Source organism: Pinus tabuliformis, chromosome 2_1 (genome assembly GCF_031772625.1).
Source record: "Pinus tabuliformis cultivar Carrire ecotype Pingquan chromosome 2_1, CPIR1, whole genome shotgun sequence".
Lineage (NCBI taxonomy): Eukaryota > Viridiplantae > Streptophyta > Pinopsida > Pinales > Pinaceae > Pinus > Pinus tabuliformis.
Window position 1 is genome coordinate 782,134,497 of NC_142299.1, and position 72,089 is coordinate 782,206,585.

Genomic DNA, 72,089 nt, shown 5'->3' on the forward strand with positions numbered 1-72,089 from the left:
TTTGGAAACCAACGAAGACCAAGTCTTTTTCACTCTTCATCATTTTATATTCATCTTCTTGAGGCCACACGTCTGAGAAGGAGATTTTGGACGACAAGTTTGATCTCTATTTGACCAAACTTTGACCTCAAAGTGTGAAGCATTTATTATATTCATTCATTTGTATTTCGCAAGTCTATCATTCTGGACAGACTAGCTCCACTAGATTTAGAAACCCCAAGGACCGATCTTGGCACCTCCTATTGTTTTAGAGTAAAATTACTTCTCGAATTCTTTTTCCCACAATCAATTTCACTACAACATAATCAACAAGTAGTGGCGCAATTGTCGAGCAAGTGGCGGGTTCTTAGAGGGCATGGACAAACACTGAAATATTTCTTGAGGAACTCCCACCTTAAAAAGTGTGATCCTCCTCACATATATTCCACAGACTGGTTCAACGAAAATATAAATGATGCAACAATCCAAGGTTTCCAATCTTGCTCCATGCATTTCACTATTTTGGCTCTTTACACATGATTGTCAATCTTGCAATCAAAATTTGCAACTAGTATGTGTGGATCAATGTAGTCATCAAGGCAACCATTATTACAATTATGCATGTTATGGAACTCAACTACGGGAATCTGCACAATGACCATTCCCAAAAAATGGCGTGTGTTATGGAATTTGAGAATTGAATATCAAAAACTTTTTAACAATATCAATTCATGGTGTAAATAAAATTCAAGGCAACCAACCTGTTATAGACAATTTCCACTATTTTCCTGTCATTTAATGTTATCCATTGTCCATGTCTCAAACATTTTCTTCATGATTATTTTCTAAAAGATTCAAGTAAACGACACCAATTATTAACAAAAGATTCAAAGAGAAGCCTTTGGCTTGAACAAATAATTTTAGTTGAAATATAAATTAGACAATTAGAATTTAGGCTAAAATCAATGGAAAATCAATGGAAGGTCTCCTACCAATTATTTTGTGTGCAAATGTCACATCACAAAAATTTATTCTCCATGCAATTATCACATGAAAATGAAAATCATTTTGATACACAAAATTAAAAACATCAGACTCTCGATGGGGGTGACGAACATCGAGACATGCTAGACGCATGTACAATGAATGTATACATTCGACGGATGGGAAAGACAGATAGTATATCCTCCCATTACATAAGGTGTAAGGTGAGTTTAATAGTGTTGTGTGAGAAATCTTATTCACTCTCTACGGGAATGTGTTGGTAGAGTAAGTTGGTTTATGGCGACCGTCAGGGTTCTAAAATGTTATATTGCTTTAGTGGTATGGTGTCTGGCAGCTTGTAGTCTGAGCAATGGTACTCTGTCTGGTGTCTTCAGCCCTCATGTGGTCTGGGAGTCGTGGAGAAAACTTCGTTGTCGCCTCCACCACCGTGCACGATTAGCAAAGGCGTGAAGTCTTTCTCCCATTGCCTAGTTCCTCGCTTTTGTCAGTGGATTGAGAGAATTCTGCATGGTAATTTGGTCAGCCTTAGTTTCTATACTTCTCCTGCTTGCTAGCTTTCTCCCTGTGTGTTATCAGTGTTTAGGGTGGTGTCTATGTCTTTTGTTCGTCGACTATTGTTTGGGTCTCCCTCTCGCGGTGTTTACCCTGGAATCCTAAGACGCTCCATTAGGTGAGGAGCAATCAGGCTCGACGGTGGAAGGCAGTCTAGAGGTGACTGTCGTGACTGGCAATTGGCTTCGGTTCATTTCTCGTGTCTTTGTGCTCTCGTGTCAAGTCCCTCTATCGGTGTCTTTACACCCAGGTGCTTCCCCTGTCAAAGGAGAAGAGGCTTCAGTCTAGCTGGCGTGTTTATTATCTGTGGGATTGCTTGCAACCCTCCTGGCTAGTGTGTGGTGGTTGTTAACTCTAAGGAGTAGGATTTTGCTGGATAATTTGGGGCTAGCTCTCGGCCCGCTTTGGCTCAAGGTTTGTCGAGGTGATGCAGATTGTTGTTGTTCCTGTCTTGGGGGTGTCTCCCTGGGCACTCACCATGCGTCTTGTGTCATGTAATTATCGCTCCTAGCCCCAACGGGAGGGAGCTTCAACCAGTTAGTGTGGTCCCAGCATCGAGATGAAGGTGGCGCTGGAGGGTCGAGCTACTAAGCGTCCAAAGCAGGGTGGACAAGCTACTGGAGGTGCGATCTGAACAGCGTAGGGAGCCCGTGGCGGCAGAGGTGGTGTGAGCGTAGTGCGGGGTGGTCGTGTAGCTGGTGGTGGTAAGTAAGGTAATGTGGCGAGTGGGGGTAGAGCAAGTGCGCGGGGTCAGAATCGTTGGCAAGGGCACGCAAGAAGTGCAAGGCGACAACTTCGCTCTGATGCCTATCATGACTTGTTCTAGATTGTTCTGGATCGCCTGGAAGTTTGCGATAAGACCAAAAAGGAAGAACACGAGGTTGTCATCGCCACGCTAAATCAATTGCATTACCTTCAATGCCATGTTAGAGAAATGATTGTGGTAGTTTGGCGTTGGCGTGGACAAAATCTGCTAGCTGAAAAGGTTGAGAAGCTAGAAATGTGGATGGCTCACTTCGAGCGACATGTTTTGTGTTCATATCGCCCCCCTTCCCCTCCAAGGACTGGGCTAGACAATCCAACGTCCATTACTTCTAATGATTAAGCATGGTCTCAAGCTAAGTTGCAGGAAACGTGTCCCTAGGGGTCGTTTCCTCCCGGGAAACGAAACGAAACCCGGAAACGCGTACCGTACGGCCTAGAAACGCGTTTTCGGCCGTACTGCCACGTTTCCCGAAACGGAAACGTGGCAGTACGGCCAGAAACGCGTTTCCAGGCCGTACGAGCCACGTTTCCCCAAATTTATGTGTTGTTTTTTAAATTTTTTTTTTTAATTTGTTTTTAAAAATTTTTTAGGTTACTGGGATGTTCTAGAAACCTATTCTAAAGTTATAAAAGAGCAGTTTGTCTCATTCTCTCATCACACTATTCAGCAAGTCGTTTCTCTTGGAGACTGGCAGTTGTTTTAGCTAGGGTGTTTTGAGCAGTGAGCAAAGTAGATTTCAACAGCAGGAGAAAGAGCTTTCTGTAGCAAGAGAGAGATTTCAGCAAGAGATTTCAGTAGCAGCAGATTTGGCTCAGCTACAACCATATTTCTCTTCTCTTTCTGGCATTTCGGGGTAGTCTCAGCCACAGATAATTAATTTGGGTAAGCCACATTCATTTTTTTAGTTTTTTCTTACTATTTCTTCAATTTTTCTAGGGTTTAGGCATTGTGCTGCTTCTATTTTTGATGAGGATTGTTATGATGAGGATTAGTCTTTTGTGACTTGTCTCTATAGTTCTTGCAGCCTTATAGTCTTTATTGTACTTGCAGCCTCATATACTAATATAAATAAAGGTTGATTTTGGATTTTCCTATATTTTTATTTTCATTATGTGATCATTCATGACTCATGAGTAAATGTGATGTAAATTTAATCTTAATGTTTAAATGTAATAAATTATAATCATATAATGTAAATGTATCATTCATGCTTTATGATTGCACATATATATAATAATAATTTTTAAATATTTTTAATATATATATATATATATATATATATATATATATTCGCGTTTCCCCGTTTCCAAAATTTGGGGAGGTCGCGTTTCATTTCGCTTCCCGTTTCAGAAACTCGTTTCCGTTTCCCCGTTTCGTGCAACTTAGGTCTCAAGTGTTCCTCTGGTTCTATTTGTCTTTTGGAACTTTTGGCATGTTAAGCTTTGGACTTCTCCCTTAGTTTTGTTATTGTTTCTTTGTCATACAGTGATAGCGTTAGTCAACAACCCAATCGAGGTGAGACTACTTGTATTTTGAGAGCTATGTACTTTCCTTTTCATGAATGAATAGAACCTCAATTTACAAATAAAAAAAAAAAACTACATCATAGACAAAATTAAAATCATTGTTATACATACAATTAAAAAATAAAAATAAAAATAGATCACACTACAACAAAGCATTTCTTTCCAGGGATACCTCGTAATACAGTAACTTGTTGCACAAAGCATTATCTTCGTCGTCTACTTCTCACACCCAAATCTAAAGAGATATGATACAACATTGAACAAAGTATTTTCTTAGGTGTGGTACATATGGAACTGGAACATGCATTAACCTTTTGACAGTACCCTCTGAGCAACTGCGAATTTATACACTATGAAGCACATTCTCACAAAACAAATAGTGGGTTATGATAGAGTCAAACTTAATGATCTCCTTGCTCAAGCTCTCCTCTCAAAACAAGGTCATGTGTATGAACTTTTTCATCTCATACTTGATCTTGATGAGATCATTTTTTTGGTATACTTGGAATACACTGAAAACATAGTCATAAAAAGTGTTAGTTGTTACAGGTGTTGTGGACTTCCATGCGTATACGGATCTTCAATACAACATAGAACCTCTCAAGGCCTTACAGAGCTCAAGAGGCCAATACCTTTAAAACCATTAAATACATCGAGGTTCCCAAGGCCTTGCAAAGCTTGAGGCCAATACCTTGAAAGCCATTAAATACTATAGCATATAATTATCTAATAATTTGTTCTTTGAGCGAGATGGAAAGAAAAGAAGAGGTGGTTTTTAATTTAATAAATCAAGTTAGGTTGACTTCAATCGATCTAGTCAAGTGACTTTTGGTAAGTGCCTTCATTGTGGAGGCCCAACTTCGAACCCATCAAAGACACAAAAGGTCGTAATAATGTGACAATGTTGTGATTATATAATAGGAGATAAGGTGCCCTCTTAGTCAATAAAGGGGGTTTATCTATCAGATAAATTCAACTCTAGCAACTCTCATGAACAAGGTTCGCTACTTGTGGTTTAGGAATAAAATGCATAAAAAGCTCCCTCTGACAACATTGACTAGATAACTGCATCCTTGTCATACCCGGTTACAAGGCATTAATTACTACTTGTAGGACAAAAATCCAGCAACGTCAAATTTTTTATTGCCGTAGGGTGTTCAGGAGTTTCCAATCGATATACGCGGTCAGAAAAATTGGAAACATTGTCGATCATGGCAACCACTACGAAATGTGATATCAAAGTCCAATAAATGTTGAAAAGCAACCATTTGGTTGCACGTTTAATTTTCTTCATTAATACTACACAACTGAAGAAAAATTTCATTTTAACTCGTTGAAAAGGAATGTTTCATGTGTGCTCATCCACAATTACCACAATAATCGTAATCATACACACCGCTTCTTGTGATAAATTGTTCAATTAGTAAAGCGATATTCCTTTAAGCACAATGCAATATTCCTTTAAGCACAATTACCACAATGATCATAAACATACACAACATTTTTTATCGTAAAGCACTTCCATCCAACATATACTATCTACGCCTAAAGTGGACAAGATATAATATTAGGTTTATAATTAGATAGATTATTTACCAATCATTGATGTTCTAGCAAAATGATTGACCAACATACATTGCCTCTGAAAGTTTACTTTCATACGTTGAATGTATTCTCATTAGTGCAACTTTTCCCCTTTATTTTACTCATCAAGTGTACTCTCATTAGTACAACTTCTCACCTTAACAAAGCCTTGGTAACTGGGTGAGTCTGCCTGTCGAGTCTCTTTAATTAGTATGTATAACAGAGCAAAGAAAATAAAAGTAACTGCACCTCTCTATGCGGTGAAAAATATGAAAAGCACAATGATCAGAAATAAACGGAATGTCAGTGCTCTTTCAAGAGGGCCTCAACCCAGTATACTTGGGAACAAAATATGAACATCAAAACATAATAATCGGAAAATTAGTTAGGAAAAATAACTCTTGTACCACATAATAATACACACCGTGATTTGATAATAAGAACAGCAATTACATTGCTTCTGGGCATTTCGATAGCCAGAATAAAATAGCTTTTCTACATGCCAATTGTTTTAGCTTTGCTCTGAACCATGAGATGTGCAGTATACACAGCACATGGCATTAAATGGTCTGCAAACATCAGTACGGGCGAAACTTTCTTGCGGCCCTCATCTGTGCTATCCGCTTTTTATCCTCCTCAAATTTATTTTGTAGCTCCATAATCTCTGCAAAAAAACAACATTTTAAAATTTTTCAATTGGCTGATGCACACATCTAGCAGGTTTACTGGCAAACAGGGGTTTGGTATAGCTATGAAATTCAACAGATGAAGCATTTTGTTGGGCACATGTTTAGCTTAAAAGTATCAATGTGTTTTCCAAAAAATATTGGACTGGGATGGTTGAATTATAATCAAATGAATAGGAAAAAGAAGTGCCTGTGTTCTTTTATTTTGTTCAATGTCTTTCTATCATATCCACTCAAACTAAAATACAGAATAGTGAACATACCATCAGAAAACTGGAAACTGCAGCAAGAAATGTGTCCTTTTATTTTGTTCAATGTCTTTCTATCATATCCACTCAAACTAAAATACAGAATAGTGAACATACCATTTCTGCGAGCCTCTCGCCTTTGGAATCTATAAAATGTCACAGCAGATTCCTTGGCCTTCTTTTTTGCATTTTTTGCCTGAGCAGCAGCTAGCCCAACAGAACCCATAGCAATTCCACTTTCAGAATCTACGGTTTTCTTCCTTCCCTTATGATGAACAACAACTGTCCATCCTTCGGCTGCAGAAGCGGCTTCTCTCTCCTTTCTTTCCTGCAAGATTTAGGTAATAGAATAACCTACTTATTCACAGACCTATAGTTATAATATAAATGTACATACAAGTCAACTTGTATGCAACTTGAGAACAACGAAAAGACTAAGATATATGAGATGATTAACTCGAATTAATGCCACAAGATGAAAATACATATAAATGCATACAACAGCAGACAAATGCTTGTGTACCTTCTCTGCCTGAGCTTCATGATTCTCAATAAAATCATCAATTTCTTGTTGCAGAACCTTCAATCCAGGTCTCTTATTGTGGTAATCAAGAAGCCATTCTGTCTCAAGGAAATGAAACGTTATTCCTCGAAAATAGTACAAAAGTCTCCTCATATATCAGAACCTTATCATGCCTGACAACAAGAGGCATGAAACCTCGAAATGTGTGGCTAAATGAACACGATTAGGACACAGAAATTCTAATTACAAAATTATAAACTGCTAATTGAAACAATTGCACCTAAGAAATAGAACACAATTAAAGAAAACTTGTTTTCCTATGATGTGAGTTACTTGAACAATGTAAAGTATCCGTAACAAGAGGCATGAAACCTCGAAATGTGTGGCTAAATGAACACGATTAGGACACACAAATTCTAATTACAAAATTATAAACTGCTAATTGAAACAATTGCACCTAAGAAATATAACACAATTAAAGAAAACTTGTTTTCCTATGAAGTGAGTTACTTGAACAATGTAAAGTATCCGTACTACATCATTAGCGAGACAAGACAAGAAGAGCATTAGATCAAATAATTAACCCTTCTGCATTATTAAGTGCCCTGTATTTACTTGAAAGGTTGCAGGCTAATAATATATTACTGTATATTTATGTTTCTCCCTTTCACTATTAAACCCATGCCTTAGTCTTAATTGGGAGGGAGACAGAGTAAGTTGAATCAAGCTCGAGGTCAAGGGTTGTTCATGCCTTAGCTTAGACAACAATGAATGATTTGGCAATGGTAAAAGTTGACACCGAACCAGGCGGATGGAAAATGGTATAGAAAAGAAAGGGAAGAAAGAGAAGTTAAACAACTACTATAGTACTTAACTTCACTTGGTCTCATGTATTTATTATTTTTCAGCGTTTTATATGAACAGAAGCCAAAAGGCTGCTCATACTAAATGTGGATCACATCTACAAAATGTAATTTTGTTCCTTATTCAAAACTTGAATAAAGTTGCAAGTTATTTTTCCATTGGAAAAACAAAAAAAAAAAAACATCAAATGCCTATTGTTATAAATTAGGGTTTATAAAGATAATTTATAGTATGCAAAATTTATGACAGCAATAATAAAAATAGTCCACAATTAATGATAATCAATAAATAATCAAAGCCTATTTAACAAGGAAACAAGGGAAAAGATTACAGCAATTTTCGATGGCTGAAAATGCACAAAACAGTGACTTAAACCTCGATGTCAGACTTAAAATAATGGTTGAAAATGCATTAAAATTACAATTTTTCTTTTTTCAATTTAAGAGATACTTAGTCTAACCCTAGGACTATGATGTTTAAGATATTGTATGCTATTAAATGCAGATTTTGTTGTGTCCTAACCCTAATTTGCCATGAAAAGAAGAAAAAGATGAAAAATTTTAAAAGATTAGCACCCAAAGACTAGTGCCTTATCAATCTTAGATATATGGAGCCATAAAAAGGCAAGGTAAAAGGTGGAAGACCTTGGTAGGAGTGAGTAGCAGAGAGAAATCCTCTCAATGAAACCTTGGTGATTTTCAATCAATGGAAGATTTAAGGTCAAGGAATGTTATTCTAAGTTTTCTTGAAGGATACTAGATGACAAATCTTGCAAAGGAAATTTTTTAACCATAAAATATTCAACATACCATGAAAACTTCATAGAAACCCTAATTCTAAAAAAATGTAAAATGAAAGGCAATATTCACAATAAAATAACACAATTCACTATAGCATCAGTTCATCAATCTGAGCCCTATGATTTAGCTCAATTGGTTGAGTTCCCGTCGCTAAAGCACCTCGCTAATGGGAGGTTATGAGGTCAATTCTCCTGGAAAAAAATCACTTCATCAATCCAGAAATAAAATCCCTCCAAGCAATTTTATCCTCCCGCAGACAATTTTCTATCCTTTAGTGATCCATTGCATCCTGGAGACAAGAGACACTAGTGCGCCTTTTTCTCTAATGGTTTTTATTTTTCTTGCATAACTTGGCTCACAAGTCTTTGTTTATGCATCAATAGCCCCTTAAAGATGAAGCGATTTATTGCTCATCGGGATTGGGATGTCAAAGTTCATTTCATTTTGATTTGCTCATGCATTAGCCAAGAGCTCGATGAGGGCTAATGTGGTGGGTAGAGCTCAAGCTAGGATTTTGGCCACGTAATTTATTAAACCCCGATCATTCTTTTGCATTTTATCATAATGGCTCATGCTCTTTATTTTCTTTCAACTGCACCAACCTCTCAGGGAAAAGTTTCCAAGCCCCTACTCAAGAATAAGAAAATGGGAAGCCAATATTGGTGACAAATAGCAATCAAACCCAAGATTGGGATGTGGATATAGAGGATAGATGAAAAGTGTTAAGTATGGACTACCATGGACACGCAACATCAATCAATGCCTCCTATTTATGCCCCTCATGTATGGCAGTAAGAACGGCCTCAAAGAAGGTCATACTAGACTAGGGGTTGAGGATAACCATTGATGAAGCACATAAACAACAACACAATCAAATGTTGTCAATCATCCAACTCAACTTGTGTTCTATACCAATATGCTCTTAAACATTAAATGAAAGCACTTGATTATGAAAATGGTTAATGTACCTTATAATATATGGCCCACCTTCATCTTATCAATAAGTTAGATGTCACAAAGCACTGACCGAAGCATAAATGAAGGGCCTTTGAGGCTAGTTATCTGTAGATCACATAGGATTGTTGGTTGGCAAGCTAAACAAAATGGGAGAAAAAGTTCTCCTAGTGGTCACCCACGTGGGTGGATAGCAGTCCCCCCCCTTCCCAACCACCATTAGGGAGTTTGTCGAATCATGTTTGATTTAACATCATGACCATTACATTATTGAATTGGTGGAATGCCTTGTCATCACATTGGCAATCCCACGTATCATTACGGAGGAACTTAGATGCACTCGATGGCGAGAGTGCTCACTTCGACCACTTGATTGTTGTCACATGTGTGCTCATGGTCTAGGAGTGTGCAGTCCTTTTAAAGGTTAGTTTATTCATTTTTGGAGGATTCTAGAAAGGAACTATTGAGAAGGATTATTATATTGCTAGTTTGACTTGTTGACATATTCCATTTGCTTGAGTTAAGGAGGGCAATGGAGCTTTTCACCCACTTTCTTGTCATGCTAGACAAGGTGCACCACTTGTGTAGGCTCATAACATGACACATTCCATTGTTATTTTATACATTATGGACCATGTGTACTCAAATTGGCTTAGCAATATTATTTGTTTATGTTAAACTCACAAAAAATGATAAGCAAGATATAGATAATCGTGAGATACATATTATTCACAAAGATATGCATTTTATACAATGTCCAATGACCCTTGATTTTCATATTCCAAGTGGTCTCTTGAACTCCAATGACTCTTCATATCCCACACCAAAACCCTTAGCGGATTAGGTGTCCAGCATTCTCCCCCTTAATTTGAAGGGGTATATATGAGTCCAAGAACATAATTGAAATACACAAAATGCATGGCAGCAATTGGTTGAATGTGCTCTCTAGAGTCTAAAATGATGCTATAAGGTGGGAGAACTCGAGGTCTCAACCGATAGTGGTTTAAGGATGACCACAAACACTGGTACACTTAATACAGTTCCTGGAACAGTTCTGAATCTAGATAGAAGTTGAAGGCTTCTTTTTTTTAAGGGATACCATTGAGGTCTCAACCTAGAACGCTTGATGCAGTTCCTGGAACAATTTCAAATCTGGCTAGAAGCTCATGCAAGAGGAAGTGCTCCCTATTTCTTGAAAAAGGGAGACCATTGAGGTCTTAACCAACAGTGGTTTAAGGTTGACCACCAACCATGAATCTGGGTATGGCTGACTGTGGCTCTAGGCTCAAGCAACAGGCTCAGGCTCGCTTGAGCCTTGATGTAGCTTTGAAGCTTGTAGATGACCATCAATTCCCCTTCTGTCAGATATAAAGTGAGAAGATGAAGAAATCTCAACTGCAAGATGTGCCAATACTTGAGAACAGATTATGTGGTATGACCGAAATATCTTCTTGGTTGTTGAAGCCCCAATGTCAAGAAGTGATCCATCCAACGTGAATCTTCGTTCTTGCAAAAGGTGAATTTGTTTGAATGATGAGTGTTTTTATGACAATGCTCACACGGGTGAAGATCAAAACAATGATCTTTCACATGGCCAACTCTATTACAGTGTTGGCATCTGAAAATATGTAGTTGTTGTGGAAGAGGAGCAGAATCTGGAACAAGTGAATATGAATCACCATGAAGAAACCTGGCACTTTGAAACTAAATGGGTTTAGAGTAGTTTGGAGTATGAAAGGACAACCCCTTCTCATATCCAAGACCAATTTTGTTCTTATTGTCGATAAGCTCTTCCCAAGCCCTGATGATGGGCTTGGAAAGTGCATACTGAATTTTTGCATCTACATACAAATTTGTTCCTGAGATGGACTTAGTGATCTGATCAATTTCTAGTTGTTGATGGGAGTCAACTTCAAATTCAAAAAGGGGATTGTTCTGAACAAAAACCAATTCAAAATGATGTCTTTTTTGTTGTAACTCATTTCGATGTAGTTGCGATTCGAGTTGCAGAAACTTGATCTTTTTGTGTGCATCTTGTAGACAGATTCTTACATTAGTAAAAGAGGCTTTGTTGATTTTCAATGTGTCTTCAACAGTAGACAACATTAGTGTGCTTAACTCTAACAAATCATTGAGTCTGGCCATTGTCTCAACAAAAAATAAAGGCCTCAAAGGGTTTCAACTAGAAATGCACCACTATCAATTCCAGAAGCTTCTTTTACTACGGCTTCAATTGATGAAAGAAATACCATGCTACACCAAAATATTCAATAAACACCTTCCAGCCTTCAAAAACACTATACAACAACCCTAAAACTCTACAAATTTGGTCTTCTTTCGTATGTCACAAGTGCTTGTTGTAAAATTACCAATGACAAACAGTCAAAAACAAACCCCTAATAGTGGCTGCAAATTAGGTAGGGAAAGGTTCAAACCATTGTTTAAAAATTGGTTGAACTGGAATCAAAAGTGGTTGGTTTAACTAGTTCACCCCTGACATGTTGCAAGAGGCCATTGAAGAACAAACAGTAACACGATAGCTACAATTCTTGGATTTAGCATTGAGAGCATTCGCCCTTTTGTGCCTTCATTTAATTCTATACATTTGCATGCCACACGAAGTGCCTAATGAAGGCTCTATCCACGCTTTCTCTTTGTCTCAAGGCTACTTGAGACTTTTCAAAAGTTGGGTTGCTATAGATGTTTTTGACAATGTTTACATTGCTACCACACATCAAAGACTCTACAAGCAGTGAGGGCTCGTTCTGCAAATTCCCATGGTTTTTGGCAACCCATGACCTCCATAATGGCAACGACAACCAATTTAGGCCTTTGATCTTCGCCCACAAGACTCCACCAATGGTTCAAGCAATTACCCTTGAGGGATGTTATATGACCCTAACCTATTTAGAACCTGGTCTCCAAAATACTTACGACCAAAGCATGTATGTATGATGAGGAGATTGGCTAGCAGGCTAGAAAGTGGCTTGTTCGACGGGTAGGCAAAAGCGAAAAGCTTTGCACATTGTGCTTACACTTTGGAGAATCTGTTGTGGCCATAGCCCAGTGGTTGTAGAGCTTTGCATTGCCGCTAAGAACAGTGCACTGAAATCATGTGAAATCTAGTCTTTACATCCTTCGAAACCATGTGAAATCTAGTATTTATGTCTTGTAGCATAAACTATGAACACTGGAATTACGAAGCGCTACGTCGAAGTGAAGCGTGGCGTTGCTATCCATATCAAATTCTATCCCCACAATGAATGGTTAGAAAGCAAAGACAAGGGACTACTGATGGTGCATCTCATAGATGCAGATAGACAATTAGGCCCCCGCTTAGACCACTTAACAGGGCTTCACATTACCAAAATATGATCCTCCTAAAAGACCATGTCCAAGGTGTGTTTCTAAATGTGCAAGGAACGTTTCTCAGAGATGCTACAGAATTGGGCAGAGGTAGCAGCTAGAATTTAGCTGATGCAACATTCATGAAATGCAGAATTGATGACAAAACTAACATGCACAGAGAGGCCACAAAACCAATGGCTCAAACTTGAGCAAGTCAGGAATTCGCCAGCTCTGATGCCATGTTAAACTTACACAAAATGATCGGTATTTAGATAATCGTGAGATACATATTATTCACAAAGATATACATTTTATACAATGTCTAATGACCCTTGGTTTTCATATTCCAAGTGGTCTCTTGGACTCCAATGACTCTTCATATTCCACACCATAACCCTTAGTAGATTAGGTGTCCAACAGTTTATGCATTTCAAAATTAGCTCTAGGGATTTTCATTAGATATTATTATTTTATTATTGGAGGTTTGAACCAAGAAGATTATAAAAGCAACGCTTCCCCACTTATAATGGTTGTTGAATGAGTAGTGAACTCTTGGTATAGTTCTTGATGGTTTCTATGGGATGCTAATTCAGGTAATGCAACTCCTTTTAATATGTGCTTGCCATTGCATCTTTTATAGTAATGCCTATCTCTCTACATTTGTTGCATGCATAAGTTGCTATTGAAAAATACAAACCCATAGTCTTGGAGGCCATATTTACTAGTGATCGCACTTGCTAAATTTTTTAAGCATACGACAGCAAGGAAAAGATTGGATTCAAACTTTTGCAATATTATCACCATTATTTCCTTACTGAGATGTCCTTCCAATAGTCCTTATTCGATCCCATATGCACTATGTTTTGTTGGGCATTGGCACAACCTTGTAACCAATATAAAATCCATGTTAAAACTTATTTTATTTCTGCTCTACAGATCTGGAAATTACAGCACTTCATTATACTCCAGCCGAGTCCCAAGAAGGTCTAGATATAAATTCATATCCTACTTTGCATACCCAATGCTAGATTTGAACTTGATGGCATAAATCTGCAAGTTGAACCTCGTAATAGCATATGTCTAGAACAGATTTATACATTTTCTAATCTACCCTTTGTGCTGGAAATCATTTCTGAAGATAGCTGTCTTTTATCCACTTGTGAATCACTTTCTAATTCTGGATATTGATGGTTTAATACAGCTGTCAATACACTGTTTGTCAAGGCTAAAATCAGATCTGAAAAGAGATATAGAAGTCTGTCTTTGTTCACCCTAGAAATAATTTCTAAGAGGAGATTTCTATATGTGTACTAATCTGCTACAAACAGTCAATCAAACCTAGAACTCAGACCTCTTGTCCTTAGTAATTTACAACCCATAGAGACTATAGATTATACATTTCACCCCATCTGAAATTGGACTAAATAGGCTGATATACACAAAGAGAGAGCGAGAGACCAGATTGTTGATTATTCCATAATCCAGCCTCTATTTGTCATACACTTGTGGATTGAGTAGATATAGGGAAGCCCCCTTGCAGTAATCGTAAATCATCCTAAAGTGAGGGAAGAGGGTGTCAAGTTGACAGTGCTAAATCTTCCAAGTTTCATTTGTCCTTTCAGCTCGTGAAGGCTTTGCACACAATGTGAGAGATCAAGTGGTGACAAGCCACATGTAGACCCCAGAGGCAGTTGAATTTGATTATAATTTATAATAATTAATCAGGGACATGGTAAAAAGAAGACAAAAGTGCAAGGGTAGCTGGCTCAAGGCGGGCATATGATGAATATATTACAGTTCTTAATGAACACATTTTAGCATATGTCAGTCTGCCCCATAAGATCAACCCTAGGGATTTGGACAGATGTAATGTACGTATGTAGCAGCTAGCAAAGAACATACTGCTTCCAAGCCAACTTTCAAGATGATGATAAATAATCAGGCACATGGTAAAAACAAGAAAGAAGGGCAAGGATATGAATGCATTACATTTCTTTAATGGACAAATTTTAGCATGTCAGTCTGACCCATAAGATTGGGCAGGCAGAATGTGTATATAGTGGATAGCAAAGAAAATGCTGCTTCAAAGGCAAGTTTCGAGACAATAATAACATATCATACACATGGTAAAAGCAAGAGAAAAAGGTAAGGACAGTTGACTGAAAACAAAATATAATGAATACATTACAGTTCCATGATGAGCATATTGTAACATATGTCAGTCTGCCCTATAAGATCGATCCTAGGGATTGGACAGACATCACGTGTGTATGTAGCAGCTAGCAAAGAACATGCTGCTTCCAAGGCAAATTTCAAGATGAAAAGTATTTTTATGTCAAATTCCTGGAGCTAGACTTGGCTTGTGACATGGAAATTATGTTATCTTCATACTTTCTTTAAAACTTTGACCGACTAAGATTCTGTACAAGGCAGCTCTCATGCAAGACTGATGAACAATTTAGACAATCAATCGAATATCAAAATCAAAAACATTCTACAGGTTTGCAACCAACCCTTACGTACTTTTCATCCCTCTTAAAGGCACATCCTCCTTATTCTCCTCTTCCACATTATCATCCTCTGCTGCAGGTCTCCTCTTCTTTATTTTCTTCTTTTTCCTTGATTCCAAAGCCACATGCCCTTCACGCAATTTTTCTTGCTTGTGTTTGCTCAGTTCTGAAAAAGAAACAATATATAAATACAGCTAAAGACCATGTCAATACAGTAGAGGTCTTTCCATAAATTGCCTTTGTACTACCTGTTGCTACAAAATCCGCAATCATAATATAAAATACACTTTATGCTTTGTGCTCCCAAGCTTATTGCCATTTACCAAAGTCGTATAAATAACAAATACAATAGGTTAACAATAACAAACTAATGCAACTTTCCACAGACAATCCTTATTTTATGAGGGACTTTAGCTACAGAGGGCAGATTCCTGACCTAAAAATGACATTACTGAACTTCAATTTCAAAGTGCTCTACATTAAAAATGTCAACAGTCCAGAAATCAGGGCACTCAGTCCCTCCCTCTTAATAATAAAAGCATTTACAATAGAAATCAAAGCTGTTAAAGGCAAAATTTATTCCAGGCCCTCATGAGATTATAATTTATCTTAATATAACTGTCAATAGGAACAGATGGAGAAGTGGAGCTGTGCTAGGGTTTCACTGTTTGCAGGTTTTCTCATGGATGTCGCCATCAATCATGAACCATGGAGCGAAGACGTTATGGCGAGTGGCGGGAGTCCACGAAATATCTTTGTTGTCGTATGCAATTGTTCTCCAGTCGCTTGCGGCTGGGTCTTTCTACAGACCACACAAACAAATGGATCGCCCACATCCAAGCAACAAGGATCTTGTTTTAAAAAAGGAACCCATAACTGATCAGTGAGATCCTAATCGCAGGCAGTTTGGGGTTTCTTGGCCGAAACTAGAGTGGATGGCGACGGAATTATTCGAAGTCTGGTGCAGATTGTGCACAGATCACACCATTTGGGGTATTGTTAGCACAGAAGGTCTCCAAAGTGAAAACACTGATGGGCCAGACTTCTTTGGCAGCAGCCAGAATCACAGGGTGGTATGACACCTCATGAGGAAGCAGACTTCTGCATGCATGAGCATTCTGCTAACACCAGTTTATCAAGATCGTTTTCGAACCAATGATATTTGTGCAGATGGATCGTATTTGATTCTTCTAGATCCCTATCTCCTCTTATGTCTGGTAGCCAATGGAATGAGGGGGGATCAAGATTTTTTGTGGAGTTTTACATCGTCGGATCCGTTGGTTTCACAAGCCTTGTCGCTTTGTGATTCTCAAATTGGGGCCAATCTGATAGAACAATATCTTCCACATCCCGTTGTCCATGAGTCTCCTCTCAGCCTTTCATCTCCAGATCTAGACAAAAGACAGATAGAAGAAGGAAAATACCAGATTTTCATCAAAAATATTAACGGAAACACATCTCTCTTATGGATCTGGGGCTCAGATCTAGTGAAACACCTGAAGCAAAGCATTCAAAGTGACATGGGAATTCCGGCAACGCTCCAAGTTTTGTTATATGAAGGTAAAGTGCTCCAGGATTCCCTCCAGCTGATAGGTTATGGTGTGGCAAAGGATTCTACAATAATATTAAATTTGTGGCTGCAGAGTGGAGCTACAGGCTTCAAAAACCCGAATACAAGTGGAGCTCGGAGTTCCAGAAACTCCAGTTGGATCAACATCACATAAGGAAGTCATTTGATCCAAAAACCCCAGTGAATCAAGCTCATTCAAGGATGCAGTGAAAGGGAAGACATGCAACCCATCTGATCCAATCCAAAATATCCCAGGACCTTACATCGTTGAATAGAAAGAACATGCACCAACAATGGCAATTAATCTACCAGAGGTAAATGGTCTTTTCAACATTCTCCAATCTAGAGTTGTTATCTACAGATTCAATGGCTTATGGCCCAAATCGGAGGACCTTCATCAGTGGATATTCACCACCTGGACCCCCAACTATGTTATTTAATTATGCTCTAGGGGATTCTTTATTGTACAATTTGACACACAAAAAGATCTAGAATTCACTCTAAATGAGGGGGCATGGTTTTGGGGCAAAGCAAGTCTCTTAATAACTCCATGTTTTTCAGAGTTCAATGATACCACAATGGTAGTCTCAAAAATGTCGTAATGGTTGAGACTACACAACCTCCCCCTCCCTCTCTGGCATCACCAAGTATTAGAGGGCATTGGAAAATTGAAATACACTGGGAAAATTTATAAAGATGGATCTGGAAAGAACTGGAAAAAGGAATTTTCACTTTTTCCAAAATCTGTGTAGAGGTAGACCTCAGTAAATGTCTACCTGATCGCATTCACATGACTCATAATAGTTTTTAGCAGTGTTGATAATATGGAAATATCGCAATATTTTCAGCAAGCCGAAATATGCCGAGAAAATATCACGATATTTTCTTGCCTGAAAATATCGCCGATATTTCGGCAAAATATCGCGCTACGACATTAAATATGCCAGGCAGGCTGGGCCATGGCTAGAAAAGCGATTTTGGTAGTTTTATTTGCTCATTTTGGTTTCTTAGTCTTGGAGAAGGAAAGGGAAGAGCTTTGTGGTGGTTTTCAAGGAGGGATTGAAGATCAAATAGTGATTATCACCACAAACTAAAAAAAATTGTGGATCAAATATTGAAGATCAGTGAGACAAACTTCACTTCTTCCATTAACAAGTATGTTCTTAAAAAACCCTATGTTAATGATTTTTTTCATAGATTTAAAGTTATGCTTGCTTACCTCTTTGCCTACCAACATTTTGCTTCTTTGTTTTTTCCATTTGCTATGATTTTCATACCCATGAGCCAATGCAAGGGTTTTCTCTATATTTGGACAGCAAGCTTCATTATCTTTTTTAACTTTCTTATGCACCCTCTTATTGCCATTTTTCATTCACATTTCAAATAATTTAGTAAGAAAAAATATTTTTTTAAATGAAGCGGTTATTACTTATTATTTTTTGTGTATGGGTGTTTGATGCCAATTTTTTGTTTTTTTGGTGACCTAGGTTTGAATTAGTTCACTATAAATATGACAAAAGCCTTGGACCCATTTTGGGAGTATGGGGAGCCTGATGGTGGGACAAATCGAGCATTTCTGTCATGCAAATTATGTGGGACCAAGATGACAGGAGGGGTTACGTGATTGAAATACCATCTAGCTAGACTCCCTGGACATGATGTTGGGCTTTGTACGGTTTCTAGTGCGGAGCTTATACAAAAAGCTCTTGAAGCAATTGATGAAAAAGACAGAAAGAAGGAAGAGGCAAAAAGAAACAAGGTTGAACGTGCAAGTAGATCTTTCGGGACATCTTCTTCTGATTTTGAGGCTAAGGGTAGTGGGAGGGGCTCCACAGGGTCACCTGCTAATGCTAATGTTCCTGGAGTGGGAAGTCATTATTTTTTGTTTCACGAACAGGACATGGAGCACAACCTTCCATAAAATCAATTGTTAAGAAAAAGGAGAAGCAAGAAGCAGATAGAGTTATGGGGAGGTGTCTTTTCTGGAGAAACTTAACTCTCAACATCACCAAAACCAATCCATTTTGGCAACCAATGTGTGATGCTATTGTTGTTGTGGACCCAGGGTACAAAGTTATACATATGAGGAGTTGCGTGGGCCAATCCTCCAAGTAGAAAAGCAGGGCATCAACTCTAGTTTGGCGGAGTTGAAACAAACATGGGAAGTGTCTAGATCCAGAGTGATGTCTGATGGTTGGACAGATAGGAAGAGTAGGACCCTTCTAAATTTCTTGGTACATTGTCCTAAAGGTACCATGTTTATTAAATCATTGGATGCATGAGCACATATAAAATATGTAGCAATGACATGTGAGTTGTTAGATGCGTTCATCCGGGAGATTGATGTGCAGAATGTGGTGCAAGTCATAATAATGTAGCTAATTATGTGTTTGTCAACGGGATGCTTATGGAGAGGCACCGCACATTGTTCTGGACTCCATGTGCAACACATTGTATCAATTTGTTGCTTGAGGATATGGGGAAACTTTCCTTCATCAAGGAGGTGATTGTTATGACTAGGAGGGTCCCCAAGTTTATATGTAACCATGCTTTTGTTCTTAGCCTCATAAGGAGATACACTAGAAACAAGGAGTTGCAGCGTCCTGCAATCACACGTTTTTCCACCAACTTTTTTACTCTTCAATCTTTGCTTCGATAACAGTTTGAGTTGAAGCAAATGTTTGTTCTGATGAGTGGCGTGATTGTAGATACAGCAATAGACAGGACGGGAGAGCCATTGCAAAAATGGTGTACACTGACACATTTTGGCAAGGAGTAGAAGAAGTGTGCTCAGTTAATGAACCTATAGTAAAGGTTTTGCGATTGGTAGATAGGGACAAGCCTGCAATGGCTTGTTTGTATAGGCCATGGATAGGGCCAAGCAGGCCATTTGTTCTTATTATCCAAACAAGGGTTATACTGGGCTTGATAGACATATGACGTTATGGGATGTGATTGATAGTCAGTGGACAGGGATGCTTCATCGACCCATTCATGCAATAGCACTCTTCCTCAACCCCGCATTTTCATACAAATGCACCTTTGATTTTGATGGCATGGTGATGGAAGGGCTCCATTCTTGTATTCAGAGGATGGTCCCTGATCTTGAGCTGCGTAGCAAAATCAATTGTGAGATATCATTTTATGGGGATTGTGTTGGCCTATTTGGCTTTGATGATGTTATTAGGGAAAGGACCCTCTTCATGCCACATAAGTGACAAGTTATCACTCATTAGAATTTTCAATTTAGAATTTACTTATTTGTAATTCTACATTTTTAAAATTCAATTATGTAACTTTTATTTGGAAGTTTAATTATGTTTTAAGTTTTTGACTTTTTTATTTCTTTATTTTGTTGTAGATATTTGGAGGCGAAGCTATGGTGCAAGGGCACCAAATTTGCAGAAATTGGTCGTAAGAATCCTGAGTCAAACCTGTAGTTCTTCAAGGTGTGAGCACAATTGGAGTGTATTTGAGAAAATACACTCAAAAAGCGCAACAGGTATAACTTTGAGCTTCAACCTTCAGTTGAGCAATTAAATTTATTGTAATTTTAATTTATGACCCTCAAGTGTCAAAAGTCAAGACTCATTAGTTTCTTTGACACTCTTACAGGTTGGAGTTTTCATGCCTCAATGATTTAGTGTATATGCATTACAATCTCTGACTTCAAGTGAAGAAAATAGAAACACCAATGAATCCAAATGTCATTTCCTTAGACAATATTGATGTATTGTCTCAATGGAGGATGGAGTCAGAGGTGCCCATATTGGAGGAGTCACTTGCATGGTTAGAGCCAGAGGAACCATTAGAACAAGGGCAGCAAGAGGAGGAGTACTCGGGGGAGGAACAGCAAGAGGAGTACTCAGGGGAGGAACAGCACGAGGAGGAGCAAGAGGAAGAGCAGGAGGGGGAGGAGGAGACTGAGGGAGCATCAGCGTCAGCACCATCTGTTATAGATATTAGAGCGCACAACTCCATACCCAGCAATCATCATTTGACATTAGGTGCAAGGGCAAGGCCTTCTACTGCTAGGGATAGGCCTGGCAAACAGCCCATCATGTTTTCCCACAAATGGGGGAGAGGGCACTGATCTCAGATAGATAGTTGTTAGTTTTATTTGTTTTGCCACATATAACTCATGATGATGAGATACTTTTATATATGTGATGTTATTTTGTACTGGTTCTCCACATTTGAGTCCTTGATTGGACAATTATCAGCGATCAATAGGATTTGTTATCGCCTTTGATGTATCATTTTTATTTTACATCCACTACATCATATATATCAGTGCTTTCTTCATATTTATGTGCCAATGTGTTTATTTCATGTTGTTATGGTTTTATATGTTTAAAAATCTGGAAAAAAATGAATATATTATGCATTTTTTATGTTTCTCAGTATTTGCCGATATTTTCGCCGATATTGCCGATAAGATGTTTTCTAGACCCTTGTCGATATTTTGCCGATACTGATATTTTCAACACTGGTTTTTAGTGGACCCAACCATTAGATTTGGAAAACACAGCATTCAGGTGTTGTATCTATTTTCAAACGGGACATTTACAAAAAACATGTCCGTAGGCTAAGAAAGTTATAAAAAAATAAAAAGAGATAGTCCCAAAAGCCAAAGGGATGACAGTTTCTTACCCTCGCCTTTCATGAGAAGAAGAAGAAGAAACAATGGAGAACCCTCCAAATGTGGATGTACAGAATCAATAAGGCACACAAGTGGGTGGGGGGGCTGAGAATCAACACGGCATTGAAAGGTTCTCCAAGAAAAGAACCGTACTATCAGTGATCCCAGTACCAGAGCAACAGAACAAGGCAATACACAGCATCCAAGGTGTGGGTGGCACAAAGAGAACACATACTTCTGACAGTTCAAACTCATGCAAAGAAGTGCCCCTGCTGACTGATTGTAAAGAACAGGCAATGGTAATTGCAAAACCCAACCCTGGGGGTTGGCAAAAAGTTCAGAAGAAGACAACCAAAAAGGAGAAGCTTAGTGATTTTTCACATAAGTAACTCCAGCACTTTTACGTAATTTTACCGCATTTTCTGTTTTTTACTGTTTCACAAGTCGCAAGGCTTGTATGTCTGAATGCAATATGCATATAATCTGATTTCTAATGCATACACACAGTTGGTGTGTCTACAGAATGTAATTTTATCATCAAATGAATAAATTTACGGTTTTTTTCTCCAGATTAATTTTAAAAAATGTCAGTATGAACACGAGCAAAGGGAAGGTATGGGTGATGGCTCCTAGTGTCTATTATGGATGTCTACCTGTCATTTCCATAACATTAGAAGGCTTTGGCCATCTCACTTACAAATATGCTTGCAATTGGTTCTCCTCTACAATCAGACATATTCTTTGATTTTATTCAAGAGTCCGATTACCTAGCAAGCAAACAAACAGGACTCCTAATGAAAAGATGGATAACTTACATCGTGTTAAAATATGGCATGAAGTTCTATCTTTCAAACTCCCTCCAGGCCTTGCACAAAATCTGGCCCCCAATCTCACTGATTCTACGCTGGTTGGAAAGTTTTGTGGCCCCTTGCCAACCCAGCCCTTTTATATTCATGGATCTTGATCTCATTGGGATAAAGCTCTATCTCTTCCTTCCTCTGTAGAAGAGATTTTAATTTTACTTTATTTGCTCTCAAAGATTATTGAGACCAAATTCTCAAAAGGGAGCCTTGGTTTAGACTCTAGGCACCTATTGTACTTAAATTAATGGGATATGAATTTTAACCCAACAGATAAAACATTTTATGGGTCCATATCCCATATCCTTCAATTCCATTTACCAAAAAGCAACACCTTAGCACTGATTGGAAACAAAAACAGAGGTTCACAGATTGGGCAGACCCCATGAGACAGATATTATTCATACGCCAAAATTTGTGTCAAAGAAGGATCTATAATAAGATCTACCAGAAACTATTATTCTGAAGTATCGGGATTGGGGAAACACAGAAATGTTAAATTATAAGCAGATTCCCTTCAAATGCAATTGTTAGGAGCAGGCAATAGGAAAATGGAAGGCAGATGCCTTCGCTCCTCTGATCTCCAACTTCTCATATCTGTTCCAGAGTCCCTAAGCCTAACTGCAGTAAGAATAAGCAAAGAAAAGGTAGGTGTATTCACTCCTGGTGTCTGATAGTGAACTCTAATCTCTGACCTGCCATGTCTACATTTTTGAAGAGAGCTCCATCGCTCCATCTCAGAAATATGTCTGTGAACCAATCCCTCTACAATCAGAGTCCAGACAGATATTTGGATTTTATGCAAGACATTGATTGGCCAGCAAGCAAAAAACAGTACTCCTAAAAAGAGATCATCCACATCTAGTTAAAAGATGGCACCAAGTTCCAAGTTTAGATTTTGATTCTCTTTGAGGGATTGTTCAAAACCTGACCCTCAATCTATTTGAAGGATAGATACCCCTGAGCCTTATCTCACTCTCAGCTCTTCCAATGAGATTGCCCTTTCTGGTTGCAGACAAAGTTGGTTTCCCAAAGGCACTTCACTTCTATAGATAAGTGGCATTTCTAAAGAACACCTCCTTCCTTTTAATTACTCTTTGGATGCTCCCTGGTCATCTCCTTCCTACTAAAAGAGAAATCAATAAGGTTGTTAGAGATGACATCTATCAGACATATAATCAAAGCACTTGGGCCTCGCCAACTTTAGATGTTAGGCATCAAGATGACCTTTCATTATGAGCAGTTCATATAGTTGCGGGATGGTCTCACTGTTTGTCCTAACTACATTCAACACCATCGGGTTCAGGCCTCAAAATCCCCCTCGGCCAGTTACAGGTTTACTCCCACAGTAACTGACCACATCTCATAGTTTAAGAGGATTTTCTAGTTGTACCATCTCCAAAGATCAAGTCTAAAGAATACTTTGTTTCAAATGCTGCATTTACTAAAAGATTCAAGGGAGGTTCCACTACTTGTTCCCGGACACAATGGAATTTTCCTTACAAAAGATGCCTTGCATTTTACCTTCATTAGGAGAAAACCTAAAGCAGAAAACATCGCATGACCTCTCCAAACCAAGAGCATCCAAGCTCATTACTTCTTTCTTTCAATCTCAGGTGCTTGTGGCTATAAGCAGCAATTGGACTATCCACTTCTTGTGTCCATTGACTACAAATTTAGTGAGAGAGCAAACTTCCCCCCACCTAAACAATAGGCACCCTTCACCTCAACACTAGGTCTGTGCCATGTGAAATACTACCATCAGGTTTATTTGAGCAAACCAGACTTCTACCCAGAGGTTCTTTCCCTTGACCTCTGATGTTATGAGCGACAAATAATTTTGCTCCAAAGCTCCTCCCAAGATTATACAGCAAAGCCTTTCAACCAAGTGCTCTGTGATACTCCTGGGTAGGCCCAGATTTGGGTTACCTCTCCACACTCTTCATGCTTCTTATTCTCACAGTGAATCAAAGAGATCATTCAAGTGATGAACAGCAGCAAAGCAACAACCAAGGAGAGTTTCCTGGAAAAGTTCTTTAATCATAAACTTCAACCATGTGGCCCATACAAGTTTTCCATCAACATGGTCTAGGTTTATGCTACGATTCTCCATATGAAGCTCTCTAGTGGGTTTGAGTGAAGAAAGCTAGAGGGCGGGTAGGATTTTGACCCATTCATCAAACCACTGATCACATCTTTACCCTCTAAGCAATCATTGAGGAGGTACGGCATTTTTCTTCAAAAGTCTATTGTTCCTTTTGTAGGTTTTTGGAAAGGTTTTGACTCTGCCCCATGAAAAGCCTTGTTCCAAAGTCTCAAAGACATTGGCATCTCCAAGTCCCTACCCAGTGCCATCGTGCATTTATTTTAGTCAATTTTTGGGCCATCTCTGCAGAGTTCACAAGATGTATGATTTCATCAGAAGTACCATTGGGGTTAAAAAAGGTTGCCCTCTATCCCCCACCTTGTTTGGGATTTACATTATTGTGTTGGAGGCTTTCTTCACGAGCGTATCCAAGAGAGTGACGAGTACCTCCTCCATTAGGTTCTAATATCCATCCTTCTCTTTTTCAATGACATGGTCCTAACGTCATCTCCAGATGGGTTATAGAGACAGTTGGATGTCTTAGCTCTCTTTTGTGACCTTTGACAATTGACAATCAACCTCGGTAAAACCAAGGTTTTGATCTTCAATAGGTTAAAGAAGACTTTGGACCTTCATTTCTTCTTCAAGATCACCAACACCTACACATACTTGGGGGCACAATTTTCAGGACTCTGCTTTCATTTTCAATTGGCCCTCGAGCCTCAGATCAACAGGGGTTACAGATCCTTCGCCTTTCTCGAGAAATAATATTTCCAACACCATTTTCAAGACATCTCAACCAAGATGTCCCTAAAGACTCCCTCTTCCAAGCCATTATTTTTTGTGGCTTAAGAGGTATGGGGACCTTCTTTACTTGAGCCTAATTTGCACTTCAACCAAGAGAGTCCAGACTCCAGATCCTTCTCCAGCACATCATCAGATGCAGGCACAAAATCCCTCGACACATCATCCTAGAAAAATTCGGGGCCTGACCTTTTTGACTTGAGACACTGTTCAGATTCGTATCTCTTTTGCATTGCATCCAAGGCTTCACTAACATTGTGAAAGGGAGAGACAGGTACCTATACTTGGCCTATTTTTCTTTAGAGACCATTGCCCTCTCTAGCTCTTGGAGACAACCTCGACGTTGGTTTGCATGGGTTTCAAATCTTTTAACGTCCATGGGCATTCCGGATTACCATCTCCCTCCATTTAGATATTTCTTAAATGCACCTGACCACCTCCTACCTACCAAACAAGAGTTGAATGAAATCAGCATGGATGACATTTACAAGCAGTTTATCTAGATCACTTGGGATAAACCTCAAGGTTGGTTACACCCTAAGATGGCCTTCTATGTTAAGCACTGCATGATGCTGAGAGATGGACTCATTGTTCAACCACAATATACACTTTGCCATTGGATGCATGCTTTGCATCCCCCTAGTCCAATTATGATTGGGTTCTCAAAGACTTTAGGTAGACACGAACCACCAGATCAATCAATCAAATAGGATCTCCTTACTATGCCATCTATGTGAGATTTAGACTGGGGCACACTACATCTTTCGTTGCCCCATCTATTATGAAATTAAGGGTAGGTTCCATTGCTTGTTCAAGGGGACTCATATCCTCACTAGCTTCATCAAATACTCTAACCAATCCAAACTGACATTCTTCAACCTCTTACAATCCTACTAGACCAAACTCTACCCAACATATCACTTCCTACTTCATGGTGCTACCCTTGGGAAGGGGCACACTAAGAGACAAACCAATATCAACGCAGCCCCAAACTCCAAATCAATGTGAACCAGTGGGGATTTTCCCCATTCCACCAGATTTCCACAACACAACCAGATTAGATCCCTTCCCGGGAGATAGACAAGATCCCCAAGCCTCAACAGTGAACTACCTCTTCCATACAACAAGAGCACAACGGGCAATCCATGCATCCTACCAATTCTCCCCCTAGACATCATACCATACTAAGCTTCCTTTTTTAATCCTCGAATGTTAGGAGAGATGTGTTTATTCCATGATAGACCTACCTCATTACTTTTGGTTATTCTTATATGCCTAGATCTTCTCCTCCTATACATCTCCACCCTATAATAGGTTTTCAAGCTCGAGGTCAAGGGTTGTTCATGCCTTAGCTTAGATCTCACTCTTGACTCTACCTTACTTTACTTTTTGCATGTTGCTTTTTATATGAGTCTTTGTGGTGCTCCTGCTCTATAATGACATCATTGTACTCAGCAATCCCTTTGACCTACTATTGTGGTCACTAATTAGACATTAATAAAATTACCTTATCTTATCTATCAAGGATCATTAGGCTTTGTGTCAGTCACAGTCATAAATGAAGACAAGGATACCTTATTTGCCTCTACTTGTATTGTATTTCTAGTGATGAAGTTAATGTTGAGCTTAGGCTTTGCTTCTCTTAGGATTTTCCCTCTCTGCTTCACCTAGATCGACCTACTCCCTGTTTTTTAATTGATAATTGTACATTTCCATTTTTAGGCTAGCTTTTAGCATCTTAGAGTGTGTTATGAACAATTCCCATAGTTTTTAAACCATTGGGTTGTAACATATAGTCCTATTGACCTACTTTCTCATCATTTCTTGGACATTATTAAAGTTATTGGATCTTATCTTATCTAATTACACCTTCGTTGGAATGTTCTCTTGCCATTGACCAAAGACAACCACTTTGGATTCAAGGAGCTTAAAAACATGGGTCTCATTGGGAAAAGGGTCCATCTACTCATTTCTTTGTGGAAGAGGCTTTTACATTACTTATTTGCTCACAAAAAGAATCAAGATTGAATTTTCTAAGAGGGTCTTAGTTTCAAGGTGCCCACTATACTTAAATCAATGGAATATGAATTTTGACCCAACAAAATAAATTCCCTCTACCATCCTTGTATGTGTCCATCTCCAATTCCTTCCATTGCATTAATGGAACAAAGACAACATGACTAGAAATAAAAATTGGGAGGTTCATAAATTGGGCAGAATTATGAGACAAATTATTCATGTGCAAGATTTCTTATAAAAAGAGATCTAAGGAAAGATCTACTAGAATCTTATCACTCTAAAGTTTCTTGATTGGGAATATACCAAAGTTGGACTATGAGCAAATTCCCTTTAAATGCAATTGTTGTCAGAAAAATGACTTTTTTTTACAATATTACAGTGAATGCAAAATATTTTCGTAAGTATGCAACTACAAATTATAGGTGGAAAATAAACAATATCTGGGAAACAAGCGAAGTTGATGGATCTAGGGCCGAGTGTTTCAGAGATATTGTTGAAATTGAGAAACTCAACAAGTTGTTGATTTTAAAAACCTTTTCAAGTATCCTAAGAATGCCAACATTGGAGACGTAATGAAAATAATATGAGTATGAATATGGAATTAGATGCAGAAATGAACAAAGATGAGTTAAAATTTAGTTTAGCCTCTTTCAAAAAGGCAAAGAACTTGGACCTAAACAGGTGGACAATGGAATTTTTTCTAGGCTTTTAGGTTCTTCTAGAGGGGGATCTCCCAAGAATTGCTAAGAAATCCAGGATGTCAGGGAAGATTCTTGGAGCTTTGAATTCCACATTCATAGCACTAATCCCAAAAAGACAAGATCCATCTCCATTTGAAACTTTTAGGCCTATTTCATTATGCAATATTGTTTACAAGCTTATTTCAAAAATCATTGCTAACAAGCTTAAAGGTATTTGTCTGGTTTTATTTCAGATGAACAATTTGCCTTTATTTACAGTACACAAATTCATGATGTCGTTGTAATAGCACAGGAAGAGTTGCATACAATGTTACTTGGGAGTGGGAGTGAAAGCGGGGAGCGGGAGCGAAAGCAGGGAGCGGGAGCGACATTTTCAGAAGCTCCCGATTTCCCGATTTGGGAGCGAATCGCAGAGCATTTCTTATATAATGTATATATTTTTATATTATTTATATTTTGGTACATATATGTCAACAAAAACATGTAGAATGATGAATTAGATATAAAAAACATAGATTGAACCATATAACAACAATCATCTAGAAGTTATAACCTTCATCAACCACGTCCACAAGTTAGTAACATAGTAACATACAAGATATTGAGTCTCAGGATTCATCAATCTTAAAGTTTCAAGCTTTCAAAATTCAATATATAACATTTATCATCATTGATCACCAAAGTTGTACTTGTAAGCTAAGTGTAACCATTACAATAAATAATATCTAACATGAAATGAAATGTTATAAAATGAAATGAAACAACTTTCAACTTTCATGAAGCATCATATTCATAATTCATTACTAATGAGTTATAATTGCCAACTTCAAACTTAAATTGTCATATATTGTTTAAAAAAATATAATAATAAATACGAAAGAGTCAATAGTTATAAAAACTACTAGAAACTAGAAAAGACAAGTAAATCTATTATCTATTTCTTATGCTTGGGCCTCTTGCCACCGCGAGAAATGTCTAATTTTTTAGTCTTGTTGGAAAATCGGGATCTTTGTCATTAATATCACCCTCTAAGCATTAGTATCCAGAGGTATCTTTCTCATTACCTCTATATCTGTATAGGAATCTTTGTCATTAATATCACCCTCTAAGCATTAACATAAGATAGAAAAAGCATAGCATGTCAAGTCAAGATTTTGTTTGAGTGGTGCGTACATTTTTAGGAGGGTCATGATAGAGGAGTTTGACAACCAATGTCACTAACATCAAGGTACATAGAGGGATTGGTGCTCTTGATTAAATACGAGTTCCATACCCTAATACATGACAAAATTCAATGGAGACATTGCAATCCCCCAATCCTGAAATCTTGAAAAACTGATAAGTCTGTTGGATTTTGAATGAGATCTAAAATTCTACTTTCTCCATATGAAATCCAATGAGGTCAGAAACACTCACAAACATCCTGAGTCATTTCATGGTAATGTTAAAAAATGAAGTAAAAAGATGAAAATGAAGATTAAGGAGAATGTCACTTTTACTTTAAGAATTTAACATTACCATGAATCGCATATCAATACTAGGGCCATAGGCTTGATCATTAAGTTGTCCCACTCAAAACTTATATGTTTCTTTGAAAAAAAATTGCATTTCGAACATTACTGTAAAAAATATTTGCAAAAAGGCTAAACGCTCCCAAAAAGGCAGGAAGCGCAAATTTTTTTAGGGGGCGCGCTCCCGAGTCGCTCCCACCCGGAGCGCGGATTGGGAGAGGGATCGGGGGGGGGGGGGGGCTCCCGAGTCGCTCCCACCCAGAGCGCGGATTGGGAGAGCGATAGTGGGGGGCTCCCGAGTCGCTCCCACCCAGAGCGCGGATTGGGAGAGGGATCGGGGGGGGACGCTCCCCCGCAACACTGGTTGCATACAATCAAGGTCCGGAAATTCTAGCAATTTAGATGAAAATTGATCTGCCTAAAGCTTATGGTAAAGTGAATTGATTATATCTCAAATTGTTGCTTCTACAAATATATATGGATTTGCAAACTGTTAAGTGGATCACGAGATGTTTGAAATCAACATAATTTGTTGTGCTCATAAACTGTTCTACTTTAGGGTTTTTCTAATAACTCAACAGGCCCAATGTCCATTTCATTTGAAGATTTTAGGCCTCTTTCGTTATGCAATATTGTTTACAAATTCATTTTGAAAATCTGTACTATACTAGAGTAATTTTGTACTAGGGTTTCAAAATTTATTTGCTCAATTAAGTGGTGAAACAAACAGTCCCTTCAGCGGTACAGCATAATATCCTCCAAACACAGTGTCACTGTTCCACAGTAACATTCAACACAATGTTGTAACAATCCAATAATGCCAATACAGCCCCCAGTTTCAACAGTTCTAGTATAAATGAGTTCCACAAGCTTAAAATACTATGCAAATCAAATCTCAATTATTTTGATCCACAACTATGGAAACTATTCTACTACCACTATCCAGAACATAACCAACTAGGACTGATAATTTTCCTTTCTCAGTATGCGGCTATCTTCAGAGCTCTCTAAACCCTTTTTCTGCTCGTAAGTTGCCCCAACAAATGACAAACTTAGATCAAGACCTCTATCAATAATTATCCAATTTGCTACAGATCAAGGTTACCATCCGACGATCTTGGAGTAGACAAAAAATTGACGTCTACTTCAGGCAAAGAATCAGCCTTATATTTGGTCCATACTCCACCTCAATATCTCGAATTTATTGCAAGTTAGACACTCACACATCTTCAAGAATTATTTCTCCTTAGTTACAACTTACAGGACCCGCACTATATTCCATGACCTTGGATCTGTGGAAATCGGCTTCAGAAACCCTTCATTTTCATAGGGTAGCAAATGATATTATTATCTGCAAAACATGCCCAATCTGTTACAAGAACCACGTGAAGATTCCCAAAAGTCTTGCTCAGCCTCAAAAAGACTCGAACTACGAGCACTGGATGTCCTAGACCATGCCTCAGATGTGGGGTTTCGGTGTTTCAGAGTTCAAGTGGTCTCAGCTGCAACAGGAGGGTTTTTTCCTTCTGAGAAAAGTTTGGACTTAAAGGATCCAGCCTCAGGGAGTTTCATTGTCCAGCACTATAATTTGTCCACAAGAACCCCGCATAGCTCAAGAGTACTTCACACTCCACTCTTATCAACCTCTAGGATTGGAAAAGTTTCAGAGAAGTCTCCACAGAAATTTGGCCACCAGTACTATGATTTGTCCTAGTGATTAGCTACTAAGGAATTCGATCAGCCTCACAGATTTGTCTTGAGATACCTCATTGTTCCTTGTATAAAGAAACCATGTGCCAATCTGAAATTTTCAGGGGAAGTTTGGGGGTCGTTCGTGCGGGATTAGGGTAAAACCCTAGGGGGTTTTTACTGCAATTTACTGCAGACTGCATGAACCCTATACCGACATCGCCTTCTGTTGCCCGCCGTTTACCGCTCTACCTTGCCCGTCGCTTTCGGCTGTCGTTTTCTGGTTGGGATTATGGGGGACACTATGGAGGTTGAAGAAGTTGATTATTCCGAGGAGCCCTTTCCGGACCGGGTTATATTTGGAAACCCTTGTTTCTCATCGACGGTTTCTGCATCAGTTCTGGTTCCTGAACCGCCACCGCCCTTACCTTCGCCTGTGGTCACTCTCCCTGAGCATTGCTCTGTGCCTCCTCCCTCGGGGTCTCTCTCGCTTGATTCACCGGCTTTGGATATCCCCCCCCTCTCACCGGGCACCCTACACATTCTATCAGCGAACACCCCCCCTTCGCCATCCTTCGACCCTCACCCGCCTTTTTCTACTTTCTTCTCTGTTCCCCCTGTGGACACCCCGGTCTCTGTGGCGGTAAACCCTCCTTCGCCCATCTGCCGTCGGGTTGTTTTGAAACCCCAGCGGTGAGGGTTAGATCTGCAAAACTTACCCCCCCGGTTGGCATCCCAAACCCTTTGGTCGACCACCCTTTTGCACCTTGCTCGGGTAAGAGAAAGACCAAGTGCGTCAAGGCTACTACAAAGGATATTACCATCAGGTTCGGCGAGACCTCTGCTATTGGGGAGGCTGCTATTATGGCTAGCACGGTGCTTGTTGGACATGTTCGAGGTAGGGCGTACTCTGCCAACAGACTGACTCAATGGGTCAAGGAGATTTGGGGAGGAATTCTGAAGGAATTGCCAGAGGTTCATGTCCTGCCCAAGGGATGGTTCTCTTTACACTTTGATATGGGTCTTGCCAGGTACTAGCATATCGAGATGGCCCCAGTTCTACTCAAGCAGTGGAGCCCGTTGTTTGACCCTGAGCGAGAACAAATCGGGGCAGGACCCCTTTTGGTTCAATTGCCAGGACTCCCATTACATTACTGGTGCAAGGAAGTTTTTATCCGGATTGGAAATGCACTAGGCACATATTTGGACCATGATCGCACCTTTGTTGAATCAAAAAACAGAACTCTAGCTCGCATTCTGGTCCACTTGGACACCCGCGAGGGTCTGGAGGAGAAGATTACGCTTCAGTGGGGGAAGTATATCAGGGTACAGATCCTGGATTATGAAGGGGTTCCTTTTCGCTGCAGACGTTGCCACAAGGTGGGACACCTATTCAAAGATTGCCCGCTCAACAGGAAATCAGAGGATTCCCCAAAGACGACACTTGCGCCTTCCAGAGTAAACTCACCAGCGGGTACTCGTCCCCCTGCCATGGAACCTGCCCCCTCGGCGATCTCTCCCACGCACAAGTCGGTGGAGGCGAGGCACAGGCCACCATCGCCGCCGCTGACCAGGGCTCGGGCTGCCGCTGGGGCCGCGAAAGTATCGGGTAATTCTCTAATCTCTCCTTCCTTATCAATTGTTTATAGCACATCTGTTGTTGCATCGTCAGTCCATACATCCATGGCACATTGCATTATGTCGACCCCTCCCCTTATCGCCACTACTGCCCCCTCTATCCTATCACCCTCCACATCCTCCATCTCGCCATCACCCTCTGGGTTTTCATCTTCACATCAGTATTTCCTCCGCTCCAGAACTCCTGCAAATGGTACCCTGGTTAGTCAATCTGGTTTAGGACTTACCATCCCTGGCTCTGTGCCTCTGTCAACCCGGGGTAGGAAGTCTGATCTCTCCAAAGCTATCAAGCGAGCTGGGGCAGAGGTAGCCTCTGGCCGCCAATCCACACTTGACGGGGTTCTTAGAGCAGTGAATACCCCGAGAGGAGTTCCCCCATGAAGTGTCTGTCTTTTAATTGCAGAGGCTTGGCTAGTGCCTCCAAGAAACTAGCCCTACAGAGACTTTTTGAGGTAGAACTGATTGACATTATTTTGTTACAAGAAACTCTGGGCATGGCTGATCACATCACCTGTGCCTTACAATCTCTAGCCCCGAGATGGTCTTTTGTGGCTATGGATGCTGTAGGGAGATCTGGGGGACTGGCCATTGGTTACAACCCTCGCTCCATCAGGGTTGATGCCTCTTGGGGAGGCTCAGGTTTCATGGGCATAGATATATTCTCAGCTGAGCTCGGGAAAAATCTGAGGATCGTGAATGTATACGGGCCCTGTCATCAGAGGGAACATTTTTGGCAACATTTTCTAACCCTCTCGATCCTTGCTTCTGATCATATCATCATCGGAGGGGACTTAAACTTTTCCTTGGGTTTCAGGGAATCTTGGGGGTCTTCAGCGCAGGTGGATGCTATCTCGGGGTACATGACAAATCTATTGGAACAAACAAATTTTGTAGATGTCCCCATGCATAAACCCCTTCCTACTTGGAGAAACAGAAGGGTGGGAGAAGCAGCTCTGGCCCACAGACTTGACCGATTTTTAATGAAGAACCCACTCTTACAGCATCTTCACCATGGGTGGGCTCAGGGGGCTTATCGGATCACTCTCCTATATATCTGGAAATTCTGGGACCGCATCATAAGCCTAAAGCCCCGTTTAAATTCAACCATGTCTGGTTGCAGGACCCTGCATACATCAGTTTAGTTACGGGCTTCTGGTCTGCCAACCCCATCAATCAAGCAGAATCTTTGGCGAAAGGTTTTTGTAATAACCTTTCCAAGCTTAAACATCTCTCTATAAACTGGGCTAGAGAGAAGTTAATTCGGGAGAACTCTCAGCTGACCCAAATTGAATCTGAGCTGAGCTCTTTACTTGATGAAAGAAGTCTGGGTTTCAGCACTGCAGCAGATAAAGCACACTTGATAGAATTGGAAAATCAGAAGGCTCACATCCTAAAGGAGCGCGAGGAGTCCTTGAGACTAAGGAGCAGAGCCATATGGCTGAAAGCTGGCAATGATAACACCAGATTCTATCAAAATTATGCAAAGGGGAGAAAGGTATCAAATACCATATGGAAACTTCCTTTACCTGAGGGAGCATTTGCTGACTCTTTCAACATGCTCTCTCACATGGGCACAAATCACTTCCGAAATCTATACAAGGGTCCTCCTGGAGCAAATCTTGCTGATATTATCAATGTGGCTGGTCATTTTCCAGATTTGTCAACGATGAAGAAGCTGAAGAGCTATATGCGCCGGTCACCTCTGGGGAACTTGAAGGTACGTTAAAATGGTTCAAGAAGGATAAGAGTCCTGGGCCGGATGGCTAAACTATTGAATTCTATCTTGCTTTCTATGAGATCTTGGGGCAGGATCTATTGAAAGTGGTGGAGGAGAGTAGAACTACAAGATTGCTATACCATGCCATCAACTCAACCTTCATTGTTCTCATCCCAAAGTCCGATTCGCCATCCTCTTTTGATGATTATAAGCCTATTTCCTTATGTAATTGCCTTTACAAAATTATATCTAAGATCATTGCTAACAGACTCAGGCCTATACTATCCCAGCATATTGCCCCCCAACAATTTGCCTTCCTTGATTCTAGACAGATTCACGAAGCCATTGGATCGGCACAGGAAGCAATCCACTCTATTTGGACCAGACAATTGAAGGGCATCATTCTCAAAATTGACCTGTCAAAAGCCTTTGATAGGGTCAGCTGGCTATACATTAAGATGTTGCTCATCCATTTGGGTTTTCCACTTAATTACATCACCTGGATCATGGCCTGTATCACCACTCCCACCTTCAGTGTCCTCATAAACGGCTCGGCATCTCACTTCTTTCATTCTGAAAGAGGGCTTAGACAAGGATGCCCTCTCTCTCCTCTCCTCTTTCTTATTGTCATGGAAGGGCTCAGTCGACTCATTGCATCGGCTAAAAGGGCAGGAGACCTTTGTGGCCTCAAGATTTCTGATGATTGTTTTCTCACTCATCTCCTTTTTGTTGATGATGTGCTTATCCTGCTGGATGGAAGCATCCGCGATTCCCACACTTTCTCCAAGATTCTGCTCCTTTTCTCGTCCGCCACTGGGATGCTTGCCAATCATACTAAATCCACCATCACTTTTGCCCGTACTTCCGTCCATGAATCCCATTTTGCCCATCAGCGTTTTCCTTATAGTATTCACCCCTTGGATAGAGGTCTAAAATATCTGGGCTTTTGGCTAAAACCTACCTGTCAAAGGGTTGCTGATTGGGTTTGGCTAGTCTCTAAGCTGGAGAAGAGACTGTCCACCTAGAGTCATAGATATTTATCCAGGGCGGGCAGACTTGTTCTCATCAAATCGGTTCTGGAAGCTACACTAGTATTTCTGCATGGCACTAGCATGGATCCCCAGGAATATCCTATCTCGTCTGCAACAACTGTGCAATCGATATCTATGGAATGGGAATCAAGACAAAAGAATTTTTGCCTGGATTAGTTGGAAAAAGATTGCACTGCCAAAGAAGTGGGGTGGATGGGGTTTAAAAGATCTCCCTCTATTTACGCAAGCCCTAGCTGCAAAAATGGGTTGGACCCTGCTGACTGGACAGAACTTATGGACCCACATTACATATCATAAATACATCTCGCCACAGAACATCATGAACTGGGTTCGTCTGCTTGGTGGCCGATGACAGGCATCTCATCGGTGTGGAAGGCATTGCTTCACTCCCTCCCACACATTCGAGACAATTTGGTGTGGAGAATTCACGACGGATCCCTAGCTCGGATTGGCATAGACCCATGGACTGGAGGTGGAGGAAGATATCTGCTCTCTAGAGACCTTATTCAGTATCTCCACTCTCACGAGATCAGGGTTATCTCACACATTGTTGATCCACCAAACACAGGTATTTTCTCACAAGCATGGAAATCTGCTCAACTTCTAGGTCTACCCCCTCACTGGCATCAAGAATGGAAGGACTACATATCAGCGCTTACTGAATCTCACATCAAGATTAAAGAAGGACCAGACGAACTTATATGGAGCCAGGCGGAGAATGGCAGATACTCTCCAAAGTCCGGATATATTTCCTTGATCCAACACAAAAGACCTGATCAGGTTACAAGCTGGTGGAGAAACATATGGAAACTCACTGCACCGCCGCGCATCAGATTATTCTTCTAGTGCATCCTCAGAGATAAAGTACCCACGGGGGATCACCTCCTTCACAGATCCTTTTCCGGCCCAACCTGGTGTATATTATGCAAATGTGCATCTGAATCGACCGAGCACCTTTTCTTACATTGCAACACCATACACTCTCTATGGAAAGATTTGTCCCACTCTATTCGATTTACTAGGCAATGCGCAGGCATCAACCTTGGAGCTACCTGGGATGACTGGTCTTCTCGTCATAAGGGATCAAAATTACAATCCCTTCCTCTGATTGTCAGTTGGTACACCTGGCTGGCCCGCAATCGCTACATATTTGAAAACAGACCAGCAAACTAGCCTCACATTGTGGCGGGTATAATCTCTGCATATAATGAACTGCCTGACCCACCGCCACCCAGAGAACGCAGAACACATGCCCCGCCAATCATTGACAAAAGCACCCCTTGGGCATTCTTTGATGGCGCTGCAAATCAGCGGGGCTGCGGGGGAGGTTTCTCTTTATACATTAATGAACAACATTTCTACAAGGTCAAGATGGGATTAGGAGAGGGAACAAATAACTTTGCGGAACTCATTACCCTCCGTCGTTTACTTCATTTCTCTCTGGGGCATCATTGCATCAATTTAAACATCTTTGTGGACTCAAAGATCATCATAGACTGGTTCAATGGCATTACTGCATGTCACATACACACACTCAGTAACATTTTGAATGAAGTAAATATGTTCAAGGCTGAATTTAACAATATCTCTTGCAAACATATCTACAAGGAGCATAATTGCAGTGCTGACCAACTATCCAAGGAGGCCGCGGCATTACCCAGAGGAGAGTGGTTGATACATGAGCAAAGGGGGACAGATGAATACCGCTATTTTCATCGGCCATACATAGACCAGCGATATCAGAGGGACATTAGTCCCTGATTTTTTGCTGTTATTTTGCAAAATACTGTAAAAACAACAAATTTTTGTAATGTATATAGGCTTATATATATAGTTACATATTCTGAACAGGCCCTGCATGGCTTTTATACAGACTTATACAGGCATAAAAGAAAGGAAATTTTCAATGATAATTATGACAGATCGCCTTGCGTGGTGTATCTGGACAAATAGTAGTACAAAATGTTGTGGCAAGTCCGTGGTGACTCAGTTATAGCATATGCTACAGCATCTACAGTATGTAATTTTTCTATGTATATAATGAAAAATTACGGATTTTTCCAATGGAGAGAGAGAAAAAAAAAAAAAAAAAAAACATGTGCCAGAAAATGAATCCAATAGAAAAAATAAAAGAGAGAGTGATTAGGTCGGGTGGGATCACCTCCACCGAGCGCGTCCAAGAGTAAAAAGGGTCCTAAACCCTCAAAGCCACAAGCTCAAAGAAGAACAGAGATAAAATGATCCAATCCAATAATGCCTCAAGTGCTTTTAAGTATTTATAGATTTCTATGAAGGAACTTTCTATTAGAATATTTCTATTTAGTATTTAATGCTCATTCTTTTAGCTGTTGCTATTTTTATTCTTTTAGCAGTTTCTTGAGATGAAACTGATTGTTTCCATATTCTACATAGAAACCTGATGTTTCTATTATTGTAAATATCTCTGTATTATCATTGAGCTGTTTGCTCATTCCTAATTAATTCATTCAATATTCTTTCATGGTATCAGAGCACAGGGATTGTTTTTCGAAATAATTTTTCATAGTTTGAAAAATTCAGTAGTTCATTTCGAAACTGCTCTCAGGGTCTGTAGATTTCTTGATCAGCGATCCTCTTCGTATCCTAATCTCTTGAGTTCCTTCATTCATTTCTAAGGTCGAGCCCTCTGTAAGCCAGGTAGCCTTCACTGAGTCTTAGCCTCGGCTTTGCTCACTGTGATAAAAGCTTACAGTCGTCAATCTCGATACAGAAAGGGATTCTTCTCCTGCATTGTCATTTTACGAGGAATTAACTTTGTGGCAGAATCGTGAAATTGTCTTGAAATTAAAATCCGACATTTCGAATCCGGGGGTAGCAGTCTATTTGTCGGTTGAGTCTACACGCCCGACGCCCACACAGTCTTCGCTACACAGGAATCGCACGCCCGAATCATATCAAGTTACAGTAATATCATTCAGACACCGTCGCTGCAGCTCGTACCTATAGATCAGGCTTTTCGGCGGAGAATCGCATCACGCGTGCTCTCCAAGCAGAGTCGGATGGACTCGGACGGCGTTCTCTGCTAATTTTGAAAGACATTGAATATCTTGCAACGGCAGCTTCGATCTCAGAACCCCGCGGTTTCGATTCAGGGTTATAAAACATATATCATTCCATTGGCTGCCCCCCCGTGGTATCAATCTATTGAAGCGGTAGCGGAAATCGAAGCCGAAGCGTTTGCGTCCAAAGCCGAAGCTACAGTTAAACCGTTTTTTTTTCCCTCACGTATTTTGGCTCACGTATTTTGGCTAACGTATTCAACAGATCGAGATCCTCCACAGATTATAGGGACGGCATTAAAATATCACGCATTTTCCAGTGACGGCATTTTCCAGTGACGGTATTTTCAATTAACGGCATTTTCCAGATTCACGTGTTTTGATTAAAGTTTATTGTGATTTTCCTTTGAAGCGGTGGGACCAGAACAGCGTATATATAATCGTGGACAGCTTCAGTCTACGTATTTTTTTCTCTCTCTCTTCAAATCAGCTTTAATTTTATGAAGATACAGATCTGAGTTTTTTGTGCAAGACTATTTCTTTCAAAACAGAATTTGTTAAGGTTTGGTACAGTCATCTTGAAAGAGGAATTTTAAGCAGGCAGCTATTTTTTTTTAGTGTCAGACTTCTGTATTGTCTTTGGGAAAATGGCCACGCTCACCAATCTGATGTTAGAAGGAAATCAACGCTTTAATGGCAGCAACTATAACATTTGGAAACAAAGAATGCTGACCATTTTTGAATACAGGCGTCTTGATCAGCTCATTTTGGGCAAAGAGCCTCGTCCCGGTACAGCTGGTACCGATCAAGATAAATTTGATGATCGAAATCGAGAGGCTGTTATGCTTCTCAAGCTCTCTGTCACTGATGATCAGTTACCACAGATTCCTTCTGGCAAGACCGCTGCCGAAATCTGGCAACAGTTGAAAGAACTGCACGAGACATCTGACAAAAGCAGAGCATTTTTTCTCAAAAATCAGTTGTTCTCCATCATGATGGATGAACATATGTCTTTACAGGAACATCTCAACAAAATTAAAGACATTCGAGATCAGCTCGAAGCCATTGGTCGGACCATGGAGGAAGAAGATATTACTCTGAAAAGTCTACCGAAATCTTATGAACACTTCATAGAAACACTCAACATTACAACCACAAATGTTGATCTGAAGTTTCCAGATTTATGTACCAAACTTCTGCAGCAGGATCGGTGGAAACAGCAGTTTGGTAGTGGTGCGTCATCAGTGCCCTCGGAAAATGCATTTGCTGCAAAATACCAGTCCTCTCAGTTCTTTCAGCAGAAAGGCTCTTCTCAGCCTTTTGATCCTGCTAGGAAGAAAAGTGTGCAGTGTAATTACTGTCACAGGTTCGGTCACATGAAGAAAGATTGCCGACAGAGGATTGCTTCTGAACAAAAGAAACAGGGAGGGCCACATCAGACAGCAAATATTGCAGAACATTCCGAGCAGACAGATTCTGCCTTTTACGCCTTTATGGCTAAAAGGTCTTCAGAACATGTTCCTTCCTCTGCATGGTACATTGATTCTGGTGCATCACGCCACTTCTCTCACAGGCGTGACTGGTTTATTGACTTCTCACCTTTCAGTGATTCCGTGGTATTTGGTGGAGGTGAAAAGTACACTGTAGCTGGCAGGGGTACAGTTCAAATTCAGTCTGGTGGACGCACGCTCATATTTCTGAATGTATACTATGTTCCTGGTATGGAGATTAATCTGCTATCTGTCAGCCAGATTATGAGGAATTCTCCTCAGCTCGATGTTGTGTTCAGTGCACACAAGTGCTCCATCATTGACAGGGAGACCAGTCTAACAGTTGCTGTTGGCCTAGAGGACCATGGTCTATACAGGCTACTTGACACCGGTGACTCTCCAGAAGTAGCTCTAGCAGCACGTGTCTCTCCCATCAGCACTCTATGGCATCAGCGATATGGGCATCTAAATATGCAGTATCTCTCTCAGCTCTCTCGGGAGGGACTTGTGTCAGGATTACCTGATATTCAGACTCAGCAGTTGGGGGTATGCAGCGCCTGTCAAGCGGGAAAGCAACATCGGTCTTCATTCAAAAGTGGAGAATCTTGGCGCGCATCTAAGGTACTTCAGTTACTTCATGCTGACATTTGTGGTCCTATGAATACAGCTTCTATCACTGCTTGCAAATATTTTTTACTTATTGTAGATGACTTCAGTAGAAAGATGTGGGTGTATTTTTTAAAAAATAAATCTGATACTCTTAGTACCTTTCAGAAGTTTAAAACCTTAGTTGAAAAAGAATCTGGGTGTAATATCATGACCCTTAGAACCGACAATGGGGGGGAATTTTGTTCCTCAGCTTTTGCCAACTTCTGTGATATTCATGGCATCAAACGACAATTAACCACACCTTACACTCCCCAGCAGAACAGTGTTGTCGAGCGTCGCAACCGCACGGTTGTTGAAATGGCTCGTTCCATGTTACAACACAGGAGTGTTCCAAACAAATTCTGGGCTGAAGCAGTATTTACTGTTGTTTACCTTCTTAACCGATCACCTACTCAGGCTGTTAAAGGGAAGACTCCTGAAGAAGTTTGGTCTGGTCGTAAGCCTAAGATCAGTCACCTCAAAGTATTTGGCTCAGTTGCATATGTTTGGATTCCATCTGCTAAGCGCTCTAAGTTGGATTCCAAAAGCCAGAAACTCATGATGACAGGTTACAGTGATCATCACAAGGCCTATAGGCTGATAGATATAGCCACTGGTCGTCTTAGCTTCAGTCGAGATGTAGTATTTGATGAAGACAGAGGATTCTTTCAGTCTTCTTCTTCTGAGCAGCGTTCTGAGGATCAGCCTCACAGTGTTCTTCTTCCGGTCGGTCCACCTGATGGGAGGGATGATGTAGCATCAGTATTTGATAATACTCTATCTGAGCTTCCTCCAGAAAATAACCCTCCCCTTGCTGCCCCTATTGCTCTTGAGTCTTCTCCACCTCCTCCTGATATTGGTTCCTCTACTCCTGATATTGGTTCTTCTACTCTTCGGCCTAAATGGTGGGCTAAAACCATTGGTGATCTCCGGGATGATGAGCTCCTTGAAGGTAGAACTTCTAGACATAAGAACAGACAACAGTCTACAGTCAATTTCGCTCTTATGGCTAACTTACACAGTATTTTTGAGCCTCAAACCTATTCAGAGGCTAAGGGTACATCTGAGTGGGAACAGGCTATGGAAGCCGAATTCCAGAGTCTTCAGAAGAATCACACCTGGACACTTTCTGATCTTCCTGCCGAAAAAAAGCCCATAGGCTGCAAATGGGTGTATAAAGTGAAATACAAAGCTGATGGAACCATAGACAAGTATAAAGCTCGTCTTGTGGCTCGAGGGTTCTCACAGAAGGAAGGCATCGACTATGAGGAGACTTTTGCTCCTACAGCCAAGATGAGTACCATAAGGCTTGTCCTTGCTCTAGCAGCTCAGTTCAATTGGAAAGTTCATCAGATGGATGTAAAGAGTGCTTTCCTAAATGGTGATCTCCAAGAAGAAGTCTACATGACGCAGCCTCCAGGATTCAAGGTTGCTGGTCAAGAACAGAAAGTGTGTCGGTTAGCTAAAGCAATCTATGGATTGAAACAAGCTCCTCGGGCTTGGTACATGAAAATTGATCAGTACCTGACAGATCAGGGTTTTCAGCGGAGTCCATCTGATGCAAACCTGTATATCAAGCATACTGGTGGTGATATCTTGTTTGTGGTTGTCTATGTGGATGACCTTATCATTACTGGCAGCTCTGCACATTTGATTCATGGGATCAAACAAGATCTATGCAGAACTTTTGAGATGACAGACTTGGGACTTCTTCATTACTGCCTGGGGGTTGAAGTTTGGCAGACTGAAAATCAGATCTTTCTCTCTCAGTCCAAGTATGCCAAAAATCTTGTGGAAAGGTTCAGAATGCAGGATTGCAAACCGGCCACGACTCCTATGGAACCAGGGCTCAAACTTTCAGCACAGTCACCCTCTCCCCTTGTGGATGAAACTTTATTCAGGCAATTAGTGGGCAGTCTCATCTATCTTACTGCTACCAGACCTGACATCAGTTTTGCAGTAAGCTACATTTCCCGCTTCATGTCAGCTCCTAAAGCTGATCATTGGATAGCAGCAAAGCGGGTGCTACGATATGTGCATGGTACTTCTGATTATGGCCTCTTATATACTCGCAGTTCAAATCCTATTCTCAGTGGCTACACTGACTCTGACTGGGCCGGTTCGGTTGATGACCGTAAATCTACAGCTGGGTATGTGTTTAGTCTAGGATCTGGTGCTGTTACTTGGACTAGTAAGAAGCAACAGGCAGTGGCTCTCTCCTCAACAGAAGCTGAGTATCGGGGAGCAGTTAAGGCATCCTGTGAGGCAGTTTGGCTTCGACGTATGCTTGCAGATATGCATGTTTTCCAGACAGGGCCTACTCCTTTGTTCTGTGATAATCAGGGAGTGCTCAAACTTGCCAAGAATCCAGTCTTTCATGAACGAACAAAGCATGTGGAAACTCATTGCCACTACATTCGCCAGCTGGTTGAAGACGGCTCAGTTCAGTTGCAATATGTTCCCACAACAGAGCAGCCCGCCGACATTTTCACCAAGCCTCTTGGTCCTGATAAATTTGTAAAATTCTGAGGGTCTATTGGTGTTGTAAATAGATTGAGCATTAAGGGAGGGTATTAGAATATTTCTATTTAGTATTTAATGCTCATTCTTTTAGCTGTTGCTATTTTTATTCTTTTAGCAGTTTCTTAAGATGAAACTGATTGTTTCCATATTCTACATAGAAACCTGATGTTTCTATTATTGTAAATATCTCTGTATTATCATTGAGCTGTTTGCTCATTCCTAATTAATTCATTCAATATTCTTTCACTTTCTCTTTAATTAGTTGAGTGATGTTCACACCAAGCCCCCACTTTCGGCTCTTTTGCCCCGGTTACCCCAAATCTTGCCCAACATTGGGTATTTTGGGGTTTTCCCCTTTATCAAGGACTATAGCCTACAGGGATCGATAGGCTACTTCATCCCTCGGGCTAATTAATCCCTCAGGGACATTACAAAATCATTGCTAACAGGCTTAAGTGTATCTGTCTGGTGTTATTTCAGATGAACAATTTGGCTTTCTTTACAGTACATAAATTCATGATGCCATTGGAATAGCACCAGAAGGATTGCATACAATCAAGATTTGGAAAATTCCAGCAGTTTTGATGAAAATTGATCTGGCTAAAGCCTATTATAAAGTGAATTGGCTATATCTCAAGTTGTTACTTCTACAAATAAGTATGAATTAGAAGACTCTTAAGTGGATCATGGGATGTTTGAAATCAACATCCTTTGTTGTGTTCATAGATAGTTCTCCTTTCAGGTTTTTCTAATGCATCAAGAGACCTTCGTCAAGGGTGTCCTCTTTCTTCCTCCCTAGTTATATTAGGGAGCAGAAAGATTTAAGTATGTTAATAAAAAATGTAAGGGAAAAAAGGGAAATGAAAGAAAAGATATCTCAAAAGTTGTAGTTATATCCCACTTGTTCTTCGTAGATGATATCAGAATATTTGGGAAAGTTTCTAGCATGGAATTGAAAAGCATAGAAAAGATTATGGACGTATATTGTAAAGCTACAGGATGGATGCCAATGATGCTTTTCAATGAGATAGAGGAAAAGGTAAGATATGCAGGTTGTGAATTTGTTTTCTAAAAACTATGTTGAATATCAAGGAATGAAATATTTGGGCCTTAGAAATATTTGGTAAGGCCCAAATATTTGAGTAAGGCTTTCTAAGTATGTTGATTAGCAGTGGTTGTATAACAAAATAGAAGCTACAAATTCTTGAGTATGTTGTCATTGATGCCAGAGAGGGTACAGGATGGCATAGCGGATACAACGGATGCAGGATGTTGTCATTGATGTCCTCGGTATGCTGGTTGTCATGGATGAAAGCATGCAGTGATGAAACCCTAGCTAATCCTAGCTTTAGGTTTTGGTTTCCTTAGGCAATGACCATACCCTGCACTTGTTAGAGATTTTGATGATGCATATCATTGGGTGGCTTTGAAACCCTCGCTAGTGGATTCTACTCGTCATGTTGATTTGATATGTGGAGCATCTCATGGACCCTCACAGTTTGAGAGATATGCCCAGTCAAAGAACAAGTTCCATCTCATGGTCAAAAACCCCAAAGCATGAGTGATGTGGCATCCAAGTTATGATGATGTGGCAACATCATATTGTTTTGGCACATAAAGAAGGAAAGTTTTATTTATTATAAATCTTTGAAGGAAAAGCCTAAAGAAAAATAAGTCATGCTAATTCATCACGGTCCAAAAATAAGAGGGAAATTTTAATTTAAAATATTTTTGCTTCACCAAAAAAAAATGAATTACCTCCAAAACCTAAGTCAGCTTTCCTATTCAAAAAGAGCATTTGGTTCCTATAAAAATCAAGTATGCTTACCCTCCAATAATCATCAAGGTTATTCGATACATCATTGAGCTCTGAATTGCGGACCATGGAGCAGTCATGGAAGGCTTGGATGCAAAAAGAATTCTGATTTCTTTGTGCGGCCTGAGATCACAATGATGTCGAGTTATACAAAGGGATTTTTATTTAATTTGTTTTGAGGGTTTCGTTGGGATTTTCAATTTATCTTTGCAGCTCTATGGTGCAACTCTTTAACATTCGATGATCTCAAGATTTCATTCTTGTATGTGGTTGTTTCACTATTTTTGAACATATCTAAGGAGGTCGAGAGCATATAGTAGTTGATTCCCTTCCATTTAGGCATATCATGTGCTCAGGGCAAACAACCAAGTAGCAAATGCAATGGCAAATGAAGGAGTGAATTTGAATTTGGGGGAATTGAGGTTCAATGGGCAAGCCTCATGGTGCCCTCTCCCTTGACATTTTCTTCATGGAATTAAAAAGGTAAAGACCTCCTCACCATGGGTTCCATTTGTTCAATAAAATAATACACAACATGGAGTTGAATCAAATCAAGCCCCATGCAATGGTGCTTCAAACCCTTTTAATTAATCGTCCCACATAACAGCTTGAGATGGGTACGAAGAGAGGTAATATGTAGACAATCATGGCGGTGAGTGTGAAAGCAACAGATAGGTCATGTAATATTATTTTCTTGTCAAGGGAGGATCCGTCGTATGAGTTTAGATTGATTTGGAGGCATGGGGAGGGGCAACAACTTAGCGACCACTCCCCATATCAATTGTACTCATTTGAAAGCTTTGTGTGGGATATGACACATGATGATGCTAATTGTACTCATTTGAAAGGTTTGTATTCATTCTTGTATGTGGTTGTTTCGCTATTTTTTAACAGATCTAAGCAGGTCGAGGATGCAGAACGGCTTAATGTTCTTTCCTTCATTGATTAAGGGCTACTCCAATTGGGTTTTTGGGTTTCGCTAAGGTTAAATTCATTCTTACAAGTGGAATTCATGCTGACTCTCTCATTTTGATATGCGGCCCTGTTAACTAGACAATACTTAACCCGTGGACAGCTCCTGAAGTATTATACTCTTAACAATCTAGTAGAGAGTTCCCCTGTTGAAGCTTACATAACAATTTATGGCTTTTGGTTTGAGCATTGCGAAACAAGGTGTTCTCTGAATTTCTCGGACCTCTAGGGTTCAGAATTTCCATCAATTGCACAGGCCTATGGCCTTATATATTTGGAAATATATCTCTGGTGCAGTGTGTGGAGTACTCAAGCCAGAGCAGTTCCATGACACTAACCTCATTGACTGTATTACCTTGCGGCCTGCTTGTCTAATTAATTTATCCTCTACAGCCTGGAGTCGATCTAGTACAGAGGTCGAAGTATGGTTTGGTCTTTGGCAATTTTTGATTTGTTGATGTGACTTTGCAAATCTCAGATTTCTTTTGGACTGTATCTTTGTGGATTAAACTCATGGGATTGAACATAATCTTGTAGCATCTATTCCCGGTGATCTCTTGTGGAATTCAAATGGTTTAGACGAAACTCCTGTAGCTTCTTGATGACTTCCTGTGGTTGTTGCAAGGTAAATCACTAATGTGTAGGCAATTCTCAAGCAAAACAATTGCCACATAACTTGTATCTCTGCAGCACACACCCTTGTGACACATTTATGGGCTAGTTCGAACCTTTGCAAGATACACTTCTCAATGCCTAAATACTGAAACAAGACGTGAGGAACAAGACTGAAGTTGTGTGATTGTTTTGGCCTCGATCTGGAAGTGCAGCATACATTTATTCCTACGGCCATCTCTTGATTTGATTTCGCTCTTGACACTTAGACCATGGAGGAATTGCGACCTTGAAGGAAAATTGATTATCAAGCTGGTTCATAGCACCATGCGGTAATTGATGATGAGACAGCCCTTTTCTGGAACAGTCAGTCTCCACCTTAAAGCAATATTTAAGTCCACTCCTGCACTAAAACAATCTATGTCCTAGTCTGAAGCAGACTGATATGAATAAGGGTGTGATGATCTAGTAAAGTGATTACTCTAATAAAACTCGCATCTCTGTTGGTCTCACAACCTAAATTGAAGTCTTTTGATGACCTAATGATGTGGCAGTGTTCTATGACAGTAGTATGAGGCAAGAATGACAGATTTCTGAAGAAGATTGTGGCATGAAGTCTTGTAACTTGAAGAACCGTTGTGATTTGAAGAATAAGGCTGCACAAAAGTGTCATTTATTATTGTGTATGCACAAATCTCAAGTTGCTAGCAATTGCAGTGGATTGTAGGCTTGAAGTTCTCTCAATGAAACCCTGATATATGACATATATATGATGCATTTGAACAATGACCTTACTGGCTATAATTTTCAATTTACAATGGAAGTGGTAGCGAAAATTGTTGACTGTGATATTTAACAGTGAAGTATGGACAGTGATAATCCTTATGAAAGTGAGCTTGCATGATTGTGACCTATATATCTGTAAGGCATGACTGTGTTCATATAACCTTAACCTGTATATGGCAACGACATTGATATGGCAGTACATATATATGGTAAGAGCCCTCTATGGATGATAATGACAGTGACCTGTGACCTAGCAGCAATCTTGTATAACAGTCTGATGCATACGACAGTGATTTATATATGTCAGTGACACTCTATGGCTCATACCCTATAACAGTAACTTAGATGACAGTGTTGTAATATAACAGGAAACCTGGCAAAGAACGGATATAGAAAAGTCTTGGTCATAATTGTTACAGCAGTATAGTTTTGATTATAGTAGTGTATTCATCATTTAGGTTGATTGTAAAGGTTATTGCAGAAGTTGATGGACCTTGATATAAGTCTTGATGTATGACCTAGTCATTCCTATGTTATCTTGTGCAAGAGTTTGTAATATGTTGTTGAATGTTGCGCAGAATCTTTGTGATTCACTAAGCAGCTAGGATTTGGATTGCTTGAGACAATGACTCATGACAGTATGATGCATGATAGTAAGCAGTGACCTTGATAACAGAGAACGTTTTACGTGGCAAGAAACCTTGTGTGACAATGACCATGATCTGAGTGTTGAGGATGAGTAACTAAGTCCAAAAGCAGCAAGTGTTGAGTTGAAGAGTGTCAGTTGTGGCAGCATGTGAAGCAAGGGTGGCAACCTATGTTGCACGAAACTTCTAAGAACCACGCGTTTCGGGATGTACCCATACCCAAAAATCCAAAACTCAGTCGAAATTTGATCGAAACTCGACCATCGTGTAATCATTTATGAGAGTTAATATAAACTTGGTTTTCCTTCTAAATTGTCATATGTGGGTCTTATTCCCTTTTTTCTTGCAAGATAATGTGTTATTCACTTATTTATAAATTTATTTATATATATATATAAACATATATGACGTTTTAGCCGATGTTTCGACCAACGTTTCCATTTTTGGGAGGTGACTTTTCTAAACGTACCCGTTTCGGAAACTCTGAAACGTTTCGGCGCTTCGTGCAACTTAGGTGGCAACAGTGAAGAGCAAGAAGAGTGGCAGCAAGAGTGGATAACAGTAGCAACAGAAGCAGTGAACAGTAGGTGCAGTAGTATCAGTAGTGGACAGTAGTGGGAGCAGTTGTGGCAGTAGTGGACAACAGTGGCAGTGAAGTGCAGCAGCAGAGGCTACAGCTTGATGAGGAATGTAGTTGAGCCATTATCCCGGGTACGGGAGTCCAAACCCATTTAAGGAGCATTTGCTTCTTTCCAGCATTGTTGGTAAAACCCTTGGGGAGTCTTGTACCCCCTTCCAGTTCAACTCATAAATTTGTATGTACATCATACATAACAAAGCACTTGGTTGAGACAAAATTTTTGTGTATTGATCTTATGATATGACGATGTCTTATGTTTCTTTTACTACTCTGAATGCTTAGAAGAGAAACTAACCAACTGTGTAAAAATTAGGGAAATATTTATTCACCACCCTCCAGTATTTCCAATAGAAATTTGGTTCGATGTAATATACGGTTGCCTCAAGATGGAACATTAATTCTAGTCAAGGCTCTTTTAGAAAGAAGTCTTGTATAATGGATGACAGTAGCACATATTCCCAAAGGAATTTTAGACAAAATCGGGGAAAAAATTGTTTTGGTTTCTTATGGAAAAGGAAAAAGGAAAAATAAAAAATAAGGAATTCCTTTGGTCAAATGGACAGGAATGGAAAATCTAAAGGAAGTTGGAGGTTGGGGTTTAAACAATATCAATATTTTCAATGTAGCCCTGGCCATAAAAAGGTTATGGAGGTTAGAATCTATAATGAAGGTCTCTAACGAAAAGTTATGAAGATAAAAGTATTTGAAAGGTCAGTCCATGGAAGAATGGTTCAGAAGTGAAAGAAAAAAAAATCACAGTGAGCTTCTATTGTATGGAAAGCCTTGGTAAGGGCATTCATTTTAACCATAGTTTTAAAACTCGGACTTGGATTTGGAACCGGCCGAGGGTTGACTCTGACTTGGTATCGACTTGGCCTAGTTAATTTCAATGTCTCGGTCGTTGTAAAAAGTACATTAAATATTTATTTTTTATGAAAAACATATTTTTAAAAATTTTCATTCATGTTTCCAAACTCAAAGCATTAGAATATAGAGAGAAGACAACATATGATCAAAGTATGCTCATGAATATATCTATTATATCAAAATGGCACCCAGTGCACTGTCCAATACATGTAATATATAGAGATCAGAACAAAAACACATAACCAAGGAGGCTCTAAATGGCCTCTACAACAAAACATCACTAGTCACTACTACTAGACAAGGCAAGATCATTTGGCTCAGACTCTGAATCGGAGTTAGACGGGGAAACCCATGGCTCCTCCTCTTCATCAAGATCTCCAACTGCAACTGTAGAAGTAGTAGCACTAGCAGCAGTTGCACGCTGAGATAGACGAGCTATGCGCCTACGTCGTGGCTGAGTAGAGGAAGTGCCTGCAGTTGGAGGACTTGGGGCTGGTACTAGTGGATCTGCATTTAACTAAACAGTTTGTAATGCATCCATCTCTAAATCAAAATCAACACCAACATCCTCATCAGGGTCAAACTCTATTGGTTGAGTCTCCACTACCCAATTTGAGGATGGATTAATGTCTTCCAACACAATGGGATCTGTATCAAGCCTTTTGTTCAGCAATTGGTGGCGTCTTAGCCGGAGGTATCACTGCTGCTCCAAAAACCAACACTAAATCTTCACAAAATCCTCACAAATGGTCACACATATGCAATGAGATAGCTATGAGGAAATGTGAGGGGGTTGGGTCACCTTTATAAGTTTGGGAGAGGGGTAGAGGCATTAGGAAACAAAAAACAAGAAAAAACTCAGTTTCAAGTATGCGTTGCCACCCTTTTTTTCCGCCAACCAGCATGGCCGGATTAAGACAGACTCGGCCGAGTTCGGTAACGGACAGGCCACCAGACCGGTTTTTTGACCGAGCCGGCCAGTGCAGGGGTCTAGCTCAGTCTACTAGGCCGAATCTGAGTCTGACCGGCCTGGTTTTAAAACTATGATGGGCAACTTGGATTGGTTTCCGGGTTGATTACAGGTTGTCAAAAGACCTTATAAATGACTTGCATTCAATGGGGGTTTTCTCTTTGGAGGTAGCAAATCCATATGGACAAAATGGTTGGGTAGCAAATCCAGCTGCCTTGAATCTTCAAGGTCAGAAAGAAAAGGAATGAACTCGTTATGTTAGCTTGCTAAAACACGGTGCCATTGATCTACCAGACCAGAAGGTTTCAATCAAATGGTCGAAGAATAAGGGCTCACAGGAATACACAGCTAAGCTTGGTTACTCAACAAAGCAAATAAGGATCTCAGGAGAATAAAGAGTATGGCAATGGATGGCATCATGGAAGATGGTGAGACCAATGAAAACCAGAAATTTTATTTCATTAGCTTTGGCCAATAAAATCTTAACATCAGACAATGAACAAAAGAGGAATGAGCATGGACCGGATAGATGCATGTTCTGCAAATGTGATGAGGAACCTGTGAATCATTTATCTGTGATATGCACATTTTCATGATCTGTCTGGAATGAAGCACTGCAAATTTCAAATGGAAGAAACTAGTGCAATCAATCGACCACTGAAAACCAGAATTTTTATTTCATTAGCTTTGGCCAATAAAATCTTAACATCGGACAATGAACAAAAGAGGAATGAGCATGGACCAAATAGATGCATGTTCTGCAAATGTGATGAGGAACCTGTGAATCATTTATCTGTGACATGCACATTTTCAAGATCTGTCTGGAATGAAGCACTGCAAATTTCAAATGGAAGAAACTAGTGCAATCAATCGACTCTGGTGGAGTGTTTTTTTCTCATTGATTATGGATAAATCAGAGGGAGTTTTCAGGGCACTGCCCTGTTATGTTATCTGGGGATTTAGCTTGCAAGAAACAATGTGACATTTCAAGGTCTTTATATGACTGCAGCTCCGGTAACCCATAAAATCAGAGTTACCTCCATCCTCTTCACAGGGGTTTGTCAAGTCCCAGGTATGTTGGAGCAGGGACTCTTCTCTTTTTTGAGTCTTCTCATTATGTGCTTCCGAAAGATGCTGCTCGACAATGTACCAGAAATCAAGTTGACCTTTATGCATTGTGTATCCTTTTGGAAACAGCAGTGGGAAAAAATTGAAGCAACTGCAGCCATCTGGAGACTCCAGGATATTGATGGATTGGGCTAACAATAAATGCAGAATAGATAAACAAAGCTCTGAAGGTAAAAGTAATTTTGAAGGAAAAACAATTTACAGATATATAGAGAATTCAGTACAAGAGATGACCAATGATTTAAGGAGCTATATCATTACCGGGGGACAGGACCTCAACTGAGCAAGAGTTCAGAAAAGGGACCAAAATTTTATCCTCAAAAAGACCACTTCATTAATTCAAAAGCTGTAACAAAATAATCTTTTATAGTTTGAAGTTGCAAATTCGAATGAAATTTTTTGAATATGTAAATAAAAGGCTGTTCCTAAGAAGGTCTTGGAAGACTGTATAAAAGTCGTAATAGGATAGTAATAGACATTGCTATTTTTGTCAAAAAAACAGTAAATCTGCTTTTGAGCCTTCTAAGGCAGTATGACGTATATTCTGATTTCAAACTTCAAATATTGAATATAAGGTTTTCTTGGATGGAAAATAAATGTGGAATTCAGATAGAATGATATAAAAACGAAGATTAAGACTTTAATCTGACAAGAAGAAAAGGTGAAAGTTGTGAAAAGGAAAAGAACACAAAATGGAGGTGAATAGCATCAAAGGAAGTCACAAAGACATAAGAGTCAGATTGTACTTATAAGAAAAATCCAACCAAGGGAGAGTAGGAAGATAGAACCCTGGAATTCTCTCTTTTATAGAAGAATAACACAGTAGTATAATAGCCCCAGATGAAAGAATTAGAAAACTGTGGATGGATTGTCCTAATGAGAAAAAGGGAAAAGGAAAGATTAAGGAAGTAAAAAAGAACAAACGACAATCAACACTTCGACACAAGATAAAACTGTGATGTATGGTTTCTACACTACGACCACACACATCCCATCAGATATCATGGTTCATTTGACCATACACGACCTAACCTAGCATGACACTCAGGACCTCCTCTTCATCCTAACGATGGCTCATAGTGTACTGAGGTACCCCATTTTGAATCCCTTATTATGGACTAGATGTGCAATTGTGGTTTCCCATTTGATTTCTAGGGCCATGGTAGGGTCCCCTTTCATCTTTGGCGTTCCTCCCTTGCTAATTTTGATGCCTCTCATGCATTAGTTGGGATTTGGTTAGTTGAGGAACCTTACTTTGGTCTTTAAACATCTTTAATCCATTGGGGCATGCTCTTTGAGGCACCCACTTGATCATCAGAACCATCGCCAGCTTCTGTAGTTGCGATTAGTAGTTTTTCTCCACTTTCATCAGCATGATAATCACTTCCACTTGCCACCGTGGGAACCCCTCCATACAGTACAATGTCGCCTGAATCCTCATGAAATTCATCTCTGTGGTTAATAGTAATACTGCACAATAAATCTTGATGGTAGTCCTCTACTGTAAGAATAACACCATTTGTGATTGGAAATGGATATTCTGCTAACGTCTTCTCTAAGTTTTGTTCATAATGTGCAGCAACATCTTCCTCAATGTCATCACCAGACTCAAACAGAAGTGTAGAACCATGCATGATCAATGGTGAATTGACACCCAATTTAGCCTTGAAATATTTTTCTATGATATCTTTCAATTTTTTCTTGTTGAGTATTCACCTTTAGTGATACGGGTGTCCTTGAACATACATAACAAGATCTGTTGGGTTCAAATGGCTCTACTAGTGTAAAGCATATGTAATGGATGTGAATATAAAACCTAGAAGGGATTTTATTTATAGCAGAATAAGAACTCTCCCATGTTAGAGGGTTCCTTTAAATCAATAATAAATTAATGTTTCTAGAAGGGAATAGATAAGTATGTGTACTAGCTTGAGAGCATGAAGATGAAGGTGGATAGGAGTTAAGTTGAAGAGTAAAGGTCGATATTTTCTAGTTATGTTTAAAGTATTGTTAACAAAGTTTGGTTTCCTAAATAGGAGATCATGTTTCACATGGAACTCATGGAGAAAGTGTGCAAGAGAGGACTCCCTGACAAGGAGAGCCATAAAATGGAAATGTATCTTGAAGATTATTGAATGGATAAGTATGGAGGTACAATCCTACAAAAGAAACTAGCTTAAATATAAATGAAAATGCATGTATGAGGAAATGCATATGAGTATTTATATGCGCATGTAAAGGTATGCATACCTTTTCTAATGCATGGAATGGATTCATAGTCAATGACATGAGTGTTGTCGTAAGGGTGGACAAGGAAGTAGAGCTTGCTATAACTGAAATCTAATTATGTTGTGTATTAACCCTATTTTGAGAAATTCATACCAAAAGGTAATTTTGAGTACCTTTTATAATGCATAAAATGGATGCATGGTCAAAGGCATGAATGTCGGTGTAAGGATGGACAAGGAAGTAGAGCTTGCTATAATTGAAATCTAGGTATGCCATATACTAAACCTATTTTAAGAATAATAACTATTTGAGAAGATAATCTCCTTTAATATTCAACAATCATAAGTAATTTCTTTTCACTAAAACACAGAATTTATTTACTTTGAATTCGCAATGGAATAGGAACAGAAATAAATACAATTCACACAAATTCAGACACAATTTTTATAGGGAACCCAACTGGGAAAACCTTCTGGTTGTTTATTGATAGAAACTGAGTAATTGATCCCTTACAAATACAACTATTTCACTTGGAGAATACACCCTTCTCCCTGCATATCCTAAGCATGAATCCCTTTGCAAGAATGTTGATTACGCTGCCCTCTTCCCTTGCTCCTCCTCTGCTCTGAATTCCTAGCGCAAACCCAAGCAACCAAGTCCCTAATTCCTTGCACAAGATTTGATCCTTCAACTCCTACATTCTATTGCATGACCCAAGGGAAAACTGCCTTCTACCAACTTTCACAAGCCGTCTTCTTGTCACACTCACTTATAAGCTTACACACAAAACTGGTGCATACAAGAATGAATATAATTGTGCCTTCGTTTCTTCTTTATAGCAATTTGGATGGCTAAAATTTGTGAATTTCCTAATTAAGGAATGATTTTGTGATTGATTGAGTTAGAATGAGTTAACTGCTCATGCAATTCGTCCTATTTCAAGTCAATCACATGAAAATCAATCACTTGTGTTTTTCCTCAATCAACTCACACCAGAAAATCAAGAACTCGACCTTCAATTTCAACACATCAGTTAACTGCAACCCAACTCATCCTAATTTTTAGCGACTCTCCTAAATTTTAGGAACTCGAACATGCACAAGACGGAACTCGAGTTTGACTCCTTGAATTAAGACACAAGTCAAGGAATCAATTTCTCACTACTATTTTCAACAAAATTAACTTGTCAAGTATATAAATATAAATTATTTTAAAATAAAATATGAAACATCATATTGGTTATGTAGCCCTTAGTGCATTTGAGATAGAAAATTGACAATGAGAGGAAACGTATTCACTTGATTTTATGTCCTAGTACATTTCAACGAGACAATTTACATCTACTTGAATTGTTTGGCATTACATGGTTCTTAGTACATTTCAAGGAGATTGAAAAGGATAACTTTGTTTTAAAATGATTTTGCAGTCGAACTGTCAAATTTAATTATTAAAAAAATCAATGATTGAAGAATTTCTTACTACTATGAGATTGTCTATCCCTTTGTTTTTTGATCTCCTTAGACCTCGATACAAGGCAGAGGCTTCTGCCTCGTTTGTGGCAACTTCAATCCCCCATGTGCAGCCTCATACGTTATCCAAGAAAATGATATCACAAATTTAACCACCAAACGCTTTAGGCAACGTTCAACTTGATCCAATATGACTGATACAACCTAAGCAAAAATACTCGAGATAAAACCCCTACATTAACAAAGCAAGTGATCTCATATATATTAGAGGCAGCCGCTTTAAGCAACCTTTAACTGGATCCAATATGATAAACACAGTATTAACCTGTATTTTGAAAGAAGCACTCTTGAAAAATACAGTGGCATTTAACTAGTTGGAAGGATCACTTCCAGTAAAATAAAATAGCTACCATTAAAGCAACCTCGTAAAGCTATTACAAACAAAAAAGAGAGGTGATAATTTAATATTACTTGAGCATTATCATTCCACTGGAAGTTTATGAAGATGTTGAGGGAAGCATTAAAAGGCTTGAAATTGGGACTTTTCATGAGATTTATTATTCAGCCTTGTTTAAACAACTTGCTTGTATTGACCTTGGTGAAATTTAATAATGTAAAATCTCATACACAATAGACTAATTAAACAAAAAAGACACAATAAAAAAGCGAGAACAGTAGACCTATGGTTATCGCAGATCAAATAAAGAACACGCAAATTTTCAGATAGAATAGCATGTAGTGGCAAATTTTATTAACGAATGTACAACCACCCTACCCTTCTGAAGAGCAAGCGGCAATTTAACGGCCACAAAAATGGTTAAACCATAAATAACATAAATCCAAACAAAAACGCACAAATTTAAACACTACCAAACACCTTGAGCCATTTAAAAGATAGACACTCAAACTCTACCTTTGATGGGCCCAGATTTACTTAGACGTTCTGGCTCCTCGGTAGCAACACCGTTTTTGGCTGAACGCTTTTTTAACTTCCCAGTTTTTTTGCTTTTCCCTTTCTTCACTGGAACCTCAACAACTCTGACATCCTCTACAGGAGCTGGTTTTCTAAGTTTCTCAACACCTTCAACAATTTCAGGTTCGGGCTTCAGCAGCCTGGCCTTCTTAAGGGTCTTGTTCGGGGCCTTTTTGAGAGTTAATGTTCCTGCATGCTTCTTTACTGTTCGGGAAGCCATCATTGCTCGAAAATTGCTGAAAGCCTTCAAAGATAGAAGAAATGAAACAAAATATTCACAGAAATATTCAAGGACTAGTCATACTTGCGCATCGTACTCCTCTTCTCAGATTGGAACGAGCTCGCACTGTCTAAAAAATTATGAACTTGCAAGCAAAACCCTCCTCGTCGTTAACCCTGTCCATGAAGTAACGTTTTTTTAGGCATAGCTAAAACTTTTTAAAATTAGTCTTTTAAAAATATTAAAATTTCCCAAACCAAAAAATAAAATAACATAAAGAGGCCATTAGTGTCCTTAACAAGGGTTACATAGGTTTTGCCACCTTCGGAAGAAAAAAAAAAAAAAACACAAGGGTTACATAGTAGCTAGTACCTACACCATAGCTTAAATATAGTTTAATAAAACAAAAAATAATAAAGACGAAGATTTCATCACAAAAATAAAAACAACTACTAAAATATTATATTGTTGAATACCATCACCAAAATTTAAGAAATATGATTAACTAATATTGCTTATATTAAAATACATATATCTATATGTGTGTGTTTTAATTTGTTAATATATATAATTGTTTATAATTATAGATTGTAGTGACCTTTTGGATAGTTAAGACCATTGTAGCTTAGGCAATAGAGAGAGTCCAAGCTCTCCATGATGATACTTTGCATGCAGTGCAAATATTTAAAGGAAAATTTGAGTTAATGTGTTAGTGTGTATATATTATTAGCTTCAAACTAGAATTAGCTTTAAAGAAAAACCAAAAGGTGAGCCACACACAACTAGTGGTTGGAAATCATGCCAATCCCAAAATCTTGGAATAAAAGGACTAGTTCCTAGACCCACTCATAATTAGTACTATACCTGCCATTTCTATTGAGGAGTATGGAATAATGAAATAAACTCAACAACCATAGGCCTTCTAGCCAGGTTAGGGAATATTTTCCTTTCCTTTACTTCATATCTAGAAATTATAGTAGTTATATGCTTATAATAAGATGCTTCGAATTGTTCTAGGATGTTTGTTTCTATCTTTCCTTTTGACTAAACCAATGTCTAGATTGCCATATTAATCGAACTTGGAGTTGATAGAAATATGACTCATCAACTTGATGCATGTACTCTATTTTTATCCATGATGTAAATATTTATCTTTTTTTAAGTATTATATCTAAATTTATTAATAATTATGTTTATCTATGAGGAATATATTATTTTCATGATTATCTAATTTATTCACTATTGAATATAAGAGGGAATTTTTCGCTAACTTCATTATTAGTGACATAAACACTTCCCAAAGTTGTTTACTTCAATTCTTATGGCTTCATCAAAAGTTTGTTTTTGTTTTTGTTTAAATTGGAGCGTTGAATTTTTTCTCATTTTCTAGTCCCTTCCTCTACTAGGAACTATAGTTTTTAGTGATGATTCAAACTATGTTGACTAGGTATTACTTTACTCAAGCTCACAAGATATATCCAAATTTGGATGGAAATTACACATTTATGAAACTTAATTTTTTAAAATTTTAATTCTATTTTTTATTGGTTAAAAATTATGTAATGTGACTTAATTACCATAATGTAGGCAATTTTTTCCCATTTTTCATAATTAACAATTGAATTAAAGATAACAAATTAGTGAATGGTTGTTTTGATAGGCCCTGACATTGACTCTAGGTTTGATATTGTCTAGCTCTAATAACATGGTGTAGTAGTCAAGGAATTGTGTTGGAGGCTCTTCACTCAATAAAATCCACCTATGGTGCAGTCTAGGAACTATGTTGGAGGATCTTCACTCAGTAAAACCCATCTCGTCACCCTGCATGGCCATAGCCTCACCACTTTCGAGACAGAAGGCAACTTAGAAAACTCTATGATGATAGATGTTGTTGAGATTAAGAGAAAAATTCCAGAGATGTGGAGAGAAAATCAGCGGAGAAAAGATTTGTGGAAATGTTAAAAATCAACAAAATATAGCTATGAATAATTTTAATTGAATGCTAAAACGAGCAGATGAAGATGAGATGTGGGTACCTCAGTTCCATTGAAACATGTTCCAATAGTGGTAAGGACAAATCTTGGAGCCAATCTTTTTTAATTTTAAATCTTAAAGTTTACTTTATTTTTTAGCCTATACTAATTCCTTTCTCTAGTGAAAATTATTTCACAAGAGGTAGATGGCTACCAGGGAACTTGCAAGCCTTCACATGACATGCAGATGGCTACTAGGTAACCTACATGATTTCCAAATTCATCTAGATTTCTATTTGATCAAACAATCTCTATTTATGTAGTAGATATAGAAATGATCACAACTATAAAACCACAAAATTCAAAATGATCATGTACTCAATTTATGAAACAAAAGTTGAATTTTCATTAAAAAATATCAATGATTAAAATTTGATTAAACTAAAGGTGAATGTTTGGAATATTGAAGTACTTACAAGTGAATTTTTGTTGCTCCTTTCACTTGGTCAACTGAATAAATTTAAACTAGTTATGAATTATCATGATCAACTACCACATCATCTAAAGAAAACATAAATGCCATTGGATTAGATGCATGCTTGGATGTTGGTCTTGGCTTTCTTTATGTCTCCCCCCTAATGTAGTCTTGGTTTTGTTTCTATCCTACTCCCCTCATGTGGCCTTTCACTTCATTTCACTCTACTTATAAATCATAAAAAACAAACCCTCTCACATTATTTCATTCTTCATCTATCTCGTTAAAAAACAAGGATTGGCCTTGCTTTCCCAAATACCCACCATTGAACTTTTTCAAGAGAGAGTCAAGGGTACACCTATGGATTTTTTTTTTATGCATGGATATATGGTTGAGGGTTTTGGTGCTTTGGTAGTTTTTTTCCATTGTTGCTTTGCATGGAGCATTGCATTGCAGGTTGGTCATGTCATTGCTCATATGTAGGAAATGGGTCAATAAGATTTGGTACCTATTATAGCTTTTGAATTGCTACTATATTTTTGGATTATTTCGGTACTAGTTATTTTATAGTTTTCGATCAGTAGTGGGAGACAGTGAAAGTTAAAACTAGTAATGGAGAAAGAAACATCATTGTCAAAGGTAACACCAAGACGTGGTGAAGCTTTAGCATGTGAAACATAACACATCCTTTGGTGATGGTGGAGTGAAATGAGCCTATAGTTTCAATTGCAACCAAACATGGTTTGAGCTCTAAAGGGATTGGTTGAATTGCAACAAATTGTATACAAACCACATACCCAAGAACCTCAGTCTCTATAACCACATTCTCTCCACTTCCATTCACTCCATTGCAACAAAATTTTAGCACTTTCGATCGAACAAATCAATTCTCTCATTTATTTTTACCACTCATTGCATGATAGTTGTTGGGTATCCTTTGTGGTTGTGTGCTAAAATTGTTTTCTCTATGCTTGACATCAATTATGGGCTTGAATTTTGTCTTCTCTTTTGCCCACTATCCATCTACTACTTTCTACTTTCTTTCGCCACATTGCCACAATGTTGAAAATAAGCTCATGTCCGCAGTTGATATCCAAAAAGATCCAGTGCTAAAATTATATCATAGCATAATGGTTTAAACATGAGCTAAAAGATGAAAGGATAAAAGGTAACAAGTGCTAAATGCATGGTAGTCTTTGCCAAATAATTTTGGCTATAAAATTGCTTAAATGGATATTAATGATTTAAGGATATCTTTAGTATAGGCTAACCTCTATTGATAGGCCAACTTATGAACATGGCAATATTTTTACAATGGGGCATAGATTAGAGATGGATTTTTATGGTAAAAATCCATTTGATATTTTGTTTGGTAATGAATTCAACATATATATTATAAAATCTAATTAAAATGTTTAATAAGGGTAACAAAATTGTTTAAACCATGAGATTTTACAAGTGACTTTGTTTCTAAATGTAAATGAGCGTTTCCAAATTAAAAATGGGAAATTTTGGCATTGATGCCTACCATGAATGGAAATAAATATTTTGTTGGCAAATGTAACTAGGTTTGGTCTTCATAATGACCTTTTTACTTATGTCATTGTATATTTTATGTAAAAACAAAAAGAAGAAAAAGGAATTTTATCTGGTCTTGATGATGAACCACACTCGCTGGTTCGAAACGCGTCGACAAAATTTTCTCCTATGTGATTTCTACCGAAAAGACTCCTCTTAAAAGAATTTTATTTTTCAAGAATGGGTTTCATGCTTAAGTCAAATTATTATTTTATTTAAGCATGTTCTTCATGCTCATTATTATTTGTATTGGTCAAACTCAAAGGCTTATTTATAGCCTAGAAAAATATTTTTCAAATATGTAATTTGGGTCAAAATTGCCTCTAAATTTCAAGTCAACCCTACCCTAGAAGACATGTCTATTTGAACTCCTCTAGATAATATAAATAGAGGGATAATTGAGCTCATTTGGACACACACAATTCAGATGATTTGTTCTGAAATATCGTAAAAGGAAGGTGGGATGAAGTATGAAGTTGATAAGAAAAATAAGGGCATATAACTATCTCGACGTTTGTCACTGCCATGTCGAAGACACATGGAATAGGTGGCCACCTGGCCTATTGCTTATATCCTCCTAAGGGTCGGCACGCTCTGATTTATTCTCATGCAATGGATGCATTAAATTGTTCATGGTTATTGTACGCCACCCCTCACATGGCTAGCTAGTTCATCATGCCCCATAATTATTATGCACAGAGGCTTACCTTGATGATGGCTGGAGGTGGTGTCATGGCTTGTATGCATCTTTCTTCAAGCTTGTCTCCAGACCTAGTAATTCGTTTTGCAAATTCATTATTGGTGTTAGCAATGCTTTATACCTCTATCTTTTCTTTTCATGGTTTCCAGGGCTGCAATTCTGATAGTATCATGGTTATCGTACGCCACCCCTCACATGGCTAGCTAGTTCATCATGCCCCATAATTATTGTGCGCAGAGGCTTACCTTGATGATGGTTTGAGGTGGTGTCATGGCTTGTATGCGTCCTTCTTCAAGCTTGTCTCCAGACCTAGTAATTCGTTTTGCAAATTCATTATTGGTGTTAGCAATGCTTTATACCTCCATCTTGTCTTTTCATGGTTGCCATGGCTGCAATTCTGATAGTATCTATGCACTCTTTAGTTGGCCCATATCTTGGTCTGCATTGGACTTATCATAACTGGAGGATCAACATAACTATAATATTTTGGTTTGGCAATATACAGCCTCATGCATTCGCATGCTGACTCAGGTGTCTCAGTTGACCCCAAAGGTTTTCATTGATGGTTCGGATATCATGCAAAGTTCTCTACTTCCTCTTGGTTATCAAGGGGTTCTAACCATGCTTCAGCCTTATTGCAATTCTCTTACAAGGTTGCAGTGATTCTTATTTATAATTTGGGCCTCGACTCTACATCATTGGTGGTGCGCATCATAGGGCTCAAAGGGCTTTCAACGACACCTCTTGTCCTTCATCGTTACCTCTTGTGGGTCATCATGGGCTCCAATTCGTGGGTTCTTATTGCTCGAGGTTCATTTGGGATTCTCTTTTGTGTTGCTTAGTTCTTGTTGCTCATGGTTCGTTGGAGATGCTTCGTCATGTTGGGTGTCAAGGGCTCTGGTTCCTGGGCTATTATTGTTCGAGGTTCCTGGGCCACTTATTGTAGGAGCATTCAGCTCAGAAGAATCATTATATTTTAGTAGACATATGGGGGTCTTGTGTTTTAAGGAAGTTGGTTTCCTAAGTGTTGAATTGATGTAATTATTAAGGTTTTGAGTGATTTTAATGAGAGAAGCTAGAATAGGGATTTATTTAAGTAGAGTGAGGCATATATGTAAATGTTCTTGAATGTTGGAGAACATGAGAGATTCAGGATAGTTTAGAGATTTGAGAATCAGTTGTAAATCTTAGATTAGGAGTTGGTTTCCTAATTTGTGGGTTAAAGAGGATCCTTAGGGATAAATATGAGATTTTAGGATTTTGTTGAGAAGTTTATGGATCTAAACCAGGAATTGGTTATAGAATCATTTTGTATAAATGTAAGTCAAAAAGGCAGAGAAAAAAGTTAGTCAAGTTAGATAGTTAGATAGTTAGCTAGTTAGCTAGTTAGAGGTTGTGAGTTAGAGGTTTGATTGTAAGCCTACGAGCAGTTAGGAAAACAGAGGCCACTGATACAGAAGATCAGGCCAAGGAGAGAGTTCCTGTAAAAATACCTATTTATTAATACAAGCAACTTGATTCTGAGTTTGTGTGTGTGTATGGAGTAATTTAGCTATAATCTGTGTGAACTAGAGTAAGTTCTGTGTAACAGAGGTTGCAGGTTGAATTCGAGCATAACACAGAGAAGAAGAATGATATGAAGGATCGTAATACATCGCTTGAATCCATTCGAAGGATCAGAGTCGAGATTCAGGAGTGACTATGTTAAGAGCATGTGAAGTTAAGCTCAGGAGGAAGTTGTGAAGCAGGACATCTAAACACTGAAACCCTAGAAGAGACCCAAACCCATAGAAGAACACTAAAGAAACAGCATAAAAACGAAGTAAAGGGAAGAACGAAGAAGTGAAGTGTCAATGCATAGGCGCTGTGGGATCAGTTAGATCAACGGACGAGATTGGTTGCGATAAGCGGCCAGGATTAAGTTGCTAGAATGGAGTCAAGAAATGAACGGCGGAGATCAAACCCAAGTGCTTGCAGAAGGTGAATCGCAAAAATTGATCTGGATCATCAGATCAACAGATCCGTTTAGATCGATGGATATTAATGGCAAAAGAATAGATCTAGATTGTCAGATCGACAAATTTATTAGATCGACGGTGATTAGCAACTGCGAGGGTAGGAGAGTATGAATTTCCTTAGTCGTGGCTGAAGTCCCACACTCACTCCTAGTCATCGATCTCATATTTAAACTTTTAGATCACAGCCAATTGCGGGGGTTAAGGCCGTTTTAATCCGTGTGCTAGTTAGAGTCCCGCAAACCATAGATTTGATGGCCTCTTATATCTAACAGTCATCGCACGCCAATCATCTTGTGCAGTAGTCAAGGAAGAAGGTGGTTTTATAAGCAGAAGTTGTTTACCGAGTGGAGAAAAAGTGGTAAGTGGTAATTCAAGGTAGTCACCCGATCCCATTTAACATTCGACACATAGCATGACAGAGGAGAGAAGAAATTTCTTTATCGGATGGGTAATCCTCATGCAAGTGCCTCACCCAATATCGTTGTTAACCGTTGGATCAAGTGTGCTTTGATCAACGGTGGGGGATTGCCGATTAGTTTCGCATCGCAATATTTCATGAGTGGATGAAACTTGACCTCAAGAAAAAGTGATTTGCAATGTGCTATGCTCGGGTGTATCAACACCGTCAGATTGAATGGTAAGATCGACAGAGGAGATTGAAGCCGATAAGGCTTGGGCTTGAGCGGACCCGAGAAGTTTATCAACCCAAGTTAAGTGATTTGAGTTTCGGTGGATGAATGGGTTTAAGTTGTGATACGATGCAACAACAATTGATCTGATGGAGTGAAATCAACGGTGGACACTGAATGTGATAAAGGTGAGCGTTGGAAAACGTGTAAAGGCCGTGGATTGGTGGAAAGGTTGACTAAAGTTTAGACTATTGAATAGTCAAATAAACGGTTCCGCATGAGATTTAATTAAGGGCCTTAAACTTTTATTTGAGAAGGTTTTCACCATGGATCAGGTGATTAAGGCTCGAGACCAATGACATGAAATTTTATTTGCATAATGTGGATATTATTGGCTTAGCCCGACATCATTTTGGTATCAGAGCAGCACAAAGAAATTCTGTGTGAAAATTTATTTGAAAAGAATTTAGAATAGAGTTATGTTTTAAGATGTGTATGCATGCAAGAGGAGATCAGATTCTAATTTGACAAACAGTAGGCACACAAAGATAATGTGTAGTAGAACTTGCTTATGCAAGGGAACAGAGGACAGTCCATTCAAAGTGCAGGAGAATGGTAGAACAAGATCATGCAGAGATCTTAAAGGTGAGATGATATGTTTTGTTTTAATTTGATTTGAAGATTGGAGAGTTGTGGTTTCTATATTGATGCACAGGTAGCGTCATAAGAAGGTGAGAAGATTGTAGCAACCTAGAGCAAGGAGACTTGTTACTGCAGAGGTATTGTTGTAGCTCACAAAGGCAATTCCACAGAGGATGTGGGTAGAATTGCTAAGTAATGAAGGAAGCTGATAAGACTTTCTAAGTGAAAGAAGAGGTGGTCAGAACCAAGTATTTCATTGTGATTGAAATACAAAGAGGACAGTTGTGCTCTTAGAAGGTGCGAGTGAGTTGAAGCCTAGAAGGAGCAAAGAGAAGTGCTCAAAAGAGGTTCTAGAGATAGAGAACCAAGTGCTTGCCAAAAGACCAAGTACAGAGGAAAGCTTGGTGAGGTAAGTGGCAGCAGGGAGGACTTGTTGTTGCAAAGGCTTTAATGCAGCTCATAGTGAGTGAGTGAAGAACTCATAGAGATGGAGAAGAAGATGACTACTGATAGTCATAGCAGAGGTTTTGAGGAAGACCACAACAGAAGAAAAGTGAAGAAGGAGGATGCCAAGGAAAATGGCAAGAGAATGAGTCAAGAGGAGTTTGACAAGGAAATTGCAGAGATAAAAGAACAACTCGATGCATTAAGGAGGATACTGGAGGAAAGCTAGAGACAAGGTTGGGTCTTGAGGAAAAGGGCAGTAAAGTGGCATAAGTTACAGAGAAGGCTACAATAGAGGCAAGTAAAGTGGTTGATGGAAAAACTTAGAGAAGCTGAGTTGGAAATGGAAGTGTCCATTTGTGAACCAGAGCAGGGTGAAGAAGAAGGAATTATTGATGATTTCCTGAACTGTTGGACAAATGCATACCAGCAGGGGAATGTAAAACCTTATATTGTTGAATCTAATAATTTTGATGTGATTACAGGTTTTGCAGAAGATGAGCAATCTTTTGAAGCTGTCAAAAGTATGGAAGATTATCTTTCAAAAGATAAAAACTATGAAGTAAAGAATGATGGAGAATGTCTCTTGAATGAGAAAAGCAGTGAATTATTGCAGCAAAAAGAATTTAGTAATACATTAATGTTTGAAGCTATGACAACAGAGGAAAAATTTCTTGTGATAGGAGATGAAATTCAGTATGAAGAACTAATATGTGAAGAAACAGTTGAGACTGTTGAACCTTGTAATTTTCAAACTGATAATTTGTGTATAAATACAGGAATCATAAGTAACGATGAAGTACTTATGAAGTGTCACAGAGAAATTGAGTTGCTAGAGTATTTGCTGGGAAATTCAGAGTATGACGGTGTGATTGCAGAGGAAGGAGTTCACTACAGTGGACAAGAGAAAAAAGACATCATTAGAGAAAATGATGTGGATGGGAGACTAACTGATAGTCTTGAGAGTACATTAGAGAATTCTTTAAAAAGGTTGAATCAACATACTGATGTGCTGACAGAAGAGGAGAAATCAAAGTAGCATACTGAAGTGTTGCCAAAGGAAGAAGAGGCACTGAGGCCTTATGTTTTTTCTTTTAATAATTGTTTTGTGAGTGCAGGTTTAGTTGCAAATGCTGGAGGAAATTTGGCACAGATGAGCAACCAAGTAAAGACGGTAGAAGAGGATTCTGTGGAAAATTTTAACCCATGGAACATAGATGTTCAATTGCTAGAGAGAATGTTGGAAAGTCAGGATTCAATGCAGAAAGAGATAACCATGAAAGAGGGTAAGAATGAAAGGAAGGCAAAAAAAGTAAGAGTAAGAGTAAGAAATCGACAACTTCAAAGAGAAGAATAGCAGTTTGAAGAGTTGGTGAATAGTAACAACAACCTAAAACAAAGAGAAAGAGGTAACAATAAGTGGCAGAGTATGGACCAACCCAAGGATGTGCTGGAGATGGAGAATGAAGAATTATGGCAGTTGATGATGAAAAAGTCCAGGATGAGGGAAATGATAGCAAGAAGAACGATCAATCAGAACTTGAACCTGATTGACAAGGAGAGGAAGATGGAACATAAGATAACAGACATACAGTAGCAGCAAAGGTGCAGAGCATTTAGACAACTACAAACTAAAGTTTGGGACCCTGGAGGTTTTCTATCAATAGATGAAGACACATGATCAGGAGATCATGAATGTTTTCTACTTTGGGAGTCTGATGCAGGAGCATTCAACTCAGAAGAATCATCGTATTTTAGTAGACATGTGTTTTAAGGAAGTTGGTTTCCTAAGTGTTGAATTAATGTAATTATTAAGGTTTTGAGTGATTTTAATGAGAGAAGCTAGAATAGGGATTTAATTAAGTATAGTGAGGCATATTTGTAAATGTTCTCAAATGTTGGAGAACATGAGAGATTCAGGATAGTTGAGAGATTTGAGAATCAGTTGTAAATCTTAGATTAGGAGTTGGTTTCCTGATTTGTGGATTAAAGAGGATCCTTAGGGATAAAGATGAGATTTTAGGATTTTGTTGAGAAGTTTATGGATCTAAACCAGGAATTGGTTATAGAATCCTTTTGTATAAATGTAAGCCAAAAAGGCAGAGAAAAAAGTTAGTCAAGTTAGATAGTTAGCTGGTTAGCTAGTTAGAGGTTTTGAGTTAGAGGTTTGATTGTAAGCCTACGGGCAGTTAGGAAAACAGAGGCCACTGATATAGAAGATCAGGCCAAGGAGAGAGTTCCTGTGTAAATACCTGTTTATTAATACAAACAACTCGATTCTGAGTTTGTGTGTGTGTATGGAGTAATTTAGTTATAATTTGTGTGTGAACTAGAGTAAGTTCTATGTAACAGAGGTTGCAGGTGGAATTCGAGCATAACACAGAGAAGAAGAATGATATGAAGGATCGTAATGGATTGCTTGAATCCATTCAAAGGATCACAGTCGAGATTCAGGAGTGACTGTGTTAAGAGCATGCAGAGTTAAGCTCAGGAGGAAGTTGTGATGCAGGACATCTAAAGACTGAAACCCTGGAAGAAACCCAAACCCACAGAAGAACATTGAAGAAACGACATAAAAACGAAGTAAAGGGAAGAACGAAGAAGTGAAGTGTTGATGCATAGGAGCCGTTGGATCAGCTAGATCAACAGATGAGATTGGTTGCGATAAGCGGCCAGGATTAAGTCGCGTAGAATGGAGTTAAGAAATGAATGGCGGAGATCAAACCCAAGTGCTTGCGGAAGGTGAATCGCGGAAATTGATCTAGATCGTCAGATCAACAGATCCGTTTAGATCGACGGATATTAATGGCAGAAGAAGAATGGCGGAGGAATAGATCTGGATCGTCAGATCGACAGATCTGTTAGATCGACGGTGATTAGCAACTGCGGGGGTAGGAGAGTACGGATTTCCTTGATCGTGGCTGAAGTCCTGCACTCACTCCTAGTTGTCAATCTCATGTTCAAACTTTTAGATCACAATCAACTGTGGGGGTTAAGGTTGTTTTAATCTGTGTGCTAGTTGAAGTCCCGCAAACCGTAGATTTGATGGCCTCTTATATCTAACAGTCATCGCGCGCCAATCAGCTCGTGCAATAGTCAAGGAAGAAGGCGGTTTTATAAGTGGAAGTTGTTTATCGGGTGGAGAAAAGTGGTAAGTGGTAATTCGGGGTAGTCACCCGATTCCATTTAGCAGTCGACACGTAGCACGTCGGAGGAGAGAGGAAACTGCTTTATCGGACGGGTAATCCTCGTGCAAGTGCCTCACCCGATATCGTTGTTAATCGTTGGATCAAGTGTGCTTTGATCAACGGTGGGGGATCACCAATTAGTTTCGCATCGCAATATTTCATGAGTCGATGAACCTTAACCTTAAGAAAATGTGATTTTCAATGTGCGATGCTCGGGTGTATCAACAACCGTCGGATTGAATGGTAAGATCGACGAAGGAGATTGAAGCCGATAAGGCTTGGGCCTGAGTGGACCCGAGAAGTTTTTCAACTCGAGTTAATTGATTTGAGTTTCGGCGGATGAATGGGTTTAAGTTGTGATATGATGCGACAACAGTTGATCTAATGGAGTGAAATCAATGGTGGAGAATGAATGCAATAAAGGTGAGCGTCAGAAAATGTGCAAAGGTCGTGGATTGGTGGAAAGGTTGACTAAAGTTCAGACTATTGAATAGTCAAATAAATGGTTCCGCATGAGATTTAATTAAGGGCCTTAAACCTTTATTTGAGAAGGTTTTCACCATGGATCAGGTGATTAAGGCTTGGGACTAGTGATATGCAATTTTATTTGCATAATGTGGGTATTGTTAGCTTAGCCCGGCATCACCACTACTACTCATGGTCCATTAGAGGGGCTCCTCAACGTTGCTCGACTTCCATCGCTCCTTCCATGGCACTTCTAGGATATTAGGAAATCCTATTTCATGTCTTAATTGTAAATCGGCTGTCTATTTTTGTTATGGTCTAGCTTGCATAGCTCTACAGAATAGAGCCTCTATGTTTTTGTACTCTTGGAATTCCATGTCAATTGTGGCAACTCTTTCTTTCTGTCTACTGGACTATTGAAACAAGATATATATTATCTCAAGCTTCTCAATATGTGCTACTCGGCTGGTTTCCTAGCAAATAGGCCAGTAATGTAGAGAACTATCACCTGTAATACTCTATTTCGGTAATAAATGTTGAAAATGTAGATGTGGTCGGTCTTCATAAAATATTTATTATCATTGTCATTAGAAAAAAATACATTATTTTCGTTGTTTTTACAATTTCTTCATGCTTTTGTATTGGTCAAAATGTACTTTGTAAGTCATGCCCTTCATGACATTGAAAGAAGAAAATTATTATTTTATTTGTAATTACAAGTGGCTCCATGTGTGCTAAGTTGGACTTTTTAGATGGTCAAGTCGGTTTTCCTAGAAAGTTACTCATTCATATCAAATCAACTCTTCTAGATGGTCAAGACGGTTTTCCTAGAAAGACACCCATTCAGATCTCATGATGGTTGTATAAAGAGCTCCATTCGTCCTCTTTGAAATGCAATTCGATCACACATACTTTGCTCATTTTGTTCTCATATGCAAAGGCATTCAAAGAAGGGTTCAAGGCTTCTATCTTTTATTGAGACCTGTATTAATTCATTGCTCGTATGGATCAAGTTTGAGATCTCTTACTCTTTTCATTAGTCCAAGATATGCTCATTATTCTTGTGATTTGAAGTCTGGTGGTTTGAGATCTACCTCTTATTCTTGTGATCTGGTACTAGGCCGAGATCTAGAAGGTTACTACAAGAATATTTTCGGAGGTCTAAGATCTAACTCAGATTTACCTCTACTCTAAGATCTGAAGCTATTCCAAATTGTGTTTTGATCAGAGTTTTATGTCTCCACGAATATGTTTGCCATGATCTAACTTAGATCTCTCTGAGATCGGAAGCTATATTAGAATTGTAATTTGGTCAGAATTTTTTGCTTCTACAAATCTGTATCCAAGCCTCATAGAGGAAGAGATTTGAGCTTTGTCTTTATGGTATGGTGAGAGGATCAACATCTCGTTTGTGATCTTTATTGGAAGACTTTGTGAAGGAGAGACTTAGCACTTGTGGAAGTCATCTTATGGTCAAGATTATTCATGTCTTGATGTATTGTTGAAGGATCTCTCTACGTAAAGGTTTGATTGGGTTTCACTCCTTGTCTGGTTTTTCCCTAATCTTTGACCTAAACATTGGTGTCTCTTATTATTGTGCATTGTGATATGTATTTTGTTATCACCATTATTGGTTGAATTTTTTTATGTTTAATTGCTTGATGAAAATTGACTAAGCCAAACTAATGGTAAATAATATCACAAGTAATTATCTATAGATCAAAAATGGTTTCTCAACATGGTATCAGAGCCATGGCCAGCGAAAATATGAGAGGCTATAGCTTATTATTAATCAAGCAGTATGCATCGTGCATCATATAATGAGAGCATAAAGGGCCAAATTTGCAAAGGGCGAGCCCAAAATGAAATCTAATATCTAAAATCAAAACCAATGGTTTAACTTTGTAAAAGATTGCATCCCATTTGTACATAATGAGTGGCTCTTGCGCATTGTAGAGGTTGTGAATTGAGCCAAGTTAATATATTTAGGTGAGATTTAAAAGCTATGGCTCGTAATCTGTAAAAATGGATCTAGTAATTTGGTGATAATGTGTGCCATTGGCCCACAAATAACAAGCAAAGCCCATTCACAGAAAAGAAAAAGAAAGAAAAAAGCCTCTTCAAGCGGACGTAATTATGTTATTGTGTTTTGTGCGAAGATTTAAAAACTTGGCATTGATCGTATAGTAGAAGCATTTCGTTGTTGTAGTAGCAAATTTGGATCCATATCAGACCCAAGAGTTGGAAAATCATTCTTGTAGACACAAATATGGATTCACATCAGATCCAAGAGTTTGATCCAAGTTCGTGATCGAGTTTTTCACTTCTACGGAACATTGACAAAGTGTCATAAGCAATGATGTGGCGAGACTAAAATCTGTACCTGAAATATGATTCGAGTGTTGAACCTCTGATATAGTCCGAGAATTTCATCTGCTTCAGAAGTTGTATATCCAATCCATCTTTGTGGTACAGATCAATTTGATGCTATATCTACCTCACGGTGACAATTTTTAAAGATAGCCTGAAACTCCTATAAGGAAAGTCTCATTCCCCCTTGCAACAAAGTATTGAGCCAACGAGGCCAATGTCTATACCTCTTCGCTACTAGTCGCATGTTGTTGTTTACATTAGTACCTTTGAGATGATCATGGATTTGATAGCAAATAAAGAAGGTTACATATAAGAGCATATGTTTCCTTTCATCCTCTTAATTACAAACATTTGTTGATATGACTCATGGATGCTTATGTTTTATGTTACTCAGAAAAGTCACTTTGGCTTCTGTAGACCTCGTACAATAGCAGAAACCTATTGATGAGTGAAAAATTATGAAGGATATTTGAGTAAAAGTTCTTGGACAACCCTGTTCAATTGATGTGGAAAGGGTCCTGATATCTAAATGCATAAGGGTATCTTGATTTGAAATAAATCAAGGAGTCCAGTTCTCCAAGCCCCTTCTTGAAATTAAAGACTAAACTTGATTGAGATTCTATCACATTTGTAATTTTTAAGAAAACCTAGGGTTTTGAAGTATTTAGGGTATGTGAACCCTAGCTGAGTCTGAACAAGAAAGTCTTAGGGTTTGTGGACAAATCCTTAGGACAAAGGAAGTTGTAGATGGAATGCAATATTGACTCTTAGAAAACCTTAATCTAATCTCGGAAGGTTATTAGGGTTTGGAACCCTAACTAACCCTAGGAATGATAATGTTGAATGTAAAGATTAATGTCTAGGTTTAGAATTAAAGCTCTAGCCATTTAATTGTAAAATCTAGCCAGTTAAAAGGGTTGGAGAAAATCTAGGGTTTATAAC

At 39.0% G+C, this 72,089-nt stretch overlaps 1 protein-coding gene across 1 annotated transcript; it reads right to left on the reverse strand.

Moving 5' to 3' along the window:
* Nucleotides 1–6,019: 6,019 nt before the first annotated feature.
* On the reverse strand, nt 6,020–56,871 carry LOC149202899 (uncharacterized). Its single transcript, XM_089403291.1, has 4 exons — nt 56,383–56,871; nt 15,359–15,511; nt 6,464–6,967; nt 6,020–6,076 (listed from the first exon to the last, which is right to left on the reverse strand). Exons 1-3 carry the CDS (start codon nt 56,663–56,665, stop codon nt 6,747–6,749), a joined length of 657 nt encoding a protein of 218 aa, XP_089259417.1. The 5' UTR covers nt 56,666–56,871; the 3' UTR covers nt 6,020–6,076; nt 6,464–6,746.
* Between the last annotated feature and the right edge of the window lie 15,218 nt (nt 56,872–72,089).

What these genes read in the sequence shown, in the direction of transcription:
- LOC149202899 (XM_089403291.1), bottom strand. Translation starts at nt 56,665, where the DNA reads ATGATGGCTTCCCGAACAGTAAAGAAGCATGCAGGAACATTAACTCTC. An exon ending in TAAATCTGGGCCCATCAAAG is followed by an intron (nt 15,512 to 56,382) that starts GTAGAGTTTGAG and finishes TTTCTTTTTCAG; the next exon opens with AACTGAGCAAACACAAGCAA. An exon ending in GCCTTTAAGAGGGATGAAAA is followed by an intron (nt 6,968 to 15,358) that starts GTACGTAAGGGT and finishes TCCTTGAGACAG; the next exon opens with AATGGCTTCTTGATTACCAC.